This window comes from Furipterus horrens, unplaced genomic scaffold (genome assembly GCF_987537825.1).
Source record: "Furipterus horrens unplaced genomic scaffold, mFurHor1.1.pri manual_scaffold_2, whole genome shotgun sequence".
In the NCBI taxonomy this organism is placed as follows: domain Eukaryota; kingdom Metazoa; phylum Chordata; class Mammalia; order Chiroptera; family Furipteridae; genus Furipterus; species Furipterus horrens.
The window spans coordinates 43655210-43725674 of record NW_028327172.1 but is presented as its reverse complement, the minus strand read 5'-3'; the positions used below and the strand labels follow the sequence as shown (position 1 = coordinate 43725674).

The 70465-nt window shown below is 39.6% G+C and overlaps 2 protein-coding genes and 1 pseudogene across 2 annotated transcripts; 2 read left to right on the top strand and 1 right to left on the bottom strand.

Moving 5' to 3' along the window:
* The first annotated feature begins 15691 nt into the window (after positions 1-15691).
* Positions 15692-16636, top strand: LOC150018389 (olfactory receptor 52K1). Its single transcript, XM_090267754.1, has one exon. The coding sequence runs from the start codon at positions 15692-15694 to the stop codon at positions 16634-16636; it is 945 nt and encodes a 314-aa protein (XP_090123880.1).
* Positions 16637-27758: 11122 nt separating this feature from the next.
* On the bottom strand, positions 27759-28712 carry LOC150018388 (olfactory receptor 52M1-like). Its single transcript, XM_090267753.1, has one exon. It carries the CDS (start codon positions 28710-28712, stop codon positions 27759-27761), a length of 954 nt encoding a protein of 317 aa, XP_090123879.1.
* A 10063-nt stretch (positions 28713-38775) lies between these two features.
* Positions 38776-45361, top strand: LOC150018387 (olfactory receptor 52M1-like; annotated as a pseudogene).
* The last annotated feature ends 25104 nt before the right edge of the window (positions 45362-70465 follow it).

Genomic DNA, 70465 nt, shown 5'->3' with positions numbered 1-70465 from the left:
GAGGAGCTAATTGCATTAGGGCAGGGAAGCTAATCGCTCTCACTTTAGGGCAAGGAAGATAATCACTTTAGGGTGGCAATTTTAGGGTGGAAAAGATAATCACTTTAGGGTGGCAATTTCAGCGTGGGGAAGCTAAGACTATAAAACCAGTTTCCTTTGTCTACTTGGCGTGCACATTCTCCTGGCTGTGAGGGTGCGCCCGGCTCTGCAGACTCGTGAATAAAGGCCTCGCTTTACTGCTCAAGTCCTGTGTCCCGGTTTTTATTGTGAGCATTTCTCACAGCTCGAACTGAAGGTGATAGAGATGAGATGAAATGATGGAAACTGTTAGACTTCTGGGATTCTACAGAACTGGCCAACAGAGCTATTTGGCTGTGAACATGATCTCATTCTTCAAGAAAGGGGAGGAGCAACACCAAGATGACTCAGAAGTTTGTAGGGCTGCCATTGCTGCAATGGGCCCAAAGAGCACAGACGCAGGGGTGGGGCTGTTTCTTCCTCAGTTTCAAAGGGTGGGACACATCCTTTGTTTCAGGAGGTCAGGTTGCGTCCACCAAGGACTGAGAGTTGGAAATACCCACCTAGGACTGAGTTGTCAGGGCTGCAGTCAGGATTGGGAGTTTGGAGCCACCATACTAGAAGGTCTGAAGGACAGAGCACCAAGACAAAGAGGATTATTTTAGATTTCAAATTGAATGGTGGGAATGCAGACTGGTGTAGTCACTGTGGAAAACGGTATGGAGTTTCCTCAAAAAACTAAAAATGGAACAAACTGCCTTTTGATCCAGCAATCCCACTGCTGGGAATATGCCTTAAGAATCCTAAAACACTAATTCAAAAGAACCAATGCACCCCAATGTTCATAGCAGTGCTATTTACAATAGCCAAGTGCTGGAAACAGCCTCAGTGCCTATCAGTAAATGAGTAGATTGAAAAACAATGGTACATTTACACAATGGAATACGATGCAGCAGAAAGAAAGAAAGGAATGCCTATCCTTCATAACAGCATGCATGGAACTGGATAGTATTATGCTAATTGAAATAAACAAGGTGGTGAAAGACAAATACCATATGATCTCACCTATAAGAGGAACTTAATGAACAAAACAAACAAGCAAAATAGAACCAGTGATGTGGAAATAAGAAACAAACTGACAGTGACCAGAGGGGAATGGGGAGGGGGATAATGGGGAAAGAAGGGGAAGGGTCTAGTTAAGGAACAAGTTAAAGGACTCATGGACATGAACAACAGGGTGGGGACTGACTGTGGGAGCTGGTGAAGGGAGTGGACAGGGCAGGCGAGAGCAATGCGGAAAAAATTGGGACAACTGTAATTGAACTTCAGTAAAATAAAAAAATTAAAAAAAATTAAAAAATTGAATCTAACTTGTCCTGCTTTCATGTTTGTTTGTGACTCATAACACCGTTTTAAATGATCTTTCTGATTTATTCCTTTTGGAATGGGGGTGTCTATGCTATGCCTGTGCCCCATTGTATTTTGGAAGCAGATAACTCAATTGGTTTCACAGCTTCACAGCTGAAGAGGAATTTTAATTTTGCCTAAGGATGACTCATACTGTAACCGAAATGCAGGTCTGGCTGCCTGCTGCTACAAAAGTCAATACTTGAGAAGCAGGTGCTGATATAAAGGAAAGTGGTTTATTTTCAGGTGCCAGCCATCTGGAAGATGGGAGACCCATGTCTCAAAGCCCATCTCCTGGGAAGATGGAGGACTCATGTCTCAAAGCCCATCTCCACATTTCTGGAGGCAGAGTTTTTTATAAGAAGGGAAAAAGGAGCAGAACAAAGAGATCAAGGGAGGAGATTGAAAAGCTCTCTGTGAAGAGAAGCACAGTCCATTCTGATAGTGCAAATGATGGTCCGGTTCACAGACCATCCCCTTGGCCATCATCCTGGTTTAGTCATCCTGACTTACATCACCCTGGCTTGATATCATCCTGGCTTGGTGTTATCTGAGCTTCACATCATCCTGGTTTTACAGCTGAAACTCAGCAAATCCCCCAGAGCTGGGATGCCTGAAGGTTGGAGTCTATATTTTTTGAAGTTAGTTCCTAGGATTCTTATACAAACATGCTGTTTATCTATAAGCTACATATTAATCAGAGTCAGCACTTACAGAAACAATGTCAAAAGAATGGTGGGGTGGGTTACAATTTCCCACTGTTAAAATTTTCTACTCTTACAGTGCCTCCAATCTCACCCATAAATGATTCAGTGAGATTTAAATGGAATTTTGTATTCAGGGTTGAAGATGGAATGAGTTAAGACTTTGAGGGCTGTTAGGATGGTGTGAATATGTTTTTGTGTGAGAACGCTGTGCATTTTCGGAGGTCAGAAAGAAAATTTTTGCGGGCCCAATTGCATTCCTCCTCCTCCACAGTTTATATGTTGAAGTCATAACTCCCAGTACCGCACATAGGATCTTTAAGGACGTAATTAAGTTAAAATGAGATCATTAGGGTGGTTACTAATCCAATATAAGTCCTTACAAGAAGAGAAAATTTAGACACAGACACACACAGATGTGAAGACACAGAGAGAAGAATGCCATGTACAAGCTAAGGAGAGAGGCCTCGGAAGAAACCAACCCTGTTGTCACCTTAACTTGGACTTGCAACCTTCAAAATTGTGAAAAAATAAATGTCTCTAATTTGAGATAACTAATTTATGTTACTTTGTTATGACAGCTTAGTAAACTAGTGCCCCTTCCTACATAATCTTCCACAAATGCATTCCTATACTTTTATCTTGTGACCCCTTTGTTTCTTCAGAGACTACGTTTAAGAATTATGCACGTCTATTTCATTTTTGTAAAATTGAGTTTATTGGGGTGACATTGGTTGATGAAACCATACAGGTTTATATGTCTATTTCTTTATTTATTGCAATCTCCCTCTCTCTCTCTCTCTCTCTCTCTCTCTCTCTCTCTCTCTCTCTCTCTCTTTTAAATTCTCACCTGAGGACATGCTTATTGATTTTAGAGAGAAGGGAAGGGAGCAAGAAAGAGAGGGAGAGAAACATCATTCAGTTGCCTCTCATATGTGCCCTGACCAGGGACCAAACATATAACCTAGGCATGTGTCCTGATGGGGAATTGAATCTGCCACCTTTTGGTTTACAGGACAATGTTCTGCCCAGCTGAGCCACACTGGCCAGGGCTATCTGTCTATGTGTTTTTTTTAAACTTTGAAAGAGAATCTCCAAGCCCATGTCAGATGGGGTATGGACGGTAGGAAGGTGTTGAAGAGGGAAAGGTGAAGTAAGAACCTATTTATGCCTGTTTGCATCTCTGCTCTTATAATTCTCTTTCACACACACACACACACACACACACCCTCAATAATATCCTACCTTTATATCCCATGTTGTCAAAACCTCCTGTTTGTTTTTTCTGAGCATAGTTGGGACAGGGAAAAGCTTAAAAATAATAGCAAATACTAACGATGCATTAATAAAGAGAGAGTGAAATGCCTTAAAAGAAGCTCCTTCTTGGAACAAAGATCTGCTTATCCTCCTGAGGCCTTACACAAGGAATGTCACCAGCCTTCAGGTCATATCCATCCCCAGTGAAGAAGGAATGGCTTTGTTTCTAGTATAAGTTTAATATAAGGATCCCACAGCCAGGTAATCCATCTAATATCAGAATAACCTGGAGTAGTCACAAACAGTAAAAGGAAGGTTACCTTCTATATTTGCTCATTTGAGCATGAATAAGAAATAGGAGCAGCTTATAAGCGCATAAAAATTTATTCTCATGCAGGGAAAATGAGATTATGAAAAATAAATTTAGTGCAGTAATCTGGGTGTAATTGCAATATTTCCAATTATCTATTAACCAGGAGTTTTCAAAATTATAAATGAGGGGGTAGAGCTGCACACCATTCATGAATTAGTAGAAAGAGTACTCTGGTGTAGGACCCTGTTCTGCTCAGTGACTCCACAGTGCCTTCCTTCCTTCTTGCTGCTCAAGCCTGAAGTCTTAGAGTTATCTCTGAATCTCTTCTCTCACCCCCTACCTATAATCGTTTAAGAAATCTCATCGGTACTTTTTTAGGAATATATATACAATCTGATTACTTCTCACCACATACACAGCTACCACCCTGGTTATGAAACAACATCTTCCCTTCTCTGGATTACTGCAATACTTGTAAAATTATGTCCCTGCTCCTACCTGCACCTCCTATTGCTGTCCTCAACACAGATATCAAAAGGAATCTTTTAAAATGATCAAGTCATGCCAATTCTTGGTTCAAGACTCTGGCTTTTATTCTGAGAAAAATTAAAAATTTTTGCAAAGTCTTTCCATGACCTGTAGCTTCCATGTGATCACAAACCTCAGCTAACAACAAATAGCCCCTGTGGGTGTGGAGAGCATGTTAAATTTATTAAGTTACTGGGACAAAAATAACTCCTATAATTTATTCCACAAAAACAAGGGAAGGCAGAATACAATCGAATAATAGCTCTAAGTGGATGAAAGAAGAGAATGGGCTCTAGAGTTCTATTCCCAGGGAAAAACACCTTTCATGATGGAAGATGAGTGGATGAATTTGTTTTATAAACAATTTTTATTATTATTTTAAATTTTATTTATTTTTTATTGTTGACACTATGATAGGTGTCCTCCATTTCCTCCCTTTAACCCTCCTGTAGCCACGACCCCCTCCTTGGCCTTACCACATCGCTGTCTGTGTCCATGGGCTCTGTGTTTATACATATATGTTCTTCAGCTAATCTCTTCTAGTCCCCCTATGCTCCTACCCCTGAGGTCTGTCTGTTTATTCCATGTACCTATGCCTCTGGTCTAATTTTGTTCATCAGTTTATTTTGTTCATTAGATCTCACATATGACTGACATCATATGGTATTTGTCTTTTCTGACTGATGGAGTATGTCACTATTAGGCCTGCACTAAAAGAAAAATTAAAAGTAGTTCCTTCAGGCAGAAGGAAAATGATCCAAATAGCTATATAAAAATGTAGGAAGGAAAGAAGGACAGCAAAAAGTTAAATATGTGGAAAAACTTATATGAATATTGATGGATAAATGCAGAAAGACACAAAAGGAATTGTACTGAGATTCTAGGCAGATATTCTAATAAATCTAAATGTTCTAATAGTCTAACATTCATCTCTAGCACAGTAATGTAAGCCAGGGTCACTGCTCACTCCATGTGTTTCTCATCCTTGTCCTTGTGACATCAGGCTTTATCCCCTTAGAATGGAGTTGGGGTAAAGCAAGGCACTCAGACCCTGCCTCCTTTGTGTGGCATTTTTCTGGATGCTCTGATATCAAGCTGTACTCACTCTATAAAGCTTATACCATCCAGTCACTCTGGCCATGGCCCAGATTCTTGGTTCTTAGGAGCGTGATGCTATTTCTAACCTAATGGTGTGTCATCTGTTCCATCATGAGCTTTCTATCAATCTAAGGCTGATTTTCCTTTGTCTGTCTAGCTTTTGCCCTGACACCAACTTTTCCCTTTAAGGCTTCGATGGGGTGCTCTTCACATAGCCTGCAACCTCTTGGCCTAACTGCTTGGTTAATTTAGGGCCCAACATTAAAGCTACTGCATAGGTTCCACTTTTTCTTAACATCTCAGGAAATTAGATATATCATGGGGGCAATGGGATAGGGTGTCCCTGAATCAGCTACCCCTGAAGGCTAATAAGGAAAGATAAACTTAGGGTCAGGATATCTCTGTGGGAAGGGAGTGGGTGTGACTGAGGTACATGGATTTCAAATTACTTAATAAAAAACTATGATGAATTAGAGCATGTAAAGTCCAGGGGGATTTTGGCAAAAATTATGGCTTCATAAAAAGCAGACATTAAAGAGATATGTAGGTAGAATGATAGACTTTTATTATATATCGATGGTTGGTCATTGTTGATAAGTAATTACATTAATAGTGGCTTTCTCAATGATATAATTAGAATCTACTTTGCCCTTTAAATTAGGAAAACTTGAGACTATCTTTACTTTAGATACAAGAAACAGAGCATGACTAGAGAATTGCAATTTTAAAGTCACAAATTGGAAATCAATGCTTAGCTCAGGTCAATATATAACATGTATACAAAATAAATACCTAATAGATGGCCTTGGTCTGGTGAGGCTGGAGCTCCTGCCATTCCAGGTCAAATCAGATAAGACTTGGTTACAGAATACATGTTCTAATGAGAGACTCTATTTCTTAGGACCCATTGCAAGGGGGCGTGGGGGTATGGAGAGGCACATCAAAGACCAAACAAGTACAAGCAGGTTCTACCTGAAGTGCTCACAGCTCTGAGGGACAAGTAATGACAGTTGGGAGGCATAACTAAGTGCCACTAAACATGGAGAGGACATAGACTTCAGAGAACCCTTGGGGTGAAACCCTGGCTCCAGGGAGTCACCTTGTGTCAACCCCCAGAGAAGAGGCCGGAGTGTTCCATGAGCCCCTGAAGACCTCATCTGGTACAGCACTGTCTTGCTTCCACATCCTTTTGGAAGAACAGAGGTTTGTGAAGATAAAGACAGCTGCTTTGTTCCCAGCTTCCTTCTCCTTAAACTCCTCCCACTGAAGTTTCTTGAAGCAAAAGGACAGAGCCAAGAATTCTACTTCAGACTAAAGACTGTGGTCAGAGCTGAACTAGCAGAAACAGGAAAGAAGTGATGCAGGTGTGGTAAGACGGGAGAGGATTCAGCTCTCTTAATTACTTTCCACACCCGTCCTGGTCTTAGGCATCAACTCCCTGCCTGCCCCCTATTTTATCACTGCCTCTATTTTGGCTCCTCGATTGAGAGAGCATAAGTCTTGACAGTCCAACCCAAACGCTCTGTCAACAGACTCTAGACACTCCCTCCACGACAGAGGATTTTTGCTTTCTTTCTATGCCAAACACTGTGGTTCACCTCCAACAAGCCTTAGCTGATTATTCCAGCTTGAAGCCTGTCACTTCTCACCTATCATTTCTCCTCCCACCCCACCAGTTTTCCTGTCTCATATAGAAAGCTACTGCACTAGTCAGGAGAGAGAAAATGAGGCCTGAACTAGGAAGGTGCAGGGAAAGGTAAGGAATACATTTCTTTCTTTCTTTTTTTTTTAAATGTATTTTATTGATTATATTGTTACAATAGTTCCAGTTTTCTCCCCTTTACTTCCCTCCACCCAGCATCTCCCTCCCCCAGCAATCCCCCTCCAAATCCATACCCATAGTTCGTACATACAAGCTTTCCCGCTTCACCCTTTCATATATTCTTCTTCTCTCTCTTTTATTTTTTAGTAAATATGTGATTAATTATTTTAACAATAAAAAATAACAATCCCTCCCTCTCAGATATTAAGACCCTTTGTAATCTTATAGAGGACAATGGGAATACATTTCTTATAGGTTCTTCTTCCACAAGCCACATCCTTGAAGGACCTTAGGTGAGTGACTATTTTCCTGTCTCTGGGTCATAATCATTCAAATTATAATTTCTGATACCCTTATAATATAGGTGTAGACTAGAAAGTAGTGCCAGTATTCACTGAGTACTTTCTGTGCCTGGAGACCCATGTAACAACTTTTGGAAACCACAAAGAAATAGACAAGTCCTATGATCTTGTGTGGACATTTTGGCTTCTGAAACAGAGTACAGGCAGGATGAAACATTCATTACAAAGCAGGTTCTGGTGTTCTGGGTATTTGGTAAGAAAGGCTGGCTCTACTTACTTCCGTATCCTGAGATCCTTATTCTGGGAGGGATATATTTTTGACGAGCTTCAGCAAAAATAAAGGTCATGCAGTGTTGGACAGCCTGTGTTTGGGGTAGTAATTGGACAGAACAGATAATGTTTTGTTTGTGTGAGGAAGGGTGGATAGGTCACAGGGAGGTCACTTATCTTCAGAAGGTGGGCAGAATAAGTCAGGGAGATGTAGAGGCTCAGAAGCCACATAAAATACGTTCATTTTTGTTGAAAAATGCATATTTACTAAGAGTGAGGCTGCAGCAGGTATGTGGGATCAATCACAGTCATTTATAGAATGTTATGTAACAGGCACTGTTCTTGGCATTGACAATATACTGGGGAAAACAAAGAAGTTCTGCAGTAACTGGAATTGTTTCCTACAAAGCCAAAGTGTTTGTTCCTGGCAAAAATGGATATATATTGGTAAGACATAGAAAAATTCTTTCCAAAGAGAAGAGTTTATTCTGATGCAGGTAACCAAAGCTGGTTGGGCTTTCTTAGATGGTTTCTATTTTGGGAATGTTAAATTGGAATATAACCAGCTATTGGACCAGATAGGGAGATCTTCTGAACATAGTGAGACAACAGTGTCCATTTGGGTTGTTCGTTCTTTGTTTGGTGAAATATACAACATAATGTGTATGCTAGACACTGCATTTATAGAAGTGAATAAGGCAGTCTCTCCACTCCAAGTCCCCTCACTTCACAATATGAGGGGTGTTTGTGATAAGATAGAAATTGGAGCACAGAGGCAGACTTGCACATATTTTAGGAATCTTGTTCTAATAATACATGAGAGATGATGAATAAGTGGTGTAGTGATTGAAATGCAGTAGGCAATTTTGAAACTTTCTGTGGAGCTCGAGCCAACGGACCTGCTGGTGGATTGAACATGGTTCAGGAAGTAAGGGGTAGAACCAAGGAAAATGTTTCTGGGTTGAACAGCTGGTTGGAGAGGATATTAGGTACTGAGATATGGAATGCATATAGAGGGAAGAAGTTAAGGTTTTGGCCTCAAGCATGACAGGCTGAGATATCAGTGAGACTGTTATGTGGGGATAATAAGTAGACAGTTGGATACACTAGTCTGTAGCTTAGAAAGAAGGTAAGATATGAAACCATATTTTCATAATTTTCAGAGCTGATAAAGAAATTCATGATAAACAAGTAGAATGCCTAGAAACAGGGTTATATTTGAGGACTTTTTTTGTTTCAATATTCTTTCTTTTGTATATTTGTTTCCCATTGCTACTGGTAAAATTCTCCTCAGTTTAAAAGATTCTTTTTGCTTTGGCTAATACCTTCACCTTCTTTTATCTAGTCCTCTCCCTCCCCACCCTCTTCTCCTCTGAGATCTGTCCCTCTGTTTCATGTATCCATACCTTGGTTTTATTTTGTTCATCAGTTTATTTTGTTCAGTAGATTCCATGTATAAATGAGATTATATGGTATTTGTGTTTCTCTGCTGGCTTATTTTGCTTATCATAACAATTTCCAGGCCCATTCATGCTGTCCCAAAGGGTAGTGTCAACAATTAAAAAAACAATAAAGAAAGATACCAACACACTAATTTTTGACATGTTATAAATATTAAAAATGTGTATCTTAAAATTAATAAATTATGGTATATATGCAGGCAACTTGGTTCTTTTGAAAACCCAGCAGAATAAACAACCAGAATTACATTTTGAAAAAAAATTAAAACCAGTTTTTAATAATTCAAAGTATCTTTGAAATATTCTTTAAAAAATTTCCAGAGTCCAAGTAACATCAGCAGTCTTGTTAACTTTTTATCTTTAAAGTTAATAAACTGTGCATAGTATAAAACTCATAAAAACATGCCTTTTTTTCTCTTCCTCTTAAAACAATTGGTCATCACCCTGATCTGCATGGCTCAAGGAGTTGGGCCTCATTCTTAAAACAAAAAGGTTGCTGGTTCCTTTTCCAGTCAGGGCACATGCCTGTGTCGCAGGCCAGGATCCTGCTCAGAGGCCTGAGGGAGGCAACCTATTGATGTTTCTACCGCACACTGAAGTTTCCCTCCCTCGCTTTCTCCCTTCCTTCCCCTCTCTTTAAAAATAAATAATTAAGAATATATGCAAGAAAATGAAACTAGACCACCAACTTACACCACACACGAGAATAAACTCAAGATGGATCAAAGACTTAAATGTAAGCCGTGACACCATAGAAGTCCTAGAGGAAAACATAGGCAAGAAAATATCAGATATCTCACGTAACAATTTCTTCACGGATACATCTCCTAAAGCAAGGGAAATAAAGGAAAAAATAAATAAATGGGACTACATCAAACTAAAGAGTTTCTGCTCAGCAAAAGAAAACATTAGCAAGATGAAAAGGAAACCAACCATATGGGAAAACATATTTGCCAATGACATCACAGACAGGGGACTGATCTCCAAAATATATAAAGAGCTTATACGACTCAACATCAAGAAAACAAACAACCCAATTAAAAAATGGGCAAGGGACCTGAACAAACACTTCTCCGAAGAGGACATACAGAAGGTCCATAGACACATGAAAAAAATGCTCAACATCGTTAGCCATCAGGGAGATGCAAATAAAAACCACAATGAGATACCATTTTACACCAGTCAGAATGGCCATCATCAACAAATCAACAAACAACAAGTGTTGGCGAGGATGTGGAGAAAAGGGAACCCTCCTGCACTGTTGGTGGGAATGCAGACTGGTGCAGCCACTATGGAGAACAGTATGGAATTACCTCAAAAGATTAAAAATGGAACTGCCTTTTGAACCAGCGATTCCACTACTAGGATTATACCCGAAGAATCTTGAAACACCAATTCAAAAGAACTTATGCACCCCTATGTTCATTGCAGCACTGTTTACAATAGCTAAGTGCTGGAAAAAACCTAAGTGCCCATCTGTAGATGAGTGGATCAAAAAACTGTGTACATTTACACAATGGAATACTATGTAGCAGAAAGAAAGAAGGAACTCCTGCCATTTGCAACAACATGGATGGAACTAGAAAGAATTTTGTTTAGTGAAATAAGCCAGGCAAAGAAAGAAAAATACCATATGATATCACCTAATACAGGAAACTAAAGAACAACACAAACAAAAGAACTAAATAGAACAAAGAGCAGAATAGCAGTCAATAGGGGGGAGGGGGGAGGGAGAGAAGGGGATAAGTAAGGGAAGAGTTTAGTCAAAGAAACATATATAAATGACTCGTGGACATGGATAACGGGGAGGGATATGATTGCGGGAGAGGAGGTGGGTTGGGTGGGGGAGAGAAATGGGGAGTAAAGGGGACAACTGTAATTGAAAAACAAACAAACAAACAAAAAAAACAACAATTGATCGCCACACACACAAACACACACACCCACATTCTCTGAGGGCTCCCTTTGCTGTTTGCCTTTTCAGAAACCTCAAAAACCTGAACCATGCTAACCAATTTCAGTTCCTCTTGTTTTCTCACCTAAATCTATTAAATCTGGCTTTGCCTTTCTCTATTCTAGCGCACTTTTCCTTACCAAGGTACCCAAATCACTGTGTTTGTATACACAAGGCAAATTCTTTGTTTTGGAATTATTTAACTTATCAGTAACATTTAGCATGTTAATAATTTCTTTCTTCTCAATTCACAACATGCAGTAGCCTGTCAGGACAGCGCATCATCTTGGAAACTTTTCTGGTAGGTTGCCCACTCTCAGTCTCTTTTGCTGACTCTTCCTCCATTCAGCCCAATGCCTTGTCCACCCCCATTTTAAATTCAGCTCCTGGTTCTCTCTCTCTCTCTCTCTCTCTCTCTCTCTCTCTTTTTTTTTAATGAACACTCACTATTTTGGTGTTCTCAATCAGATCCAAGGCTACTGATATTACCTATTTCCAATGGTCACATATTTATAATCTGCCACTAAAATCTTCACTCCCGCTCTAGACTTGTATACCCAAATGTATCAACATGTTCACTTGGATATCTGATCGACATCTGAAATACATTTCCAAAATTAAAATCACAATCTCTCTCTCCATACTTTCCCCCGTCTCAGTTGAGAGCAACTTTTGTTTTTTAGCTGCTTAAGCTAAAAACTTTGGTGTTACCTTTGACTGCCTTTTCTCTCATGATCTACATTTAATCAGTCAAAAAAAAAAATCCCATGACACTTTGCTCAAGTACATCTCAAATCTGATTGCTTCTCACCACCTGCATTGCCACCATGTTGGTTCTTAACCAACATTTTCCCTTTCCTGGTTACTGTAATAGCCTCCAGAGTCTATTTTTCTGTTTGTTGTTGTTGTTGTTGTTGTTTTTCATTACTCTTTAATGTTCTTCTCATGATAGGAAGCAGAGAAAACTTTAAAAATTCTCAAATATGTCACTTCTCAGCTCCTAAAATGTCTTTGTGAGAGAAAGAGAAGACTTTTCAAAGTTCCTACAAAGGCCCACAGGTCCTGAGTGATCTGACCCCACCTTATGAACTTCATAAATGTCTGATCATTCAAATCCTCTACATACACTGGTGTTGTAGCTGATTTTTGAACATTAGTCATATTACTGTCTTTGGTATTTAAAAAAATGTAATCTTTATTGTATTTTTTCCCATTACCACTTAGTCCCCTTATATCCCCCTCCTGTTGGTATTTGTTCTGACTGTTCCCTTTCCCTAGAGTTCTTCACCCAGAGGTAAATCCCATTATGCTCTATCTTTTATGCCTTTCACACTTTTTCTTATTCAGTTTGTTTGTTCTAGCCATTGCTCAGTAACCACTTGAGTAAAAGTATAGCTTGATTGCACTAAACCTACTGCACCCAGCCTTTGGGTTTCCCTGTTCCATTGCATGTTTTTCTGAAGCATGTGTGAATCTGGGAGTATGAGGAAATCAATACTTTGGGTTCACTCTTGATGGGTGGTAGACCGGAAACCAGTGGATAAATATACTTCTCTCTCATATCTTGAGTAGACAAAACTGAGTTGCCTTCTACATGGTTTTTTAAAGAATCCTTCAATTACAGTTTATATTCAAAATTATTTTGTATTAGATTCAGCTGTACAGCATAGTGGTTAGAAAATCATGTACTTTACAGAGGTTTTAAGTACCCACCTGGCACCGTACATAGTTATTACAAAACTATTGACTATATTCCTTATGCTGAGATTTACATCTCTGTATTTATTCTGTAACCAACAATATGTACTTCTTAATCATGTGGTGTTGATCACACATTGTCCAGCTTACTATTGCAGTTTCGGATGTGATTCTCTGCTTTATTGTTCTACTCTTTCAACCACCTTACTGCCTGTTATAATCTGCATAGAACAAAAACCATCTGCATGGAACCTGAGGTTCTGACTTTTAAAGAAACAAAGGTAACATATTTTCTCACCTCATCCAATCTTTGCTCTAATTTCCTACCCAATGAAACCTACTTTGATTTCTTTTTAAAAATTTATTCCTTCAAGCCCTGGCTGGTGTGGCTAAGTGGATTGAGCGTTGGCCTGCGAGCCAAGTTTCTCTGGTTTGATTCCCAGTCAGGACACATGACTGGGTTGTGCGCTGCGTCCCCAGTTGGGGGCACAAGTGAGAGGCAACCACACAGTGATGTTTCTCTCCCTCTCTTTCTCCTTTCCCCTCTCTCTAAAAATAAAATAAATAAATAAGCAAAGAAACAAATAAAAAAATTTATTCCTTCATCTTCTAATTCCAAGATGTCCTATTCTCATTACCCTGTTTTCTTTGATAACTTCTATGTAAATTATGGTCTTTTATTAACCTTCTCAACCTTTAGAAAATCTTCTACTAAGATCAGTCTGCTTTATTTGCACATTTATCTTTAACCCATGTTGTAAAAATATTTAATTTTTTTACAGTAAATGTACTGAATATGTTTACTGAAAATTTGGTGAATATACAATCAAACAGAGTTCAATATTGAGCCCTGAAGAAATTCCATATTTAGAAGTAAGGCAGATACAGGTGAATAACATGAGAAGGAAAAGGAGATAGGAAATGATAGTGTCATTGTACCCAAGAGAAAAGAGGGTTTAAGAAGAAGAGAGCTGTCAATTCAGATATAAGTTGCTGAGAGGTCGAGTTGCAAGGAAGCCAGTAAATTACAATGGCACCATCATAATGGTGGTCAGTGGTGGTTCCAATGTAAGAGTTTCAGGAAAGTAATGGGAATGAATCTAGATTGCAATGTTCCATTGCCAAGTGATATTTGAGCAAGTTGAGACTGGATATAGGGATTTCTAGATGTTTTCTGAGAAGAGAAGCAGAGATCAGAAGTAATAGAAGGAAGAGAATGTAAGACAGGAGGGATAATATTAATCAACATTACTTTGTTTAAAAAGTGTAGCTCTAAGGAAGAAGGATATAAATGACAAAGCTCCGCAAACACTAAAGAATTACACATAATTCTTAATACATAAAAGAATTATATATATAATCCCATTTAGCCTCCTTAGAACTTCACATAAATGTTGGTCATTTCTCCTCTTCATTTACAGAGAAGAAAATGATCTTGGAGATAAGTGATTTGTGTAAATTCATGCAGCTTGTACAAGTGGTAGTTGTGATTTAATCCAAGACCTTTACATTCTAAAATTTTTCTGTACCACATGGAAAAAGTCAGTTTTCAATTTGGGTATGCTAATGTTGTTGCTTTTATATACGCCATTTAGATGGAAGCAATAAAGATTATATATTTAGGAATGGAATTTTGGAAAGCTAGAACTCAAACAAAGTTACCTAAGACTATCAACTATGACATCTCAGGGATTACAAAAACCTTATTTTCTTATATTGAAGAGACCAAGTTTTTTCAGTACTTACTTTGTTCAGTGACATAGTAAATGTTTTAAGTACATTATCTTACATAATGCCTGTAAAAAACACAGTTACTGGATTTTATAAGAGAAAAGTAGCTGCATAAAAACTGGACAACTCCAATGTTTAAGGAATTTGAAAGAAGAGAAAAACAAACAAAAGGGAAAGAGGAAAGATAAAGAATAAAGGGCATTTGTTATGAAAGTCAGATATCAGTCTTGCTAACTATGAAGGAGTTTGCCTGAAATGAAAACAAGGGAGCTAGAAGATGCCTGGAGGGAGAGCCATGACAATAGGGAGCTAACAGTGAATTTAGGTAGAAGAGATCCAGAGGAAGAGGCTCCTCATTATCTCATTAAGCTGGAGGCAGGGCTGTATGTACAGAGATTTGTGGTTGGGAAAAGGATCTGGAAGGTATATCCTAGAGCAGTTCTCTCTAGCAAAACTTTCTACCATGATGAGAACATTATGTGTCTAATGGTCTAACAGGGTATCACTAGTTACATGTGGTTCTTGGGCATTTATAAAGTGTTAGGTGTACCTGAGGTGTTGCATTTTTATTTTATTTCAATAAATATAAATTGCCACAAGTGGCTAGTGGCAACCATGTCAGATAATGTATTCTAGAGAAAATATACAGATTGTGCAATGAATAAGAGCATTAGAAATTGCAGGTTTTATTCAACTTATACAGGCATCCCAGTCTGAGATTTCAGGGTAGAAAAGTGGCTTTTGTGGTTGTGAGCTTAGCTTGATTATCAGGTAGAATGATAACAATGTATGTTCTATAGAAATGCATTTGTTTAAACATATTTCTATTTCTTTTAACAGGGTATTTCTGGCAGCAGCTCAAACACAGACAACAGTACCTTATCTTTATTCATTTATGATAGCTGTCTTTTGATATCAATACTAGTAATGGTTAATATTCTATCTACTCAATGAAATTCAAAGTTCCTTGAGGGAAGACGATATGGATTATGCTTCTCCGTGTCTATGAGGCCTGAAAATGGATTATTTTTAAGGTCTAGCAATGGGAACCAGAGCTACTCTTCCTGAGAAGGTCCATACTGGAAGTGAAGGGACCCATAAAAACTGACAAGGAGAATTTCCAGAAGTCATGTCAGCCTCCAACATTAGCTCAACCCACCCAGCTGCCTTCTTGTTGGTAGGAATTCCAGGTTTGGAGCACCTGCATGTCTGGATCTCCATTCCCTTCTGCTTTGCTTATACTCTGGCCCTGCTAGGCAACTGCATCCTCCTCTTTATTATCCAGTCTGATGCAGCCCTCCATGAGCCCATGTACCTCTTTCTGGCCATGTTGGCAACTATTGACCTGATTCTTTCTTCTACAACACTTCCCAAAATGCTGGCTATTTTTTGGTTTAGAGATCGAGAGATCAACTTCTATGGCTGTCTGGTCCAGATGTTCTTTCTCCACTCCTTCTCCATCATGGAGTCAGCAGTGCTGCTGGCCATGGCCTTTGACCGCTATGTGGCCATCTGCAAGCCACTGCACTACACCACAATCCTTACTGGGCCACTTATCACCAAGATTGGAATGGCTGCTGTGATTCGGGCTGTGACACTAATGACTCCGCTCCCCTTTCTGCTCAGACGCTTCCACTACTGCCGAGGCCCTGAGATTGCCCACTGTTACTGTGAGCACATGGCTGTGGTAAGGCTGGCTTGTGGGGACACTCGCTTCAACAATATCTATGGCATTGCTGTTGCCATGTTTATAGTGGTGTTGGATCTACTTTTTGTTATCCTGTCTTATATCTTCATCCTTCGGGCAGTTCTACAGCTTGCCTCTCAGGAGGCTCGCTATAAGGCCTTTGGGACATGTGTGTCCCACATAGGTGCCATATTGTCCACCTACACACCTGTTGTCATATCCTCAGTTATGCACCGTGTGGCTCGCCGGGCTTCCCCTCATGTCCATATACTCCTTGCTATCTTCTATCTTCTTTTCCCACCCATGGTCAATCCCATCATCTATGGTGTGAAGACCAAGCAGATTCGTGATCATGTGCTCAGTCTACTCTGGAAAAAGTCTGTGTAGATGCATCTTTTTTTCTTACACACCAGTCTAGTACTAAGTCAATGCTGTGTTACAGCATAGAGGAATCCTCTCGAGTAGGAAAATTGCAGAGTCTTCATATTTGTTAATTCTCCAGTATGAGAAAAATATGAAGTTTCAATCTCACAGATTCACCGATAAGATCAAAGCAGGTATGTACCACAGTCTGTCTGATAGCAGAGGTCTGACTTTCCAATTTTCATAAGCTCATCACAAAAACCTTCCAAAGTGCTATTGTCATATTGGTGAAAGACAGCAGGTATATTGGCTGAGGTTGCTGAACCCTTCATCCAGACTATGAGTGAGGAATTGAACTCCAAATTTTGTTACCCAAAACACCTTCCATTTTAAAGATAAGACTTCTGAAGTTAAAGAAGAAAATAGTTATAATATGTAATTGTGATAGCTTATTATTGTTCACAGATATTTACTGTCTCATGCCTCTCCTGCTGCAAGAGTATTTCCTCACTGTGGGAATGCTGATTCTTCTTGTGACTTTCTTTAGCCTATTGAATTTGAGTGGCCTTGAAATGTGCCACAATAATCAGAAACTTTAAAATGCATTTGTGTAGCTTGGCTCAGTGTCTCTTGCTTTTCTTCTCTGCTACAAGGGTGAGCACGTTCCCAGTCACAGTTTTCCCTTCAGTACAGACTCATGATGAAGAAATGCAGAGAACAGATGTGAGTCTGACTCACAGACTGGAACATAGCCACAGCTGGCCCACAGTGGTCCTATAACACAGCAAAGATGATTTTGTTGTGTTTGCAGTGAATCACCGAGACTTGGGAGTTGTTTGCTGGAATTATGAATTCTTTCTTGCACTACATCTCATGACAGTTCATGAGTCTAAGTGCTTAAATAAAATAAATAAATAAATAAATAAAATCCATTATTTCTTCTTTTATCATATCTTTAAAATGATACTGAATATCACTTTTCTTTTATCATTTGTCTCCTTACACAAACTCTCATAACTGGACATTACTTGAGTCAGTTTTTAAAAAAGCTCTCATACTTTTTTTCATGAAGACCTACTTATACAACCATATTTTCTATTTTTTAAATTTTGTGACCCATTTACTTCCTTATTACTAATTAAAAGGAGCTTCTTTAATTCTAAGAAATGAAGAGGAGAGGCTCATAGGCTCTGAAAAATCATATCCAGACCCTCTAAGCCCATGTCATAGGTACATCATATCTTGCCTCATAGGCACACATGAGGGTGATGGTTTCAATGGATCTCTGGCCAGTTCTCAAGCACCTCAGTCCTCTAGATGTTGAGGTGGGTAATTAAGCAACAAGGAATGAAGTGGTATAAACCAAGGGCCTCTGACTCTGTTCTATGAGCCTTTCCAAATTTTTAGTAGAAATGGGGCATTCTGTGTTGTAGATTAGATTACCATTTAAAAATGCTCACTTTCTCAGAATATACTTATCCACATGTTGACTATAGGGTTGGCTATCTGCACCACTTTGGTCATTGGGGTATTATTAGCAGATGTGGTGCAAGCAGAGGCTAAAATTTGCTTGCGCTCAGGGGCTTGTGTTTGACTCCACTGCACCATGATAATGTGCCCTGGTTAACCCCTGGTCTAAGGAGGATATGGAAAAAGTGGAGATGAGCTGCCTCATCAACTTGCAGCTTCAAAGAGAGCCTCACAACGAAGCCCAGCATGCATCAGCAGATTCTCAGTTGACTTAAAGATGGACCAACAATTCAGCGGAAGTCAGCAAAGTCATCTCAGCCAATGTATGAGATGCAGAGTATAAGAGAGACATTGTTTTTTGTTGTGTACTTCTGAGATTTTTTCACAATACATTCTGGAAACTGTTTATCATTATTAATTAGTAAATTGAATATAATAAAATGGATTAAATAAGTATTTCCAGACTCCAAGATCTTATTTGTCCCTGTATTTGGTGTGGGAATAACCTTGACTTTCAAGTAACACTTATAACCACCACAGAGAGTAATTTCATCCCACATAGAAGTCTAATAGTATATGAACTTAATTACCATGTAATAAACACTATGAACTTTTAGCTTTATTCACACATAGGAAATAACACTCCTTTAACTCTTATATTAATACTGTGTGCTTAGATGAAACATAGCACTCGTGAGAATATTTGCATGCTATACCTAGATTTTTAGTTTAATCATTACATAAACAATACAGTTTTCAATTTCTTGCTCTTTCTCTTCTCCTTCTGGTACCCTTACGATTCTGATGTTGGTAAATTTAAGGTAGTCCCACAGGTTTCTAATCCTCTCCTCATAGTTTTCAATTCTTGTTTCTTCTTTCTGTTCTGGGTGAATGTTTATTTCTGCCTTTTGTTCCAAATTATTGATTTGAATCCCAGCTTCCTCCCCATCACTGTTGGTTCCCTGCATATTTTTCTTTATTTCACTTTGTATAAACTTCATTTCTTCCTTTATTTTGTGGTCATACTCAATTATTTCTTTGAGCATCCTGATCACCAGTGTTTTGATCTCCGCAGCTGATAGGTTGTCTATCTCCATTTCATTTAGTTCTTTTTCTGGGTTTTTGTTCCTTCTTTTGTTTGGGCCATTTTTCTTTTCCTCCTGAATTTAGCAGCCTCCCTGTGTTTGTTTCTGTGTATGGGGTAGATTCCGTGTCTTGGTGTCATGGCCTAAGGTAGTGGGTGTCCTGTATGGACCAGTGACACAGCATCCACTATCACCCAAGCTGGGTACTAGAGGTGCACCCTTCATGTGAGCTGAGTACACCCTCCTCTTGTAGCTGAGCCTTGGTTGCTGTTGGCAGATCAAAGGGAGATATTTACTCAGACCAGTCAGCTGCAAGGACTGCCTGAGACCACTGGCCACCAACCTCCGCCTTCTGTGGAGGATCAGCTGTGTAGAAGCAAGGTGGTGGTGCTCCGGTGTGGTATGTGCTGTCCACTGGGTACACTGGCCCTGGGGTTTCCTAGGTGGTATAGGTCTAGGTCAGCCCCCACCTGTTTTTCCTGGGGTACCCTACTTGAGCTGTGAAGCAATCTGAGATGGCTGCTACTTTTGCTAGGCTTGGAGATTCCCAGGTGAAGCCAAGCTATAAATCTAAGCTGTCTGCTGGTAGTCCTGGGCCTTGAGCTCACTGAGGCCAGCTGTTGCTTGTTTGATAGGATTTAGGAAGTAGTGAAGCATGAGCCAATACCAGCCATTCACATGGAAAAGCAGCTTGGGTGGGCCCATAAGTTGGGTGGGGTGGAGTCTTGGGGATCTCCAAGGAGGGTCAAACAGTGTTAGCCAGGTTGATGGAATCTCAGATATGGCACCAGCTGACTGGCTCTGTGTGTGTGTATGGGGTTGGGGGTTGGTTTATAAAGGAGACAGTGGACTCTGCTGGCCTTGACTCCAGACACTTCAGTTTCTCCCTGTATACTACTTGTGCCTTTTAAGCTGCAAACCCAGTGCTGGAGCTCACAGAGAGTGTGTCTGAGTAGGTGAGTCTGTGTGTGGGTTCTTTAAGAGGAACTGCTTGGGGCTCCAGCAGTTTCTTCTACTGACTCAATCTCCACTGATTTTTGCAGCCAGAAGTTGTGGGAACTTATCTTCCTGGCACTGGAGTCCTGGGCTTGGGGTTTTAATGTCCCTCCTTGCTCTTGAGATGTCCCTCCCAAATTTTTATTTGCCACATGTAGGTGAGAGATCAGCCAGTTCTGCGTGTGCACCCCTCCTACCAGTCTGGATGGATGTGGTTTCTTTAATTCCTTAGTTATCAGACTTCCATTCAACTCAATTTCTGATTGTTCTGGCTGATGGTTGTTCTATATTTTATTTGTAATTCTAACATGGTTGTGCTAAGAGTCAAGCCATGTCTGCCTACACTGCCATGTTGACGGGATCCCTATATATTCTTTTTTTAACTTTATTTTTATTGTTGATACTATCACATAGGTTTCTCATCCACCTCCCTACTTTGCCCATGCCCCCACACCCTCCTTCTGGCCATTACCACACTGTTGTCTTTGTCTATGGGTTATGTATATGTTATTTGGCTAATTTCTTCACCTTTTAAAAAAATCCAGTCCCCCATTCTTCCTTCCCTCTGATATGTGTCAATCTGTTCCATGTATCCATGCCTCTGGTTCTATTTTGTTCATCAGTTTATTTTGTTCATTAGATTTCACATATAAGTGAGATAATATGGTATTTGTCTTTTTCTGACTGGCTTATTTCACTAAGCATAATAATCTTCAGATCCATCCACGCTGTCACCAAAGGTTAGAGTTCCTTCTTTTTTACGGCTGCATGGTATTCCATTATATAAGTGTACTACAGCTTTTTTATGATATCTACTTTCATTTTTGGTAGGTGAGTTCTTGTAGTGTTGAGACCTTCTAGGAGAATGTGGTTTGTCCTACCTTTAGGTCCCCTTCTTTAGTTCTGAAGCTTTTCCCTTGTGGCTCGGGCTATAAACCACCTTCTCCCTCACCCCAAGAGAAATGCTACAATTTTAAAGAGAAAAAGAGATGATATAATATTCGACTGTTAAAGGAGAGCTTATTCTTATTTTAAACAGATAGTAGTGGGTATAAAATTATTTTTATAACATTAAATACATTTAAAACTTTAATGTAGCAGTTTTATTTTAAAATGATATAGTCTAGGAATTATATATATGGACTAATTTAATATGATAATTCTAGATGTATACTTGATTTTGAAAGACTGCAGATCTCTTCATGCATTTAAGGAGTCACTTGCAAAAAGTTGGAGAATCTCTTTTCTGGTGTTTGATCTAAAACTTCTAGAAGAGGCAGGATTTGGGTGGATCTATTTTTAATCTGGAAGTGCAAATCAAATACCTTTGCCTCTACTTTAGAGGGGTTTTACTTGTCTCATCCCTCATGAGGTTAAGCACTAACTGAAGAACTAATATATGTATGACATGGTGTCAGCTTACTAATAAGTACCAGAGGTACTATGGTCCAGTGATTCTTACAGAAATGTCAACATTTTTAAAAAATATGAGACAAAAAAAGGTGACTATACGAGGTGGTGAATATACTAATAAGGATGAGAAAAAAAGAATCTCGTTATTACCATGGAAAATTCCATGGAGTTTAGCCCTCCTGATATTTTTCTGTATATGCTTTTGGCTATGTCTATGTATAGCCATAACTAAAAAAATATATAAAAAATAAGTCATTTTAAAAAAGGTGAGAATTACCTTGATTTGGGGGTCCTTGACCTCTTGTCTTTCAGCCTCCCTGGGCTATGCAAGAACATTAACCATGAAACTCTTTAGCTCTTATTCCTAGAAATATATGTCTTGATTATGTTTCTTGATACAAATTCATTTCTCCTTCTCAGCTTTCTTCAAGGTTATGTGCACCAAACAAAGAACAGAACTGACTTCAATTTGGCTAACAACACACATACTTAAATTCATATGTGGGAAACATTCCAGTGATTATGTAGGGAGAATGCTTGGGTGACAAAGGAAAGAAGCAGCCTCAGTCCACAACATCTCTTACTCAATTACACTTCAGATTATGCAGGTTGCCATGCCTGAACACATCTAAAGAGCAGGGGTGAGGTGAGTCAAATTAAGAATGAGGATGCATAAGTGCAGTAGAGATTCCGGTGTATAATGCAGCTATATAGAACATGATTTATTATCAGGTAGGTCAATAATGAAGCAATTTTCTCTAGTTTTTCATTTCTACAAGAGAATCATTACAGAGAGTCCCTGACTAATCCCATTGCCATCAACTCTGAATCTGAGAGGTAAAAGAAGCCTGTATAAGTGAGATATCATAGCCCTATAGGCAAAAAGACAAAGTAAGTCATTGAAGTAAAAGGTCAAAGTGAGGTCCTGTGTCCACTAGAAAGGTATACAGAATAGTGCTGACTATGGATTTTCCTTTCTGCCTTTGAATGAATGGAGGTGAGTAGGGAAAGAAACCTGGAATACTGGTTATAGTTTGATCAGGAAGTCAAAACCAATCAGAGTTATATGGAATAAGGGATTTATTACAAGGATTAGACCTTAAGCAACTGAGGGAGCTGATGAGGAAGTATATGGAAGACACAGACTGTCTTTGTGTCTGGAAGTGGTCTAAAGTGTCTCCGTAATTCAGTAGAGCCAACATTCAGAAGAAAATCTGGATGTGAATTTTAAGAGTGGAAGGTTAAGGATAAACAGTAACTCTCAAGGATGAACTAGGAACTGCAAAGGAAGCCAATAATCCACCTCTATCAATCACTGCCTCCAGCCTCTACAATGCAGGTGAATGGCAGAAGGAGCTGCCTTTCACCATAGAGGTTATCACACAGCTGGCCCAGGATCTGGAGAAATGGAAGAAAGAGTTACTGTAGGAGATGAAGAAATTGTGGGCTTAGCTGTACCCCTTGCCAACAAGAGAAGTCTACAGATCAGTGTCCAAAAGTACAAGCTTCAGCAACACCTGGCGCTCTACAACAACTTTTAGGAAATAATGGAATAATGGTTACTATTCTACTGTTTCCTTCTAATCTCACAGAAATATATCTTCTGTCCAGGCTTAACCAGGAACTGCACAGGGAAAGGAATTCTGGGAAACAGTTCCAGCTTGGCCAAGATGACACAATACAATGACCTCACAAATTTAGATGCATCTGAGACATCTTGGATAATCCAAGTTGAGAATGACATTAGCTTCTCTGAGTGAAAATATACCTATCTGTTTGTTTACTTATCTACATCATGTATCTATTTGTCTATCTAATCTGCCTGCAGCATATGGTGAAATGCATGTATCCCTTGAATGATTATGTCTCATTCTCAATCACTTTTATACTCATCTAACCCTCTTTAACAAATCAAAATTGGACCAGAAAATATTCGTTGAAAAGGAGGAGTCTTTGCCAACATTCTCAACCAGCTCATAATTGTGAATAATGTCATAAATTTTATACTTGACTGGTGTTTGTTTCATTTGAATCAAGTGAATTGTTTTCTCTTATTGCTGAAGACAAAGTAAGCAGTCAGCCATATTATTCCCTTAAGTGGATATTTGCATTGATCAGGCAACATTTCCAGAAGCATAGGCCCCTCATATCTTAGGCTTTTCTAGAGCTTCTGCAGAGCAGAGTCAGTTATCAGGCTCCATTCTAGAATTCTCAATTCAAGAGTTCTCAGTTCTAGAATCCAGTCAGAGAAGCATATCAGAGCAGTCATGGCCCTTTACTGTTCTCCTCTAGCAAGACACATTCTTGGCTTTTAAGTTCAAAAGTCTTGATATAGAAAGAAGAAAAACTATTTATAAGGGTGTCTGGTCTGGAAGAACAGGTTTATGTTCCTGGCTTCAAATTACATTAGGCACAAAGACCTTCTGTGCCTGGCAAGAGCAAGGACATTAGTTGGGATCATGTCTTGCACTCCTTAATATGAGGCTCTCAAAGCTCCAAATGGTGTAGGAATGGATGCTAAGCAGTCCCAAGGCACAAGGAAGATAAAGTGGTTGGCTGAGACAGAGTAAGAGTGATCACTCTGGCCAGTTAGCATAGGATCCTATAGCCTACCTGAAGCAATGAGCATCAGAAAGACTCAGAGTGGACACTGTCTGCCAGGATCATATGGGGATGGGACTGCAATCTCATTGAATCAACAGTACCAGAGAATCTAGCAGAAGGTCATTTCCTACAGGTTACAATGTGAATAAGTACCAGCACAAGATATATCCAGGGTCAGAGGCCAGCAGAGGTACAAGGAAGCAGTAGACAGTTCTTTCTCATGTGCCTGTGATGGTGGCAGTCTTATGAGTCCATTCATCCCCTACTGCAGTTTTAAACCTAACACAAGGAAGAGGGTGACAGAAAAACTCCTAGTGGGGTTTTTAAAACTGTATCAAACTAAATTATAAATTTAAATAAACTAAGAGAAAAAAATTATTTAAGTGGATTGGATTTGGTTAAAAGTGATATCTTCTATAACACTTGGATTTTATTTTTACTCTAAGCCCCATTGTGAATGATACAGAAAACAAACCCCTAAATCAATAACATATTTGCGCAACTAAGTCTGTGCTATGAAGTTTCTACTTGTTACACAAGGAAATCTTTAGAGATGTGTAGCCTTATACTGCCACGAGACTAGTTAGGAGAGTGTCACTAATTGAAAAGTCTCAGAGGTACATGAGTGGGTGCTGGGCAGCCAAGAAGAGTAGAAGAAATTTGGCTTTGCTGATACGAGAAGCCACGAACAGAGTTTCCTAAAGCAGAGACACAATTGCAGACATTCTCTGGCTTTTCGAGGAAGTTGTTCCAATTACTCTTCTGCCTATTATTCTCCCCTGGGTGTTTCAGTACACAATAACATACTGTTATTTTTAAGAGGCAAACTGTTTTTTCTTTATGTGTCAGGCACTATGTAAGCATTTTAGATTCATTATCTTATTACATTCTTATAACAAACCCATAAAAATTTAATATCATACTTTTATTTTGAAGAAGAGTAAACTGAGGCTCAGATTTTTCAATATATCCAAAGGCTGATAGTTATAGGTTCAGATCCATCTCTACCGTTTATTGTAATTCCAGAGCTCAAGTTCTTTTTTTATGTTTAAAATTTTTTATTTAGCAATAGTTTTAGACTTACAGAAATTTTGAAAAAGTGGTATAGCTGCCCCTATTATTAGCATATTACATAAACATAGTATAATTATGAAAATCATTAAAACTAAAATTGATACAACCTGTGCCACGTGGCCCTTTACAAATAACCGTAAAATTCCTCTTTCCTTAACTGTTTCCCAGTGGTCACTTTTCCATGAAGACTTGCAGACTCAAAAGGGGCTGATGAGAGTGTCTTTTGTGCACACCTTGGGGTGGGTGATAGAAAGGGAACAGAGATATTTGTGTGAAGGAGAAACAATATGTTGGCTTTAAATAAAGAGGTTTAATTATTGGACTTCTGTCATGTCCCCATACTGCATTGACCACTGTATATTCCCTTCCATCCTGTTCTGAGATAACCCCTTCACCATGAAAGAGCCCAGCCATGAGTAGTTGACAATGGCAATTAAATGCTCTACTATAACCAAGTTTACACTGTAAGTCTGATAGGCATGGGTGTTGTCATGGGTGGTTGTCCCTGGATAGAGTAGGAGGATACATACAGATTGTATTTTCTCTTCTTTATCCCCAATCATTCGGTGCTGTCTGAAGGAGCTAGAGATGATTGGTATTTAGTCTTGATCTATGGTAGACCCAGGAAATTTCTAGAGAGAAACACCTTACTGTGGGGTTTTTGAGGTTATTTGGCTCAAAAGTTAATTATATTCTAAGGTTATTTGGCTAGAAAGTTAATTACATTCAGAAGGATTAGTACTAAATCCAGATTAAAAGCCCTGGATCTCCATACACACTCTCTGCTTACAAGTGTAAATGGGCTTTAAGCTTTATGCAAAGAACTATCCCATGACAAAGGTTACTTGTCATTTCCCTCAGCATTGGTGCCACTGATGGATTTTTCTTTATTTTCTCCAAAGCCCAGGGTCATGCTCAGGAGATAATGCTGTGAAATAAGCTTCTAGCTCTGGGGTTTCTATAGTATCTATAGTATCAACTCCTAATAAAAATCATCAGGTAGATTACATTTGGCACAATAATTGTGTTCATGAACATAATCTTTCCCCAATAAGGGGACTTGGGTTTGGCACTGGACTCCAGGGCCCTTGATAAGGAGATGGGGAATGAGCAACCTTCACCCCAAAACAACAGAGAAAAATATATATGATCCATCCAACCTTAGGTTTTGGCATAGGATTATAAAAAAATAGAAATTTGAAACTAGCTGAACTTTAGAAGAAAGTTTGTGATATCCTAAGTTTTCCTTTAAAAAAAAATGAGGCTCGAATTTTACCTCTGACTTAATCATTGGCTTCTTTAGATTATGCTTTCAGAATACTATGGTAATTTATTTTTAACCTAAGGTAAATCATAGCTTTCTTAGATTTTGTAATGGTCTGTAAACTGAGGAGGTGAGATGTGCATTTTAAAGTCTAAAACATTTTAGACCTAAAATGGACATAACAAAATTATGAATAACTACAATTGGGGGTGATTGCTTCATTCCACGTTTCATGTATTACCACAATTTCTGTAAGTTTCTAGCCTGGAATAATAATTTTATTATGAAATTTCTATAATTAATAAATATAAAAAGGGTAAAATCATATCAAAATAAAAAGTATGAAGTGAGAATTACCAAAGATCTGAAGTTATTTCAAGTTTGTATCTACCACTGGGTCTCAATTTATTTTCATCACCTTTACATCAATGTCTACCTAACCTCTTTATGTCAGTAATCCCACTGTTATCTTCCCACTGGCATTTCATTATTTCAGTGTGGTTTCTGTCCTTCATGTATGCCATTTCAGGGTCTCCAAAGTGAAATCTCCTGAATGTCCTTCTGTTTCATCTTCCCTTCTTCCAGTTAACTTGATTACTAGGAGGAGATGTGGGATACTACATTTTTATTTAAACAAGAAAATGATCTGGCTTGAGGACTTTTAACTCCTATGGGCAGTAAGGTCCCATTAGATTAAGATTTCTAATATTCATATTGCCTTCATCCTCCACAAGACCTTTTCTGGGGAATGCCAAATTGATTAGGCAAGCTTTCCAACACAGTTAAGTATTTCCAGACCTTTACTAACAGAATTTATAAATGGTCTTCAAGAAGGTGTTAGAGTATAAATTTACCTTCTAGAAATTGTTGAAAACACTCTCCAAAGAGAAACTAGAAATTCTTTATCAAAGAAGGTAAAAAATAGAGTGGTCCTATTTCTGTGGTCTGCACGCTTGTATCTATTGTGCTTAATTTGATGAAGTCAAATAGGAAAAGGGATATTGTAGTATCATACAAAAACTTATGCTCTGATTTCTCTCCATGATAATATTTCAGATATTCCCCTCTCCACTTTCAGAAAATTCATGGTCAAACAGAAAATATTCTGCATTTCTCATAGACCCTTATCTCCAAAGCTCAGGTAAGACCCAGTTGCATGAGTCTTATTGCATTGGCTTCTCCAGTCAGAACCTTTTCCTGCCATAATTAAATATCTATATGCCCTGTAGGTACAGAATAGTCACTTGCGTTGAGCCTCTGTTTTAAGAATGTGGAGAAGTCTCTCTCTAATCTGTCTGGTACGGACAGCATAGACAACAGGGTTGAGGATGGGTGGGATGAGGAGGTAAAAGTTGGCCAAAAGAATATGGATATGGGATGGCACATTACGGCCAAAGCGATGAGTGAGAGAGGAAACAGCAATAGGGATGTAGAAGACAAGGATGGCACAAATGTGACAACTGCATGTCCCTAAGGTTTTAAGCCTAGCTTCAGGGGTGGCTAGTCCCATTACAGCCCTGAAAATCATCACATAGGAGGCAGCGATGGCTAATGAATCCAGGATCAATACTAGGAAACCAATTCCCATTCCATATAAATCATTGACTGTTGTGTCACCACATGCCAAGGTGACCACAGCCATGTGTTCACAGTAAGAGTGGGAAATGATTTGGGTCCGATAAAAGGACAGCCTCAGGCGAATCATCAGGGGCAGAGGTCCAATGTAGAGTATACCTCGAAGGAGGGCAGCCAGGCCCAAACGACCCACCACTGTGTGGGTGAGCACTGATGTATGGTGTAGTGGGTCACAGATGGCCACATAGCGATCAAAAGCCATGGCAAGGAAGATGCCTGACTCAATGGTGGCAAAGCAGTGGATGAAAAACATCTGGGTCAAGCAGGCATCTAGGTCAATGTTGTGGGCACCAAACCAGAAGATGGCTAGCAGTTTGGGCATGGTAGAAGTTGACAGAACCAAGTCAATGACAGCCAACATGCACAAGAAGAAGTACATAGGCTGATGCAGGCTGTGCTCCACCTTTACCACAGCCAGGATAGTGACATTCCCCACCACAGCCACCAGGTACATGGAGCTGAAGGGAATGGAGAACCAGATGTGCAGAGATTCCATTCCTGGGATGCCAGTAAGCCAGAAAGAAGTAGGCACCAAGCAGGCATTATTAGACAGAAACATATTTGGAGGTGTGAAGTATCCAAAGGACAGGAGCTCTTCTTTTTAGATTTTTACTTCTATGACAGAGATTGTCTCTGGAAACTGTAGACTACTAGTTCTTATTTCCATCCTGGGAAACTGGTGGAAACTGTAATAAAGAATAATTATAAATATCTTCTTGAAGATTGCCATATTACATAGCTTATAAAAGAGATTATGCATGAAAACAGCCACTGGTAAATGTAGAAACAGGCTTGCTAATTATTTCTATTGCTACATTGTCTTACTCCACTGTAGAAGTTCCCAAAATTTTTCATTCCCTTTGATCCAGTAATTTTGCTTTGGGAAACATTTTCTAAAGGAAATGAAAAATACAGAAAAGTTTTATGAGCAAGGATTAAATGTAAATCCATGTAATGTGTTTAGCCCAGTGCCTGCATCTACTTCTCTTATCACTGTATATATAGTAACATTATAACCAATAACAAACAATGGTTAGCTATTTGTAATTATTGATTTTATAATAATGAAAGTTGGAAGAAATATATGTTCAAAAATAAAGCATTGTTTAAATTCTAGTACACCCACTTAATAAATCAGAATTATGTTTACACTATTTCTAGAGCTATATATTTACATGATAAAGTGTTTATATATTTCATTCAGTAAGTGAGGGGATAAAGGGGGCAAATGATAAATTCATTAAAATATGTGCCATATAGAAACACAATTTAATGTAAAAAACACACTTTTCTTTCATTTTTCCCTTTTGTATTTATATTCTGTTTTTTAAAAAATAGCCAAGAGCTTCAAAAATAATTTATGTTATTAAAACACAATCAAAGACATTTTTCTTATTAAATTGTCCCCTTATATTAGTCAAGTACAATTAAAGGGTTAACACTGGTTTGGTCATATTGTCAAATCTAATTGACTTCCTCAAAGATATTTGGCATCAGACCTAATTTCTCAAAGAAAAAGCTTTCTCATGTAAAATTGCTCAGATTTCATGGTTAAAATGATGATGAATGGGTAAAGTTCCTTAAGAAAGCTTTATTGTAAGGACAGACCCAAATAAACTTTCTGAGAATCTGGGCATTATACATAATTTGAAGAGGTAAAGAAGAGATGCATCTTTTTATGAGCAAATTTTACTGGATATTTTGTCTCTTTATCTGATGCTAGTGATTAAAAAGAATGGATTGACAGAGACCAAGAAGGCTGTGATCAATGAAAGGGTCCTGTTGACTGTTTTCTATTCCTTGAAAAGATACAGGGTCAGCACCAAAGCACTGGCCAACACTTTTCCAACTTCTCGCTCTTCTGTTCTTCAGGTGCCTCTCACTAAGGATCTAGCAATGGCTCCAATTGCTTCACATCCTCAGGGTTCAGAATCTGAGGGTCTAATTTGCTTTTTACCTTGTCTTGGGCTTGACTCCTCATGTTTTTCATCAGATTTTCAGCAGAGTCAAATCTCAGACTCCCCATGATTACACTCACGATGGTGTCTTTCTTCAAACAGCCATGCTTAGCTGAGTGGTTTCACCATCTTGACTTTTATCCAAGCAAATTTCCCCCATTCTCCAAGGTTTATCCCAGTCATCTCTCCCTCTACAAAGCCCTTTTTGGCATCTCTAGCCTACACCAGAGTAAGTGGTTAGTAGTCACTGAGTTCTTCCCAGTTGTCTCAAATAAGCCCATGCACATTTCAAACATTCTTGTCTAAAATATAAATAGCAATTACATTTTCCTAGGAAATAAGCATAAGAAGTGCCCCTATGTAACCTCATGGATTTCTAATTCATGGTCCAACACAATTTCAAGTTTTTGTGAGTTTTCTTACTTCTGGATCAGGCTTTGATTGGGTGTTGAAAAGAAAAATGAAAGTTTTGTGAACTTAAAAATGGTTCACAAGTTCTCTTTTACATTAACTCTGACCTTACAATTCTGTGAATTGGGTATTTTAATATGCCATTAAGTGATAACATGTATGACATCACTTCCTCAGGGATCAAATGGAGGCTTCTGTGGATCTACAGGATAAGACAGGAAAGGGAAAGAGGTCTAGGGAGGCAGCATCACAGTACCAGCTCAGGGAACCAGCTTTGCCATCTACCAAATAATTTTTCCCCCTCCAGATTTTACTCAGTGTTTGGGCAAATTGCCTAGCCTTTTCAAGTCTAAGTCCTTTTATTATGCAAAGGATAAGTATAAAGTACAAAAAATAAGTGTAAGCCTCTTAGCACATAGCAATAGCTTTCTGTCCTTGAATTCTACTTTCCACTATGGGGAATAAACCAGAAATTTATATTTTGTAAATTGGAATAATTTCCTATGTTTCTCTGTTTCACAGAGCATCTTTAAGGATGCTTTAAAAGTCCAGGAATTATAGAGATAGGATAGAGATTTAAGGGGAACGCTAGTTAGTATACAATTTTATCTCATAACAGGAAGAATGTCTGAAGTGTTCTCTGAAACTATTGTGATTAACCACAATTCTAAAGCAGAAAATAAACTAATTACTCAGTGTCAGGGTAGGTCAAAGTAGTGGCTACTCATCATAAAAGAATCAATGTTCATAGGATTGAGTTAAACCTAGACTTATAACTTTTATGTGTGCCAGACTCAGTTTAACCAATAAAATTGTTTTAAGCTGGGACAAAAAGAATATCAATGTATGTATAAAAATAAAATCTATCAAGTTGATAATTGGCTTCCTGAATGGTGATTTGAACTAGGTTGTGGCACCTGAGTTGTGTCACTTTACCTAGAATATTTCAGAGAAATCTTTTCTGTGTCAGCCCACATAAGGGCATTCTTACCTGGACACCAGTGACATGCCTTCAGGTCCTGGAAGAACTGGTGATGGTCTGAGGTCTGAGGCTCCTGAGAAATGCTTTGTTATGGTAAAATAAACATGAATTAGAAGCAATACCCACTTAGGTTTAAATACTAACTTCACTGTTTCTGGCTGTGTGATTTAGAGAGTGTAATCTCTCTGCCTCAGTTTTCTATTCTACTTCCCAGTCTGTGAAATGAAGGGAATGATAGCTACATTAGAGATGCTTCATGTATTAAATAAACTGTTTATAGGTGGTATGTGTGTGTGTGTGCACGTGCGCGTGCACAGAAGGTCAAGTGCAAGGATGCCTGGCCTCTGAAGTAGGCATTGTATTCCCTTTCTTACTGACCCCTCCCCTCAGTTCTTCACCCTCTTCCACAGAACACAGACACAGTGCTATTTCCGTATGACTTTAGTGACTCCACATTCTTCTTCCTAGCTGTATGAATAGACAGGCCTTTAAATATGGATATAATCAATTGAGGAGACCTACTGATTGTGTAAGGATCTGCTCAGGAGAGCTTGCCTGGAGACAAGAGCCCAATCAGGTTGGGTAGTCCAGTCTTTCCTCATGTATGAAGAGCACTACTAGGCAACACAGTGCTGGGGAAATCTCGGGGTTTCTCCTATTCCTTGATTCATAATCCAGGCCAAATTATCATCAACTTGTTTCTTCAACCTTTGACTAGAACTGTGAAGAAGGCAAGCCCTGGATGAACCAAAGACAAATGTAGTTTCTGAAAATTGGAGATTTTTCAATGACTTTGCTTCCATCTCTGGAAAGTACGTACCCATTCACGTGCTGTCCACAGAGTTTTAGGCTTTGTTTCTTACAGTAGTCACCTTTTGTCAGGATGCTTGGATGAATTTAGTTCACAGTCAAGGGGGAAGCCATGGCCCTGATCTCTTCACTATTTTCTCCCTTGTCCCTCACCTCTTTATCCAAATGCTGAAAATAGTTATTTCCCAAGGGCTGTACAAAGAAACCTGGGCCCTTCCCTATGGATTTTCAGTTACTGCCCTTAGGAGCAGTCTTCATTTTTTATCCCACTTCACCTCCCAGGACTAGATTATAAACTTTTTTTTCTATTCTCCTGCTAGGGCTCTTGGCTGGCCCCAGGTCTATGTTCTCTCCCTAGGCCTTAGGATTTTGAAGACTTCAAGAGGGACATTGGGAAAGTTTACAAGAGATGAGGTGGGGGTGGGGACATTCCATACTGGTATAACCAATATGAAAACTTTAATTTTTTAAATTTTTTGTTAATCATGTGTATACTGTTTAAAAAATTGTTAATATAAAATATAGGCTATACAAATGAAAAAGAAAATTACTTAAATACAAACTTTATCAATATTGTAAGTTTTCATTCTGCCTCTAGTTTTTTTCAACTTTTGTTTACTTAAAAATAATTATACTGTCCAAAGACACATGAAAAAATGCTCAACATCACTAGCCATCAGAAAGATGCAAATAAAAACCACAATGAGATACCGCTTTACACCTGTCAGAATGGCCATCGTCAACAAATCAACAAACAACAAGTGTTGGTGAGGATGTGGAGAAACGGGAACCCTACTGCACTGTTGGTGGGAATGCAGACTGGTGCAGCCACTATTGGAAAACAGTATGGAATTACCTCAAAAAACTAAAAATGGAACTGCCTTTTGAACCAGCGATTTCACTGCTAGGATTATACCCTCAAAATGCTAAAACCCTAATTCAGAAGAACTTAGGCACCCCTATATTCATAGCAGCACTGTTTACAATAGCTAAGAGCTGAAAACAGCCTAAGTGCCCATCTGCAAATGAGTGGATCAAAAAACGGTGGTACATTTACACAATGGAATACTATGTAGCAGAAAGAAAGAAGGAACTCCTGCCATTTGCGACAACATGGATGGAACTAGAGAGAATTATGCTTAGTGAAATAAGCCAGGCAAAGAGAGAAAAATACCATATGATATCACCTAATACGGGAAACTAAAGAACAACATAAACAAATGAACTAAATAGAACAAGGAGCAGAATAACAGTCAACAGGGGGGAGGTGGGAGGGAGAGAAGGGGGATAAGTAAGAGAAAGGTTTAGTCAAGGAATGTGTATAAATGACTCATGGACATGGACAACGGGGAGGGATGTGATTGTGGGAGAAGGGGTGGGCTGGGTGGGGGGGAGCAATGGGGAAAAAATGGGACAACTGTAATTGAAAAACCAAAAAAAAAAAAACCAACAAAAAAAAAAACACACAAAAAAAATCAAAGCAGCTTCTCCTCCCCCCAATTATACTCACAGGTTACAGTTGTATGTGTGTCCATGTCTGTGGTTACTTTAACCTATACTTCCCAGAGCAGTGGTAAGTCTAGTTTCAGTCTCCTTATTGAAAGAAACAAGGACATAGTGACTCCCAAACCAGTACAAAATCAGCAATAACAAAGGGCAAATGAAATTAAAGGGTCTCTGAGAGGGGAGTTGACAGCACTGGCATATCTACAAATCATAATAGGGGCATTTAGATAACCATGTTAGATTGTGACTCCGGATTAACCAGTAATGGAGAAATGGGGAAGAAGGAGAGGACAGGGGGAACTAATTGCGTTAGGGCGGGGAAGCTAATCACTTTAGGGTGGCAATTTCAGGGTGGGGAAGCTAATCACTTTAGTGTGGCAATTTTAGGGTGGCAATTTCAGGGTGGGGAAGCTAATCACTTTAGTGTGGCAATTTTAGGGTGGAAAAGATAATCACTTTAGGGTGGCAATTTCAGGGTGGGGAAGTTAAGACTATAAAACCAGTTTCCTTTGTCTATTTGGCACGCAAATTCTCCTGGCTGTGAGGGTGTGCCCGGCTCTGCAGACTCGTGAATAAAGGCCTCGCTTTACTGCTCAAGTCCTGTGTCCCAGTTTTTATTGTGAGCATTTCTCACATTATTATAGAAAGTGGCACAGACATATTTGTCAATAGCCGTTTTTTCTGCTCAACCTTAGGATAGAATTCCAGGGAAAAGTATTGACCATTGTGCAGGCCTCATAATTCTACTATCAAATTGCTTTCTAAAAGTGTTTGTCTAGCTGTGTTTAACCCTTCATTAAGTGAGTTCATTTGCTAACTTGCCCTGTAGTAACTTTTAAAATATCCACTATGAATAAGCAAGACAAAATATTATTTTCATTTCTTTGATTTCTACAGAGCATGAACAGGTCAATATTTAAACAATTTGTGTCCAGTGTATTTATTTTGAACAATTTATTTTTCCACTTTTTTGTCATATATTTAATATTCTTAAAGTAGAGAGAATGACTTCAAAAACAATGACAAAAATTTAATGTTTTCTATAAAAACGTTCTGACATATATAAAAGGAGGTACTTTTATAAAATCACTGTTAGTAACTTGTAATACTACATCTTGATTTGTGAGAACCCTCAATGACATTTCCTAGTTATCCACACATTGTTTTCTCTCTTCTGTATGCTTATAGCCAGGCCTTAAAATCTTATTTTAACCTCCTCACTAGCTTTATTGGCCTTTGTCTGTCTTTCCTATCATTCTCCTTTCTACTACTCAGGTGACATCTTGAGAGGGCAAAATTGATTTTTCACCCTCTAAATGTTAACAAAATGCTTTTTGTGATTGCTCTTTCTATCCAGCTCTAGATTTCATTTTCTAACCATTTCTGGGAAATGTGTATTAACACACATTAAGATCCCCAAGTAATTGTAGGATATTATTGTTCTCTCCCTGGTACAGACTCAATTTAAAAGAATCTTTAAAGTCTTAGATAAAGTAAGAAAGATGTAGAAATTTAGATGTAGGATAGAGAAGTTAAGTCTGATTTTAAAGCTACTCCTTCCACCATGAGGTTTATTGAGATACAATTAGCATATAACATTGTATAAGTTTAAGGTATACAATGTGATGATTTGATACACATATATATTGTCAAATGATTACTACAATAAACTTAGTTAACACATCTCTCATCTCACATAATTATTATTACAGTAGTCCCTCTCTATATTGCGGTTCACTTATTGTGGCCTCACTGTATCACGGGATTTTTAAAAATATTATATTTAATTATTTATCATGGATTTTTTGCTATATTGCAGGATTTTGTGGTACTGTATACATATGTTGTTAAAGTTACTTAGGTTTAAGAGTGTAGAATATGTTTAAGAACATAAGTAGTGTTTATAAAAGTGTGGAAAGGTTAATAAGGGAGTGGGAAAGGGTGATAAGGGAATGGGAATGGTTTATAAGTGTGTAGGAAGGGTTTATAAAACCTTATAACATGTATAAATACTAAAATAAGTGTAAGGTTCCTACTTCGCAGATTTTCACTTATTGCGGGGAGGAGGGGTGGTCTAGAATGTAATACCCGCGAGAAGCGAGGGAATACTGCGATTTTTTTTGTGGTGAGAACTTTTAAGATCTACTCTCAGCATTTTTTGAGTATATAGTACAGTATTGTTAATTATAGTCTCCATGCTGTACATTATAGTCCCAGAATTTATTCATCTCATAACTGGAAATTTGTATCCTTTGACAAACATATTTCCTCTAACCTCCAACCCCTGGCATAGAAACCTCTGTTTTGATTCCATATTTAAGTGAGATCATGCAGTATTTGTCTTTCTCTGTCTGACTTCACTTAGCATAAAGCCCTCAAGGTCTATCTATGTTGTCACAATTGGCAGGAATTTTTTTATGACTGAACAATATTCAGTTACGTATATGTACTACATTTCCTTTACCCATTCAGCAGTTGAAGAGCATCAGTTTGCCCAATCTGCCTTTGGTATCTCATCTTTGGGCCAGGACGCCCTCTCTTGGGAAGTGTTAGGATGAACATGGACCATGTTTCTGATTCATCTCTTCTTTCAAGGCTCTACCTGACAATATAAATTTAAGATATTGTCCTATGGGGGAAGTTTATTTAGCGTTCTTCTGCCCATCTTACATGCATTCCTCTCCGTCAGTTTGAAAGATTGCCTTTTTTTTTTCTTTTTCTGGAGGTGTTGATTTGTTTGTTTTTGTATTTTTAATTTTTCAACCAGCGTCAGATGTACAACAAAGTGGCTAGAAAACCATGGATTCTACAGAGTGGCGTCTCACTGCCCCAAGCACCCACCTGGCCCCATACTTAGTTATCTTGCCATTATTGATTATATTCCCCACGCTGCAAACCACAGCTCTGTGGCTATTCAGTAACTACCCATTTGTACTGCTTCATCCCTTTACCTTCTAGTTCCTCTTCACAGTTTCATCTTCTGCCCCTCTCTCTACTGGCAACCATCAGTTTCTTCTCTGTATCTATGAGTCTGTTTCTATTTTGCTTGTTTATTTTGTTCATTATATTCCACATATAAGTTAAATCATATGGTATTTGTCTTTCTCTGTTAGGCTTATTTCATGGTTATCTTGAGTCAGCCTATAAAGTCAAATTATTAATGGGAGAGGCCACACTACATGAACCTTTAACAATATAATTCAATTAAAATGCATTGATTTATTGAATACTTATAATTTTTAATATCACACAAGACATGCAGCTACCAAAACACCTAACTCACCTGTTACATCCTAAATTTAAAGGCAGAGTTCAGTTGGAGGAGGTGATTACAGAACCAAGTTTCAAAAGCTAGATATGGATCTGTATGGAATGACGTTCCTACTTCACTTGGCTGAGAGTATAACATGTGCACAGGCATAAAAGCAAGAAATGACCATGTATATACCAGGGGGGACCCCCCAAACTGGAATTATCTTCTGGAGAGTGGGCCCCTTGTAGTACAGGCTTACCCTGCTAGGCAGTGTTCTAGGAACCCATCTGTATCAGTGTACTAGCTGGCGTTGTTGTGAGAGGCTGAGTTTGGCTTCAGTGAATTTTTTGAAGACTCTATCTTTGCATTTGTCCATTTCATGATGATTGATTTATGAGTGGACCTGTCTACACTGCACTGAGTGTTCAGCAGTTTTTGACCTAAAACGGCATGACCCTCATGCCCCACCTCTCTATTCAGCTGATCTCACCATGAGCAACTTTTTTTCTTTGTTTAGTGGATGAAAAATGTCCTTAAAGGGAAACGTTTTGCTGATGTGGAAGAGGTGAAACAAATAAAAGCAGAAACACTAAAAGGTATTAAAGTCAATGAGTTAAAAATGATTCTGAGCAGTGGGAAAAAAGTCTCGATGTGTGTATTGCATCAAATGGAGAGCGCTTTGAAGGTGACTGAAGTTTAAACATTTAAGAATAAATACACAATTAAAAAGTAAATTCTGGATTTTTTGGGGGGGCGTCTCATATTGCAGCAACCACAAGCAGTTTTACATAGACTGTAAAGTTTAAGGTTGGGAAGAAGATAGAAAGTTTCTGGAAGTTTCCAGCTTCTCCTGAAGTGTCAGAAAAATAGGATCCTCTGTAAGGGGCATAGGGGTGAAAATGGGATTCTTTCTGTACTGATCTACTACATTAGCCCCTGCCCTGACCATATCGGATCCTTGTCTGAAGTAGACACTTAGGATGGCTCTTCCAGGCTCATGAGAGCTAACATCTCCCAAAGACACTTAAACAGCAGTCATGGTAATAACAACAATGCTGTTTATTAAGCACCTAATATGTTTGTTTTCTTACTAGCCCCTTTATATACTGTATCTCAATGAATAAAAACTCAATTACAAGAACTAACCAGAGATAAGTATTATTCTCATTTATGCTTGATGAAATTGGGTTAAACTAACATCTCTGGGGCTATACACTGGGTATGTAACTCAACTGGCTTGCGAACTCAAGTCTTTGGTGTTTCAAAGGCCATGCTTTGACACATGTCCTAAAATGTGATGCCCCACCAACCCATGAGCATCTCATTAGGATACAAGAAGAGAAACTTCTTTCTCAGTTTGGCTTCTCTTCTTTCTGCAGAATGGAATGCTAGAATGGGAAGGTTTGGTAAGATGTAAGGGAGATGCTGCCCTGCTCCACCCAGTCCTCAAGGTCCTTCCCTCACAATGTAAACCAAAATCTGCAGTATCTAGTTTTTAGGAAATAGCCATTGATTTGTCTTAAAGTTAGTTCAAGACTGTACCATCACTTTCAAATGTTGTAAGGACATCAAACTTTATTAGAGATGTACTGCCAGGCAGAGCTCTAGTCCCAAGGATATTCTTCATCCCTCCTGTGGAAAAGCTTTTCTGATTTCCACATGGTGTCCTTAGAATAGCTTCAGACTCCAGGGAGGCCAAACAATGAGCAAGAGAAGGACTTGGAACCAAGGGATCCAGACTCAGTTGGAAGGTAGGTCTTTCTCCGTAGACCTCTCTGGGCCAACCCTGACATAGCAGGGAAAGCTGTGCCTAAAATTAGATTCTGTGTCCATCCTTCTGGGACAAAGCCTGGTATTTCCTTCTCCACTGAGGGAAGTGAGAAGGTTATTAGTCCATGCAGAATTCCCACAAGCTCTGGACAGAGTGCTTATAAGTCCAGGGCCTCAGAGGCATTTGCAGAGCCCCAGGTTCTTGCTCTCTGACACTGCCCAGCCCAGGCAAGACCATCTTATAAAAGGGAATTTAGGAAAGAAACAGGGATCATTAGGAAGAGTTCCCAGTCTACAAGGATGAACAAAATAGGCATCCCACTTTAGGTTGTACTCTTGCATAAGTCTCCAAGATAAAACTCAAAGGAAAGGAATTATCTCAAAATAGGACTTGAAAAGGGTGGAGTCCACAGAGCCACACACAAGGAGGCTGAAGAAGCCTCTAGTCCACTAATACCAATACAAGTCCTCCAAAAACACCTCCAGATGCTTTATTTTATTTTAGTTTCTATATTAATTTAATAGTAGGTATTTTAATTTTAGTTTTTAAAAAGATTTTTAAATTGTTATTCTATTACAGTTGCCCTCCTCCAGATGCTTTAAATAGGCACAAAATTTTATTCTCATTCAAAATAGGTAGGCACTGTCCTAGCACAGGCATTACTCTAGAGCAGTGGTTCTCAACCTTCCTAATGCCATGACCCTTTAATACAGTTCCTCATGTTGTGGTGACCCCCAACCATAAAATTCTTTTTGTTGCTACTTCATAACTGTAATTTTGCTACTGTTATGAATCATAATGTAAATATCTGATATGTAGGATGTATTTTCATTGTTACAAATTGAACATAATTAAAGCATAGTGATTAATGAAAAAAACAATATGTAGTTATATATGTGTTTTCCGATGGTCCTAGGCGACCCCTGTGAAAGGGTCATTCGACCTCCAAAGGGGTCGCGAACCACAGGTTGAGAACCGCTGCTCTAGAGAATAAGCTAGGCATGTTTTTTTGTTTTTATGGAACTTACAGGCCTGGGGAAACAGGCCCGTAAGCAGGCAATTCAGAGCAGTATGTGTGCAGTACAAAGACAGGCATGAAGAACAAACTAAGGGCTGGAGCAGGCTATTTTAAGGTAACATCTAAGTTGGGGCAAGGTGCCTATGTAAGGATTAGGCAGGTGAAGGAAATGGATGAGAGTATTCCTACATCAGAACATAGTTAATTGTCAGAGGCAAAAGAATGTAATGCATTGAGAAATGGACAAAATTGAGCCTTGTTGGGAAGCCGTGGGCAGGATGGGGAATGGTAAAAGCTGTGGTTGATGCTGGCAAATGTTTCTGAGTGGAGCTTAGGTGGGAGACTGGTCTTCCGTGACTCCTTACACCCTCACAGGGGGTGCACTAAACTCCTTCAGTTGTATATAAAGTGTGAGGGCTGCTTCTGACTAAGGAGGCATAAGTTAAGGAAGCTTAGGTTCTTAGGGAAGGAATGGGGGCCACCAATGCTCATCTACCCCCACCCAGCAGCTGAAGTGCATCTCTCCAGTTGTGGGTGCTCTTTTCAGTTTCATGATTTGTTCCAGAAGATAGATAGGATGAGGAAGAAATGAAATGAAAAGGAAGATAGCTCTAGGTATTGTCAAGTATGGGAAAGAAAGTGAGAGAGAAGGATAAAAATAAAATTTGTGTTCTCTAGGGCTTAACGGCAGTTCAGAGGATTGAAGATATTTGATTTGGATCTAATAAGGTCTGTGATATAGTAGAGGCCTAAGATCTGCTTGCTCTCAAGAGAAGTCATATGCCCATAATTCACCAAGTATACATTTATTCCCATATTTAATTGGGGCTCAGAGTTCCTTCTACAATGACTTTTATGCTCAAAGGTAGAAGGGAACCACTGCCCCCGGATGACAGGACTTAGATGGCATCAGCAGGGAAGACAGACTGCTAAAACAGTTTCCTCACTAACAGGAGGACAGTAACTTCTTATGAGGGAGACAAGCATGGGAACAAAAGACAAATTCACTTCACAAGTCCTGCTGATTTCTCTATCTAAAGGACTCTTGTTTTCCTGGAATTAAACAACATTCTCCACGTGATTATCAAGTTATAAAAGCCAGTTAATTGCAGGCAGGGGTGAATTAGACAATTCCCTTTTATTGTAAATATAGAAAACATGGTAAGGATCACTTAGCTCTGACCACCATGATATTATAGCTCTTTTGCTTTTAGAACTTGTTAAGTTGTCAACTTTCATATTATGCGTTCTGCTGAAGCAGCAGACAGCTTTTCAAGAGGCAATACTGGCTGAAGATTGTATGCTATTGGGATCTGCTCTGATATAGCCATCAGAAAACAAGTGGCATGATCAAGGGGGGCAACTGGAGGGATGTTCTGCAGAGGCCTGGGCAGGGTTAGGGAAACTGACAAGGGTTGGTGGAACACCAACAATGACAACAGTGAATACTATTACCTAATTCAGGCCTGTTCAGGTAATGGAAGATGTAGCTGCCAAAACTTTTCAGGAGCAGTGACCTTTGGTAGAAAAACAGCATTGTCAATTAAGTCTGGCAGGAAGAGAGCTGGGAAATAAATTCCCTATCTCTGGTCTCACCCTCTATTTCCTACTGGTGCCTCACACTGACTGAATTCATCTAGAGGCCAGAGGAGAAGAAATGTTGGTAATGGAGCCTATAAACATCAGCTTCTGGGGACACAAGACAGGGATCTGGAGGGACAAATAGAGAATAAACAGCACATAGGGTAAGAAAACTGAGAGGGAAGTCTCTCGCCTCACCTCACCTGGTCACTTCAATCACAGTCTGGCTCCTGTGCACTGCTTTCTTCTCATCTCGAATGACTCAGCCTTTTTACCTTCCCTTAATTTTTTTTGATATTCTTTTCCTTTTTTAAAAATTAAGTTTATTGGGGTACCATTGATTGATAAGATTATACAGGTTTAGGTGTACATTTCTTTTTTTTAAAGTATATTTTATTGATTACGTTGTTACAATAGCTCCAATTATTTCCCCCTTTGCTCTCCTCCGCTAAGCACCCCTCTTCCCCCAGTAATCCCACCTCCCCTTAGTTCATGTCCATGGTCATGCATATAAGTTCCTTGATTTCATCCTTTCCTATATTATTCTTAAAAAAAAAAACAAAACTCTTTAGTTTGATGTAGTCCCATTTGTTTATTGTTTCCTTTATTTCCCTTGCCTTAGGAGATATATCAGTGAAAATATTGTTATGTGGGATATCTGAAATTTTCCTGCCTATGTTTTCCTCTAGGAATTTTATGGTGTCACAGCTTACATTTAAGTCTTTGATCCATCTTGAGTTTATTCTGGTGTGTGGTGTAAGTTGGTGGTCTAGTTCTCTCAACATCATTTGTTGAAGAGGCTCTTTTCACTCCATTTTATGTTCTGTCCCCCTTTGTTAAATATTAGTTGACCATATAGACCTGGCCTTATTTCTGGGCTCTTTATTCTGTTCCATTGATCTATATGTCTGTTCTTATGCCAGTACCAGGCTGTTTTGGTTACAGTGGCCTTATAGTATAGTTTGATGTCTTATTGTGAGTCCTGCTACTATGTTCTTCTTCCTCAAGATTGCTGTGGCTATTCGGGGTCTTTTTTGGTTCCATATAAATTTTTGAAGTATTTATTTTAGGTCTATGAAATATGTCATTGGTATTTTAATAGGGATTGCATTGAATCTATAAATGGCTTTGATAGTATGGACGTTTTAATGATGTTGATTCTTCCCATCCATGAACATGGTATATGCTTTCATTTATTTGTATCTTCCTTAATTTCTTTCTTCAGTGTTATGTAGTTTTCCAAGTACAGGTCTTTTACCTCTTTGGTTAAGTTTATTCCTAGGTACTTTATTTTTCTTGTTGCAATAGTAAATGGGATTTTTTTTTCTAGTTTCTATCTCTGAAATTTTATTGTTGGTGTAGAGAAACGCCTTCGATTTCTGAATATTGACTTTGTACCCTGCTATTTTGCCAAATTCATTTATTAGGTCGAGTAGCTTTTTTGTGCAGTCTTTAGGGTTTTCTATGTACACTATCATGTCATCTGCAAATAATGACAGTTTTACTTCCTCTTTCCCAATTTGGATGCCTTTTATTTCTTTTTCTTGTCTGATTGCTGTGGCTAGAACTTCCAAGACTATGTTGAATAGGAGAGGGGAGAGGGGACATCCTTGTCTTGTTCCTGACCTAAGGGGGAATGCTTTCAGTTTTTAGATGTACATTTCTATGGTACATTATCTGTATATTGCATTGTGTGTCCACCCTCCAAAGTCAAATAATCTCTGTCATTGTATATTTGACTCTCTTTACCTTTTAGTACTTTTCATCTTGTAACCGCCATGCTGTTGCCTGTATCTGAGTTTTTAAATTGTTTTTGTTGTGTGTTCATTGCTTTCAGTTTTATATCCCACATATGAGTGAAATCATATGGTTGTTACTTTTTTTCTGCCTGACTTATTTCACTTAGCATGAGATTCTCAAGGTCCATCTATGTTGTTGCAAATGGCAGTATTTTACCTTTTCTTATGGCTGAGTAGTATTTCATTTTACTGCTACTGCCGACAGTCAATCTCTATTTCCACTTACGGTGATTTATAAGAACCTTAGGATGGAGGAATCACAGTTTATGGAGAGGAATTTTATGGGATATAATCACTACAAGGCTCACATAGTTGTCATCCTCCAGCATCATGGCTCCCTGCAGAGAGAGACATTCCAGAGTTCTTTGAAGTATATTGAATGTATTTTGGTTTTACACATTATTCTAAAAAGAGTCAATGTTTTGTGTTATTGTGTCAGATTACATAAGAATGCATTCTATTTATTCTTGACTTCTCTAGGTCACAGCAGTTTAAGTTTGTTTTGAAATGAAGTCAGTTATATTTAACTAATAAGATACAGTAACTTGCCTAAACTCCTATTGCCAGGATCTGAAACCATATCTAGAAAATTTTAAAACCCAAACTATTGACTACGCTACTATATTCAATCCAACTAGGCTCAAAACATGGAAGACAAATCTTCTTTCCTTCCTTGACATTCTTATAATATGCATAGGGAACACATTCTGGTATCTTTTAGACCCTGACATTAACTGCTATTTGTATTTCTTAGCATCAATGTGTCTCTTCTTTTAAGCAGCCCTCACTTTGAAACCTTCAAATATTATCCTGATAAATACCTCATAGCTCCCCTAAAGAATTAAATGACTAAATAAGTACCTGTCCACCTTATGTCATTTCATTCATTGATGCCAGAACTCCTTGAGAACCATATTGCAAAAAGATAGCCATTTCACACAAATATGTATTTTGTCTTATACTTGGTAAATTTGTAGGTATTATAACAATAATAATGTGACACACTGTGGCATTTTGTAATTTCTTCTGAAAAAGAAGTTTATAGTATCTTGTTGATGATCCTATTCTTTATTATAGGACCTAAGAATACTCTTGTCTTTTATTTCTAGAAAAAAAAGTTCTACTCTATTTTTGGGCACAAGTGGAAAGGTTCATTTACGAATAGCTATACTCACTTTTCATAATGTTTGCTCGGTACCCAGCTCCTTCCAGCTCACTGGCATCCCAGAGCTGCAGTCCCTGCACATCTGGCTCTCCATACCCTTTGGTCTATGTACCTGGGGGCCACGGTAGGAAATATCACCATCTTGGCTGTGGTAAGGGTGCAATATAACCTTCACCAGCTCATGTACTTCTTCCTGTGCATGTTGGCTATCATTGACCTGGTTGTGTTCACTTCCACCATGCCCAAACTACTGGCAATTTTCTGGTTTGGTGCCAGTGACATTGGCCTGGATGCCTGCTTGGCCCAAATGTTTCTCATCCACTGCTTTGCTATAGTTGAGTCAGGCATCTTCCTTGCCATGACTTTTGACTGCTATATAGCCATCTGCAACCCATTGTGCCATACCACAGTGCTCACTCATACAGTGGTGGATGTTTGGGGCTGGCTGCCCTCCTCTGGGGTATACTTTACATTGGGACCTCTGCCTCTGATTATCCTCTTGTGGTTGCCCCTTTACAAAGCCCATGTCATCTTGCACTCCTACTGTGAACACATGGCTGTGGTCACCTTGGCGTATGGCGACAGCAGGATCAATAATGTCTATGGTCTGAGCATTGGCCTTCTGGTGCTGATCCTGGACTCAGTGGCCATTGCTGACTCCTATGTGATGATTTTCAGGACTGTGGTAGGGCTGACTACCCCTGAGGCCAGACTTAAAACCCTGGGGACATGTGGTTCTCACATGTGTGCAATTCTGATCTTTTATGTTCCCATTGCTGTTTCCTCCCGCATTCATCGATTTGGGCACCAAGTGTCTCCTCCAATCCACAACTGTTGGCCAACTTCTACCTCTTCATTCCTCCAGTCCTCAATCCCATTGTCTATGCTGTCCACACCAAGCAGATCTGAGAGCGGCTTCTCCAAGTCCTGAAGGTAGAAACTAAGATCAGATGACTACTACTTCCTTCTCTCTCAAATAAGCACATGGAGAATGTGTTTAAATATGGTGGGCAGTCTCCCAAATGGGAACTTCAAGAGGTCTGAGATGTTAGGCCCAGTGATCTCCAGCTTTAGTAATTCCAAAGGAATGCTAGCAAAGAATGTCCAACTCTAAATTCTAAGAGTAAAAGATGTCTGTTTAATGGCTACAGGACATTTGATCTGCAGAAGATAAAAACGACAGTATCAGTAATAGAAGTAACAATTATTGTTTACTCAGCAATCACATGTCATGTAATTTTTACAAATATGCTGACATCTTATAAGGTAGGTAGTATTGTTCACATTTTACACACAAAGAAATAGGACAGGATACTCTTGCTTTATAAACTGCATCCAAAGTTTAAGTTGCCTAAATTGAGTGTTTTGATTGGAATTTATGAGATACTGTGGTGTTATATAATATTTTCTACTCTGTTTCCTGTGCATGTTCTAATGTAAGTCCTAAAAATCTGGGGTAATTTCATTAAAGTGGCCTTACCTACAAGAAAAGCACTTTCTGATTTAAGCTTTTAACAATCTAGTTGCTGCTAATACTGTTTGTACTAATAAAGTATGGAGTGTTCCAAAAAGAGGTGGACCTGTATGCCTAGCTGGTATGGGGACTACCACTCATGAAAGAGAATGTGGCCTGGAAAAAATATCAGCTAAATGAAGGAAATGAGACAAAGTGACTGCATCTCAACACTGCCCTGTTGCATTTCCTTTGCAGGCCTACTCCTGTCACATGGCCTGAGGCTCATGAGGGCTCCATGGAGAGAAGCACCTTCGCCTTCCCACAGAAACTCTCCTTAACCTCTAGATCTGTCTGTAGAATCCACGATAATAATGTACTTTTTTTTTTTAATGGATCACAGTAAGATAAAGTTATGGGTTCTAACATTTATAGGAACATTGGCTTTACCTTCCAGACAGAAAATGGATAATATACATAAAGCACTTAGTTACTTAGCTGCTGTGGGTTGAAAATTACTAATGTGATCTCAACCACACCGAAAGGGCAGGAATTACTCTCCCTAAATTTCAGATGAAATTAATGTTCCTATAAGTGATAAAAGTTTTGCTGAAGGTCACTCAGTTTATAAGAGGTAAAAATAAAAAAAGCCTTAAAAAAACCTCTATAAAGCTTCTAATCTTTCTTTGATATTCATTTTATTTAACTGTGAAAGAACTGAATGACCCTCTCCCCAAGGTCTGAATGTTGTGCATTTAACATTTCTAACTAGCAAACATTAGCTGTACTCCAATTCCCAAACCTAGAGTGCATGGATCAACAAAACAGTTTCCTTTCAGTGTTCCCTTCCCAGAGGGATGAAAAAGGGAAGAAAGAGCTGGATTTAATATATCTAGTTACACACTCCATAACACGTTAAATTAGATGGGCAGGAAAATGTTGAGGTTACTAGGTTTCAGGTATACAACAAACTGTCATTGGGCATGGTATAAAGGGACATAGTCAAGTCAAGTGCAAAAGAAAGACCACTGCATAACAACTACAAAAGTGACTTCTGGTTTTGCTTTGGCTGTTCCAATTACTTGCCCCACTACTGGGCTATCTAGAATGTGTGATCATTTAGGATTCCAATTATATTCTAATATCTCTAATTTCTATCTCATGACTCCATTATGATATTTAGCTTTCCTGAACATTATGTCTGAGTTTGAAGGAGTCAAATGTTCTCCTACCTATGAATGGAAAAGAAAATAATAAAAGTCCTGTTTTACTCATGCCCACCAGAGTTGGGGACATGGGGGAGATGTTTAGAGTTAATGACAGGTTTAGAGTTAGTGCCAAGTACATGCTCACTGGTTCTCATTTGTGACAATATGAATGAACCTAAAGGACATTATTCTAAGTGAAACAAGGCAGTCACAGAAGGACAAGTACTTCATGATTCCACTTATATCAAGTATGTAAAATAGTCAAACTCATAGGCACAGAGAATGAAATAGTGAATGCCAAGTACCAGGGTGAGGGAGAAATGGAAAATTGGTGCTGAAATGGATATAAAGTTTCAGTTATGCAAGATAAAAAAGTTCTAGAGATTTGCTATACAACATAGTACTCATAGATAATAACAAAATACTGTGTGCTTGAAAATGTGTTGAGGACAGTTCTCATGGTAAGTGTTTTTACTGTACCTATACACTCCCTCCCCCACACAAAATAATACAAGGAACTTTTTAGAGGTGATGAATATGTTTACTATCTTTGAATGTGGTGATGGTAATACACATGTATGCATATGTCCAAACTCACCAAAATGTATACATTAAATATGTGCTAATTTTTGTATATCAATTATACCTCAATAAACCTTAAAATATTTAGATTGAATGACTTAAAACAAGCATTTATTATGTCACCGTTTCTGTGGTCAAAAACCTGGGCATAGCTTAGCTGCATGGCTCTGACTCAAGGTCCTTCACAAAGCTGCCATCAATGTGTTATCCAGGGCTACAGTCATCTCAAGGCTCAACTGAGGAGTAATCAGCCTCCAAGCTCACTCACATGGCTAGCGGCAGCCTCAGGTCCTCCCTGGCTCTTCACAGAGACATCAATTTCTTGCCACATGGGCATCTTCTCACAATATGGAAGTCTGACTTGATTCACCAATAGTGAGAATTCTGAGGGGGAGAAAGTGAGAGAGGGGGAAAAGGATGGAAATCACAATCTTTCTGTGACTTTTTGAATGCTTTTGTCAGATTTTGTATGTTAGAAATAAGTCACTATGTTCTTCTTACCCTCAAGGAGAAATTATTACACAGGGCAGGCACACCAGGAGGTGGGATCACTGGGGGTCATTTCAGAGGCTGCCTAACACACTATCCTGCTTAAACCCTAAATTCTATGATCAGGTCTAGAACCAACCTGCATTGGTAAAGACATACAACCAATATTAGTTAACTTCTTAGTTAACTTATCCTACCCTTAAAAAAGTACCTCTTAATATAGAAAAAGAAGAAAAGGGAACTATATGTCACAGCATGATAAAGACTCCTTTACTTGAATTATGCCCAGGACAGCTTAGACAATCATCTTCGGGGTCCTTGTTTCCAGCCTGTGAGCTTGTGATCACAGTAGAGTCTACTTTCTATGGCTATTCCAGCTATCAATGGTGTTAAGTCCCAGAAACAAACTCTGATACCTTTACAGTCAGAAAGTTTAGCATGGAATATACTCAGAAACAACATCCAAACAGGTGTGAAATAAGAACAAGTATTAAGAATTGTACAGAGAAAGAAGGTGAATTATAAGGTAGTTTCATCAGAATTTTCAACTGATCAATCTTACGGGGAATTCTGGAGATGAGCTGAGCTGATCCTGGATATTTGTCCTGATTTGAACAAGGGCAACAAGTCTTTCTACCCAGGATCAGCCAGTCATTGGATGCAGTCATTGCATTAGGAGGATGCATAACTTAGGATAAAGCGGCATCCTTTGGCTGAAAGTAATTACTGGAGAGGAATGAAGCTGTGAGTCCTCACTGGCCAACGCTCTCAGTGGCTGACCGAATGGGTTCTGTGGGGTGGTGCTACACACTACTCGGGAATGTTCATAACTGATTGGTCTTCTGAGGGGACTTGGGGTTGGGTGAAAAAAATAAACCCTCAGACTTTTCTTGTTTGGAGAATGGCCTCTTATTATTGATCCACTTAAATTTAAGTTTTATTCTGAATTGAAATCAAGATTTTGAAGCACAATCTGTACCTCTACGTTCATTGTGGCATTATTCATAGTAATCAAGATGTGGAAACAACCCAAATGTCCCTCAGCAGGTGACTTATTATCCTGTGCTTATTATCATACTTCTTGGTTAAGAAATGAAACAGATGTACAGTACTCCCTCACTTATCGTGGGTATTATGTTCCAGACCCTCTCTGCAAAGTAGGAACTTTACATTTATTCTACACTCTTAAACCTACATAACTTTAACAACATACGTATACAGTACTGCAAAATCCCACAATATAGCAAAAAATCCACGATAAATAATTAAATATAATATTTTTAAAAATTCTGCGATACAGTGAGGCTGCAATAAGTGAACCGTGATATAGCGAGGGACTACTGTAATAGAAGTCATAATTTTAAAATGTAAATAACATTAAGAATAAAGGCATGAGTGCAGAAGTGGCTTCTGGCCAAGATGGAGGCTTAGACGGACACGCTCAGTCTCCCTCTACAACTAGAGAGGAATACAACTACTTCAAAACAAAAGATAACTAGAAATTCCAGAAAATAAAACTACACGGAAGCCCAACGTACAAAGTTATAAACCAGCGGCGCTCTTTGGGCAGGTAAGAGGAGCGAAAGTGGGCGGTGCTGTTTGCAGTAGCACCAGGGACAGCAGCAGGGAGAGCAATCCAGGCTGCAGTTGAACCCCAACGCTGGGAAAAGCAGCCACCACATCGCCTCGAACGGTGAGGTCCAGAGGGCGGGAGGACGGATCCCGGTCTCCTAGCGGAATAACTGCAGGAATCCATCTTGGACCCCCGCCCCCACACAAAGCGCCACAGCGCTGCGAAATAGGTTGCGGATCGTCACTGGTCTCTGGGCAGTGACGACAAAGAGCCACAGCGCGGTGAGAAAGGTTGCTGGACCACCACCGGTCGCTGGGTAGTGATGACAAAGGGCCACAGAATGGTTAAAAAGGTTGCGGATCGCCGCTGGTCGCTAGGTTGGGACGAGTACACAGGCACTGCCCCCTATAGCCGGCCCAAGGAAACAAAACGCATCTGTCAAAATGAGGCAGACAACTATAGAAATCCTGGTGGCACAGCTCACCAGGCAACAGATGAAGAACCTGACAGATGAACAAATAAGAAACCTATCAGAGGCTCAGTTCAGGGCCATTGTTATCAGGTGGCTTACAGAATTAACAAAAGATCTGGAAAAAGATGAGAAAGAATTGAAAAACACTCATACTGAAAGGAACAGAACCACATATGAAACAGATGGTGAGGAAGTAAAATCCAGAGTTCAAGTCAACAAACCAGAACATAGAGAAGGAACAAACAGTCAGCCAGTGCAGAGAGAGGAAACGGGAAGCAAGGAAAATGATGAGAGGATCAGAAACCTCTGGGACAGCTATAAGAGATCGAACATATGGATTATCAGATTGCCAGAGGGTGAAGAAGAAGAACTAGAAATTGAAAAATTAAGTGAAAATATAATAAAGCAGAACTTCCCAAACTTGGGGAAGGAAATAGACGTACAGGTCCAGGAAGCACAGAGAGTTCCAGAAAAACTGGACCCAGGGAGAACCACTCCAGGACACATTATAATCAAAATGTCAAAAGTTAAAGATAAAGAGAGAATCTTAAAAGCAGCAAGAGATAAGAAAAGAATCATGTACAAAGGGGTCCCAATTAGACTATCAGCTGACTTCTCAAGGGAGACCCTGCAGGCAAGAAGGGACTGGCAAGAAATATTCAAAGTAATGAAAATACAAAACCTACAATCACGAATACTCTATCCAGCGAAATTGTCATTCAGAATAGAAGGGCAGAGAAAGTGTTTCCAGGACAAATAAAACTGAAAGAGTTCATTAGATCCAAACCACTATTATATGAGATGTTAAAGGGACTGGTTTAGAAAAAGGAGGATCAAAACTATGAACTCTAAAATGAAAACTGCATCACAAGAAACAACAACAGAAGCTAGGGAATTGAAACAAAGGCAAACTAACTAGGCAACGAGAGTGGAAAAAGAACTATAGGTATGGGGAGCATATTGGGGGGAGGTTGTTACAGAACCCCTGGGCTGCTCCAGTTGAAAACAAACCCACGGGCTCTTTAGTTAGGGGCCCGATTGCCCGCCGCCAAAATTATAACTCTCAATACCAGAGTTTGGTGAAAAGAAAACGAATTGTTTATTTAACAGTTATATAGATTTAGTTATTTGCGGATTTCCGTTGTTAAGTCTTATGCTCTTTAAAACACCCACAAACACATATCCTTGCCTCCCCCCCTTCCAAACCAGGCTAGTTTTAGGGAAGTCAGAGAAACCGTTTCCCTACTTTCCCAACACAGTTCAGCTTTACCAGCAGCTGCCAATCATTCAATCTAATTGGGGAGGTCCTTTCTGTGCTGTGGTGCCCTCCAGCTCTCAATGCAGAACCACCTGGATTCTCAGCCTCCTTGCAAACTGCCTTCTTTTTGCAAACCGCGTGGATCTTCTCTCCTTCTCAAAACCGCATGGCGAGAGCCTCTTAAAGCAGCCTGGAGACCCCTTCTCCAAGCCACATGGAGAAGGCCCCTTCACCAAGCCACGTGGAGGGAGCACACGAGAGAGCGAGAGCGAGAGAGCCCGAGAGCTAGAGTGAGAGCCCGAGTCAGAGCGCCAGAGCGAGAGCGCGAGCCAGAGAGAGTCTCAGAGTGAGAGCCAGAGAGAGTCTGAGTCAGAGCGCCAGAGCGAGAGCCAGAGTGTCAGAGCACGAGCGAGAGCCAGAGAGAGTCCGAGCGCCAGAGCTTGAGAGAGAGAGTCCCCGCTAAAGTGTCTGCAGCTGCTTATATATCCCTGACTGCGTCATCTGACGCAGTGGGCGTTGCAAACAGTTCTGACCATTCACAGACCCTTACCTAGGCTCTGTGTGCTTTCTCCACACCGTCCCCTGGTTCAAGACTCCTCCCATCTGCCTGAGGCTTTGGATGCATTAAAGCCATTTGCATAAGAAAGACAGTAGCCACCAGCCTCAGGCATGTGGAAGCACTTGAAAAGCTGCTTACTTCTCCCCATCCCCCAGCAGCAAACTCTGGGGATTTTTGGACTCCCCTGTTTCTGTAACAGTTTCCCCCCTCTCAGACTTAGACACTTTATAATCTTATAAAGGACAATGGGCGAAGATCTCATGCTCCTCTAACTGCTTCCTGCTGAACGTGGTCGTCGTCTTACCTACCCTTGGGTCTAGAAATCCCTAATAAGAGTGGGGATGTAAGGGAGGGTGCCCTTCCCACATGGGGAAGAATCTTGCAGAGTCCAGGTCAGTTGGCTATTCCTGGGTAGCAGCATGCTTGGTTTCCAAGGGCTGGTACTGCTGGACAAGCTGGCATTCTTGTCGTATTCTGAGGGCAACAGATTTGGCAACAGGGTTAAAAAAAACACAATTCAACCTATAACCACTATATACAAAAGGCAGGGATTAATTTTTTCAATGTTCCACGTTAGGAAAAGAAATGGCTTCTTTGGAGGAAGGTGTGCAGGGCACGTCACACCTGTTCAAAGCCCTTTTGCCCACTATACTTAGCTTGGGTTGAGGGGTATAAATTTTGGATTTCCCCCCTCTCAGACCTCTGGGCCCTTTCTGTCCAAGCCATTAGGACAGAAAAGAAACCAGTTTTAAAGTGAAGCCTGCAGACCACCCCATACTTCACCAACTCAGCCACTTAGTTCAGCCAAACCGTTGAGTCTCAGGAGGTGGCAATGCAGATGGGCTTCTTAAGTGAGGCCTATATGTACAGATAATTACTCAGGTAGAGATCATAGGCTTATGCCCTATGAAAACAGAAAGAACATGCATGTTAAATCACACAACACGATTCACAAACCAGTCTCTTAATCTGAGAGACTGTCCTATTGGGAAGACATCCAGTTGCAAGGCATTTGACATTCTTCTTGCCTGTAAATAAAGCATCCTTGATAATGTCACAGACTTGGTTTAACTTTCAAATGAAAAACAAACTTTATAGACAGTTAGCTGCACTGAGCATTGCAATTTTCCTTAAGTCATGATTTTTCTCCTTAAGATCACCCTCCTTGTCGGTAAAGGGCTGCATTAAGTCCAGTTTTAATTTAGCCTGTTCATTTGCATAAACACAACAAGAGCAGTGATTGATCACATATGATCTTTAAGTCTACTATGCTGGAACTTACACAAGGAACCTTCATGTTGACTTTAGTCTGCCCATCAGGGCAACAGAAGCTGAGCCACACACCTGCCATTCAGCCTTGCCTGCAAACACCTGCTTTCCCAAGTCCTTTGGGTTTTCCATTGTGCCTTAAGGTTCTTTCTATCCATCCTTCAGGAAAGCAACCTTCGTTCCTTCCCTGGAAAGACTGCCATGAACCGCACAACCAACCAAGGTGTCAGGCCTTTTTCCTTCTGGGCTTTCCTTAGCTTCAAAAGTCAAGTCCAGTTCCTCAGGGCTTTCTGGTAACAACCAGAGCCTAAGCATGCCTCCTTCAGGCATGTCATTCCAGTCAAAGTCTTGGTTAACAATACCTTTATTAACAACTGGTCTTTTTAGTTTTATGCAAAGAAACCTAATGTAATTACTTACTCCTTTAAATTGCCAAATTCTGGAGGGATCAGGTAAGGAGAAAAATACACAGTGTGAAGGAAAATCCTTGTCCTTCTAATATTCCCAAGATTGCATTTCCATGCCTTATACTTTCTTTTGTTCACTTTCCTACATGTGAAGTTTTCTTAACTTTCTCTGGGAAACCTCAATTTTCCTTTCAGATTATATGGCCAGTACCAATACAGAGAATTCCAGACCTTCCATAGGTCCCCAAGAATTCTAGACCTTACATAGGTCTCCAATGGCTAATGCCAAACCAATACAGGGAATTCCAGATGACCTTTCCTAGGTCCCAAGGCTAAATGCCAATCCAGGGAATTCCAGATGACCTTTCCTAGGTCACCAATGGCTAATGCCAAACCAAAGAATTCCAGACCCTTCCAAGGCCTCAGAGAATTCTAGACCTTACATAGGTCTCCAGTGGCTAATGCCAAACCAATACAGGGAATTCCAAATGACCTTTCCTAGGTCCCCAATGGCTAAATGCCAATACAGAGGTACAGTAACCATACAATTAGACCACAAGTAGTTGAGGTTTCCCTTTTCCCAGGTTTAAAAACTTTCACAACCTTTCTATATGTTTACCCATTCAGATTTAACCATAACCCATTTCCAATTCTTTTCCACACTGTAAAGGACTCTACCCAAACTCAATATTTGGCAGCTAAAATTCCCTAGATTTGCAAGCACATGCCTAAAGCAAAAGAAACATTTTAAATCTGTGTTTCAGTTCACTGTCCTTTTTTTCGAAAGAGTAATTTCAAATCTTCTTCCGGAGTGCAGGTCCAACTTTCCCTTTCGGTGTCAGTCACAGCAGCAGGGTCTGTGTCCTCCTCAGGCGGTGCTCGTTTTACCCATGTGTGGTGTATCCAGGACTTGATTCCTACCAGCTTCAGCGAAGCATGTGTTGTTAGCAAAACATCATAGGGACCAGTCCATTGTTCAGCCAGCTGCTGTTCAGGACCTTGCGTCTTCCAGGTCTTCAGTAAGACTCTGTCCCCAGGTCCGAATGGGTGCAAGGGTTCTCATTTCTACTTCCCTTCTTACGCTTTGGACACTCATTTTTCCAATGGCCCTTCTTTCTGCAATAGGCACACTGGTCCTTGCCCAATGGCTCTTTCCTCCTCTCTTTAGGGTCCTGTTTCTTCCTTTGGCCTCTCCAGCCTGTTTTAAAGAACATCAGGTCCTGTCTTCTCTTTTCTACTCCCCTTGCATGGTAAACTTTAAATGCGATGTCCACTAACTGAGAGGGGCTCATTTCTAATACCCCATCTATACGCTGGAGTTTCCGTCTAATATCTGGGGCACTCTGCCCAATAAATGTCATGTTCACCATTCTTAAGTTCTCTTGTGCCTGTGGATCAACATCAGTGTACTTTCTATAGGCTTGATAGATCCTCTCTAAGAACTCAGAAGGATCCTCATCTGGTTTTTGCTGAATAGTCTGTACCATATTCAGGCTTTTTGGCTTGGGTACCCCTTTTCTAAGTCCTTCCAATATACACTTCCTGTAGTGTTTCAAAGGAACTAGGCCTCCACCATTTGGGTCCCAGTTAGGCTCTGTCCAAGGAATTGCCACAGTTGGGTCGGGGGTCCCATGGGGATCCTCTCCATGGAGACGCTGAGCCTCTTCATTAGCCTTACTTGTAACCAGTCGCTTCTCATCCCCAGTTAGCAGAATATTTAGGAGAGCCTGTACATCTGCCCAGTTCGGGTTATGAGTGGCAAAAATGGAGGCAACAAGCTCTGCCATTTTCTGAGGATCTTCCCTATATGAGGGGTTAGAATTCTTCCAATTTAGCAAATCTGAAGTGGAAAACGGAGTATGGGCCCAATAGTAGCCAGAGGGCTGACCTTGCTGATTTATTCCACCTATTGGGTACTGCCGTAGAGGGAATTGGCTTGCTCCGAATTGGGAGGTCCCCTGACTATACTGAGTTCCTTGGCGGGTTCTGGCGGGGGAGACCCTCTCCTCCTCCTGTAAGGGTGGAGTCATTGACTTTGCAGTCACTTCAGAGGCTGGCTCCAAAAAGGGTGGTGCAAGAGAAATCCCTTGAGTTTGAAAAAGGGCAGGCACCGCGGAAGCCACTTCCGTCTCTGGAGGTGGCATGGTGGAAGCAACCCCGACCTGCAGAGGGTGCTGTGCCGTCGCCACTGGCGTTGCAGGAGCTGCGGCCGCCTGCAGAGGGCGCTGCACCACAGGAACCGCCACCTCGGAAGCCTGGGCCTCCTGCAGAGGAGGTGGAGCCACTGCTGCGGAAGCTATGGTCTCCTGAACCGCCCCCACCTGTGCCTGGCTTGGTGCCAAATTAGGGCCTTTGTCTCCCGGATTTAGAGAATTAAAGAGGGCTACTTCCTCATTCTCCCTTTCTTCCGGCTTTTGACTCTCAGGAAAAGGATTTGCGACCTCTTTTTTTCTCTGCACCATTATTTGGGCCTCCATTTCTGCTAAGGTCTTATTATGCAACTCTGCAAATGCATTTAGATAATAAACATCTTCCCAATTTCCTGATTGCAGGCAGTACCTTTTCAATTGCTTAATGACATGATAATTCAGGGTACCATTCACAGGCCACCTTTTCTTACCACCCAGAAAATACTCAGGCCAAACAGTGTTACAGTAATAAATTAATATTTTCTTAGTCATAGGATAACGACAGTACATATCCCAATTTTCCAAAATTCTTCCCAGCGGGCTGCCAACAGGGACTTGCCCAGAACTGCTCTTATTAACCCAGACATACATGCTAATGGCTATAACCAAAACAATCCCAAGGACTAGAAAACATATATACCACTCCGGCATCCATAATTCTATTACTTCCAGGAATTCTCCTAATCGAACAAACAAATCTAGTATCCACAATGCCATTATTTTAGAAATACACAGAAATAAGTTTTAGCAAACAATCTTACTTCTCTAATCCCTTCTCAGTTCTATTTTCTTTTCACCACACTGGCGTGCTTAGGCGGTCGGCGCCCTCAGAGGGTGTCTCTCAAGGGGGTCGACCTGCCACGGGCAATTATTAATGTCCCATCTGGGTCGCCAAATTGTTACAGAACCCCTGGGCTGCTCCAGTTGAAAACAAACCCACGGGCTCTTTAGTTAGGGGCCCAATTGCCCGCCGCCAAAATTATAACTCTCAATACCAGAGTTTGGTGAAAAGAAAACGAATTGTTTATTTAACAGTTATATAGATTTAGTTATTTGCGGATTTCCGTTGTTAAGTCTTATGCTCTTTAAAACACCCACAAACACATATCCTTGCCTCCCCCCCTTCCAAACCAGGCTAGTTTTAGGGAAGTCAGAGAAACCGTTTCCCTACTTTCCCAACACAGTTCAGCTTTACCAGCAGCTGCCAATCATTCAATCTGATTGGGGAGGTCCTTTCTGTGCTGTGGTGCCCTCCAGCTCTCAATGCAGAACCACCTGGATTCTCAGCCTCCTTGCAAACTGCCTTCTTTTTGCAAACCGCGTGGATCTTCTCTCCTTCTCAAAACCGCATGGCGAGAGCCTCTTAAAGCAGCCTGGAGACCCCTTCTCCAAGCCACATGGAGAAGGCCCCTTCACCAAGCCACGTGGAGGGAGCACACGAGAGAGCGAGAGCGAGAGAGCCCGAGAGCTAGAGTGAGAGCCCGAGTCAGAGCGCCAGAGCGAGAGCGCGAGCCAGAGAGAGTCTCAGAGTGAGAGCCAGAGAGAGTCTGAGTCAGAGCGCCAGAGCGAGAGCCAGAGTGTCAGAGCACGAGCGAGAGCCAGAGAGAGTCCGAGCGCCAGAGCTTGAGAGAGAGAGTCCCCGCTAAAATGTCTGCAGCTGCTTATATATCCCTGACTGCGTCATCTGACGCAGTGGGCGTTGCAAACAGTTCTGACCATTCACAGACCCTTACCTAGGCTCTGTGTGCTTTCTCCACACCGTCCCCTGGTTCAAGACTCCTCCCATCTGCCTGAGGCTTTGGATGCATTAAAGCCATTTGCATAAGAAAGACAGTAGCCACCAGCCTCAGGCATGTGGAAGCACTTGAAAAGCTGCTTACTTCTCCCCATCCCCCAGCAGCAAACTCTGGGGATTTTTGGACTCCCCTGTTTCTGTAACAAGGTCAGCAGGGAGGGGGAAGGGGGAGAGGGAGGGAGATGGTATAGGAATTAAGAAGCATAGTAGGAGGGAATGGAATAGACAGAGAGAGGTTGAGAAGAACTATATGCACAACCAATGGACATGGACTGAAAGGGGGGGACAAGGGGAGGGAGGGGGGCCACTGGGTGGAGGGGAGCAGAGGGAAGGGAAATTGGGACAAATGTAACACTATAATCAATATAACACATTAAAAAAAAAGAATAAAGGCATAAGTAAAAAATGAATGAGATACAATGTAAACAGACATTATAACAAGAATACATTTTCTTCCCAATTGTTATTGTTGCTTTTCATTCCAACATGAAATAAATATGAGAAACAGATAAATTTGGAAAATAAAATTAAATGCTCACTTAATTTTGTTCGTATTTATTAGTTAGCTTTCTAGCAAAAGATAGCTTAGGAAAGGATGCATGGAAGGAGTTGGAAGTAAATATTCTCGTGGCAGAAAACCAAAGATTGTAAGTAATTGATGTGTCATTATCTAAATCCTGATCTCAAGAGACTTGTTAAACTGATCCAACTCTAAGGAGGATTATTATGCTGTCTGGAAAATTAGGCTGTTTTCTATAATAAAGAGACTTTTTGTGTGTGTGAAGAAGCAACTGAAATCTAGTAGAGTGTTTTCATTATGTTGTATTTTGATTGGTTCCTCATGGCACAAAATGAAATTCTTGCCTTGGAAGATATATCAGGGTCCTAATGAAAATAGTTTAGTCAAAAGGCGGTGTGATTGAAATGGGATTGTGTATCAATACTTACTTGGGTGTATGCTTGTATACAAATGCAACCACACCTACACACATAACCCTGACATTTGCCATTATGCCTCCATGACATGTACAAGTAAAGATTTAGTTTACTATGTTGTAGATTTAATCTTATTACATTCTAAAGGCAGGGAGAATCAAAGATGTTGAAAGCTCTTGCTTCTGTGTGGAATACCTTTTCTCTATATCATTATTTTTGTTATCTTGAGTCTTCCCCCTTTTGGGAATGCTTCCTCTTGAAACCCTTCTGCCATAGTTTTAGGTGTGGTGAGTTTAAGGCCACACCTTGTTCAGGAGGATCCATTAATACCTCAGTAGAAGCTAGGTTGAATGCCAGGGGAAAGTGCTCCATCTGTCCCCACAGGGACTGTAGCAGTTAAGGTGCCTCATCTCATGCTGGGGATACCTACGTATCATCCCTCTTACCCTCTGCATTTGATCACCCACTTTTCTTTCTTTTTAATTTATTGTTCTATTACAGTTGTCCAAATTTCCCCTCATTGCTCTCTCTTGCCCTGTCCACCCAACACCCGGACCCACAGCCAATCCCTGCCCTGTTGTCCATGTCCACGGGTTCTTTATCCTTGTTTCTTGACTAGACCCTTCTCCTTCTTTCCCCCCTTCTCTCCCTACCCCCATGTGGTCACTATCAGTCTGTTCCTTGTTTCCATGCCTCTGGTTCTATTTTGCTCCTTTGTTTGTTTTGTTCATTAGGTTCGTCTTACATGTGAGATCACATGGAATTTGTCTTTTGCCCCTGGCTTATTTCACTTAACACAATACTTTCCAGTTCCATCCATGCTGCCTCAAAGGGTAGGAATTCCTTCTTTCCTTTTGCTGTGTAGTATTCCATTGTGTAAATGTACCAGTTTTTTGATCTACTCATCTGCTGATGGGCACTTAGGCTGTTTCCAGCACTTGGCTATTGGAAATAATGCTGCTATGAACATAGGGGTGCATGGCTCTTTTGAATTGGTGTTTCAGGATTCTTTGGGTATAATCCCAGTGGTGGAATTGCTGAATCAAAAGGCAGTTCCATTTTTGCTTTTTGAGGAAATTCCACAATGGTTGCACTAGTCTGCATTCCCAGCAGTGCACTAGGGTTCCCTTTCCTCTACATCCTCACTAGTACTTGTTGATTTGTTAATGATAGCCATTCTGACCAGTGTGAGGTGATATTTCATTGCAGTTTTAATTTGCATCTTTCATATGCCTATGGGCCCTCTGTATAGGAAAAGTGTTTGTTTATGTCCTTGGCCCATTTTTTTTATTATATTGTTTGTCTTCCTGGTGTTGAGTCATAATGAGTTCTTAATATATTTTCAAGATCAAACCATTGTCTGAGGTATGACTTCCCATACAATTAGTTTCATTTTCATTTTGATGATGTTTTCTTTAGCCATGCAGAATATTTTTAATTTGATGTCCCATTTGTTTATATTTTCCTTATTTTCCATACCCTAGAGGATATACCGGCAAAAATATTGCTGTGTTGGATAACTGAAATTTTACTGCCTATGTTTTCCTCTATGACTTTTATGGTGTCACCGCTTATGTTTAAGTCTTTTATCCATCTTGAGTTTATCCTGGTATATGGTGTAAGTTGGTGGTCTAGTTTTATTTTTTATATGTACCATTCCAGTTCTCCCAACACCAATTATTAAAGAGGCTATTTTTACTCCATTTTTGCTCCTGCCCACTTTGTCAAATATTAATTGCCCATAGAGACCCGTGTTTATTTCTGGGCTCTCTATACTGTTCCATTGTCTATGTGTTTATTCTTATGCCAGTACCAGACTCTCTTGATTACAATGGCCTTGTAATATATCAGATATTGTGATTCCTCCTATTTTGTTCTTCTTTCTCAAGATTGCTGAGGCTATTCGTGGTCATTTTTGGTTCCAAATAAGTTTTTGAAATATTTGTTCTAAATCTATGAAATATGTCATTGCTATTTTAATAGGGATTGTGTTGAATTTATAGATTGCTTTGGGTAGTATGGACATTTTAATGATGTTAATTCTTCCAATCTGTGAACATGGTATATGCTTGCATTTATTTGTGTGTTCCTTAATTTCTTTCTTCAGTGTTCTGTAGTTCTGAGTACAGGTCTTTTAGATCCTTGGTTAAGTTTATTCCTAGGTACTTTATTATTCTCCTTGCTATAGTAAATGGGATTTTCCCCCTAATTCTGTTTCTGATACTTTATTGTTGGCATACAAAAATGCCTTTGATTTATGAATATTGACTTTATATCCTGCTTTTTTTGCCAAATTCACTTATTAGGTCAAGTAGTTTTTTGATGGAGCTTATAGAGTTTTCTATGTACACTCTCATGTATGCAAATAATGACAGTTTTACTTCCTTCTTTCCATTTTTGATACCTTTTATTTCTTTTTCTTGTCTGATTGCTGTAGCTAGAACTTTCAAAACTATGTCAAATAGAAGTGGAGTGAGTGGACATCCTTGTCTTGTTCCTGATCTTCGGGGTAAAGTTTTCAGTTTTTGCCCATTGAGTATGATGTTGGTTTCAGGTTTCTCATATATGGCCTTTATTATATTGAGGTATGCTCCCTCTATTCCCACTTTGCTGACCATTTTTATCATAACCGGGTATTGTACTTTATAAAATGCTTTTTCAGCATCTAATGATATGATCATGTGGTTTTTGTCTTTCATTTTGTTTATGTGGTGTGTTATGTTTATTGATTTGCAAATATTATACCATCTTTGCATCCCTGGGATGAATCCCATTTGATCATGGTGTATGATCTTTTTAATGTATTGCTGGATCTGGTTTGCCAATATTTTATTGAGGATTTTAGCATCTATGTTCATCATTGATATTGGCTTGTGGTTTTCTTTCTTTGTTGTATTTTGACCTGGTTTTGGAATTAGGATAATACTGGCCTCATAGCAAGAATTGGGGAGTCTTCTTCTTTAATTTTTGGAATAGTATGAGATGGATAGGAGTTAGTTCTTCCCTAAATGTTTTGTAAAATTCACCTGTGAAGCCATCCAGTCTGGGGCTTTTGTGTGCCAGGAGTTCTTTGATAACTGCTTCAGTTTCACTAGTTGTTATTGGTCTACTCAGGCTTTATGCTTCTTCTTGATTCAGTTTTAGAGGAGAATTTATTTCTAGAAATTTTTCCATTTTTCCCAAGTTGTCAAAATTCTTGGCATATAGTTGTTTGTAGTAATTTCTTACAATCCTTTGTATTTCTTTGGTATTGGTTATAATTTCTCCTCTTTTGTTTCTGGTTTTAGTTATTTAGGTTTCCTTTCTTTTTTTTCCTTGATGAGTCTGTTTAAAGTCTCGTAGATTTTGTTTATCTTTTCAAAGAACCAACTCCTGGATTTATTGATCCTCTCAATTGTTCTTTTAGTCTCCATGTAATTTATTTCTGCTCTGATCTTGATGATTTCCTTCTACTCACTCAGGGATTTGTTTGTTGTAGATGTCGGGTTAGCTTGTTTATCTGAGACTTTTCTAATTATTTTTAGGTAGGCCTGTATTGCTATGAACTTCTCTTTTAGAATTGCCTTCACTGTATTCCATTGGTTTTGGGCTGTTGTGTGTTCATTTTCATTTGTTTCCAGAAATTTTTGATTTCTTCTTTGATCTCATTGTTAATCCATTCATTATTTAACATCATGTTATTCAGTCTCCATGAATTTGAATGTTTTTGTGTTTTTTTCTTGAGGTTGGTTTCTAGTTTCAAGTCAAGTGATCCAAGAAGACGCTTGATATGATTTCAATTTTCTGGAATTTTTTGAGGCTTGTTTTACATTCTACCATGTGGTTTATCTTTGAAAATGTTCATGTGCAATTGAAAAGAATGAATATTTTGCTTCTTTAGGTGAAAGGTTCTGTATATATTATTTAAGTCCATTTGATCTATAGTGTTGTTCAGTGCCACAATATCGTTGTTGTTTCTTTGCTTGGAAGATCTATCCATTGTTGACAATAGGGTGTTAAAATCCCCTACCATGAGTGTGTTGCTCCTGAAATCTTTTCTGAAATCCTCAACATTTTCCTTATAATTTGGGTGTTCCTACCGAGTGCATATGTTTACAAGGTTTATACCTTCTTGAGGGACTATTCCCTTAAGTATTATGAAGTGTCTTTTGCCTCTTTTATGGCCTTTGTTGTTAAATCTATTTTGTCTGGTATAAGTATTGCTACCCCAACTTTTTTTTCATGTCTGTTTGCTTGGAATATTGTTTTTAATCTGTTCACTTTCAGTCTGTGTAGCTCTTTTGTTCTGAGGTGAGTTTCTTGTGGATAGTATGTATGGTATGTGGATCACGTTGTTTTATCCATTCAGCTGCCTATGTCTTTTCATTGGAGCATTTAATCCATTTACATTTAAGGTTATTATTTGATAGGTACTTATTCATTGTGATTTTTTCCCTTTGAATCTGTGTTCTTCTCTCTCTCTTTTTCTTCATCTTCTTAAAGCAGTCCCTTTAGCATCTCTTGCAATGCTGGTTTGGTGTAGATGTATTCTTTTAGCATCATCATTATTATTATTATTATTATTATTATTATTATTATTGGCTGGGAAACTCCTTATTTCATTTTTACTATAATGAGAGCCTTGCTGGATGAGTAGAATTGGCTGCAGACTTTTGCTTATCATTACTTGGAATATTTCTTGGCATTCCCTTCTGGCTTGTAGTGTTTCTGTTGAGTAATCAGTCTTAGTGGAACTTTCTTGTATGTTACTAGCTGTTTCTCTTTTGCTGCCTTTAAGATTCTCTCTTTGTCTTTGAATGTTACCATTTAAATTATGATGTATCTTTGAGTGGGCCTCTTTGGTTTCATCTTGATTGGCACCCTCTGTGTTTCCTAGACTTACAGGCTTTTTTTTTTTCTCATTATTTAGGGAAGTTTTCTGTCATTACTTTTCAAACAAGCTTTCTATCCCTTGTTCTTTTTCTGGTATCCCTGTGGTATGGATATTACTACCTTTCATGTTGTCCTGCAACTTCCTTAAACTACTTTCATTCTTTTTGAGTCTTTTAAAAATTATTTTGCTCTCTGGGAATTTTTTCTACCTTGTCAGTCAGCTCACTGACTTGATCCTCTGCTTCATCTGGTCTGCTTTTAAATCCTTCTAATGTATTATTCACTTCAAATATTGTATTCTTCATTTCCTCTTGGCTGTTATTGATAGTTCTTATGTCATTCTTCATGCTGGTGTAGTTTGCAGTAAGTACCTTGAATCTTCCCTGTAGTTCTTTTTAGCTCTTACTGAGCTCATTGAACATCCTTATAATCATTATTTTGAAGTCAATGTCTTATAGTTTGCTTGTCTCTATTTCATTTAGCACTCTTTGTGAGGATTCATCCATTTCTTTTGATTTGGGGTTCTTTGTTGCCCCATTTTAGGTGACTCTTCTTGTTTGCTTCTGAATATTAGATTGATCTGCTTTGATTCCCTGTCTTTGTGGTGTGACCTTATGTGGTGGGAGACCTCTGGGATTCAGTGGTGCAGTTTCCTTGAGCTCCTGAACTTGATGCCCTTGGGGTGCTCTTTATGCTGTTAATGTGGGCCCTCTTGTTGTAATTGGTTTTTGTTTGTTTTTGGGTCATTCTTTGGTGGGTTCTTCCCTCTGGCTAGCCAACTGAGAGTCACTCCACCCACCACACCTTGTATGCTGTTGTACAGGTGCTGCCAGTACAAAACCAAACATCCCAGGAAACAAATATACACCTCCAAAAATAACCCCTACCCACAACCACACTATCAACAACATGTGAGGCAATATTAATAAAGTTGTAAGGAGATTTAGACTACTATAAGAAAGAATAATCAAAGATGAAATGACTATCTGAAAGAAAAATGATTTTGAGAGGGTAGGGGGAGTAGCAATTTTAAGAGTAGGGAATAGAGAAAGGCAAAGAGAGAAAGAAAATAAAATTTACATCATAAAAAAAAGGAAGGGAAGAAAGTAGAATGAAGTAAAATAAGAGAAGTGTATAGTATTATATTTAAACAGAAATTTAAAAATATATATGTAGTGAGGTAGGGAAAAAAATAGGAACCAAATTGGAAAAAATATCCACCACAGCACTATCAACAACAAATGAGTAAAGATTAATATAGAATGGATGGGAATAAGAGGGAAATAAGAAAGAAAGAAAAGATTAAGAGATGTCTAGAGGAAAGAGAAGTGATTTTGAGAGGATAGAGAGAGAAGGAATGCTGAGTGAGGAATGACCAAGCTAAGATAGGAAAAAATTAAAATTTAAAATGAAAAAAGAAAGGGCAGGAGGAAGGAAAAATGGAGTAGGAGAGGGGAATGATAAAATTTGAGATTTGAAATACAAAAATATTGAAGATCTAGAAATAAAGTTGAAGAAATGCAACAATAACTACCATATCCACAACCAATGAGTAAAGATCAATAAAGGTGGAAAGAGATCAAGGGTATTTCAAGAATTGGAAAAAGAATGTGAGATGACTAATGACAAGAAAAATGGTTTTGAGAGGCTGGAGGGGGGAGAACTAGGAAGTATGCAGAATTGAAACAAGGCATAGCATGAGAGAAAATGCAATTTAAAATGAAAATAAGAAGAGAAAAGAAGAAGGTAAAATGGAGTAAGAGAAGGGAGGAGCAAAATATGAGATTTGAAATGAACTATAATATAAAAACTAATGACCTAATAGGCACAGACTTGAGGGGCGAGAAATGAATGTTAAAAAGTTATGCAGGAGAGAAAAAAACTCAAGTCATAGTGAAGACCACAGTGGAATTCATCTCAGTAGAATTTAGTGTTTAGCACTGTTTTCTCTTTCTTGATCCGCCCCTGGTGATATCATATGGTGTCCAAGTCTGGCCTTAGACATTCTACTTGAGACTACTGGTTGTCCACAGTCTGTGGCTGTCTCCTTCAGTTGTTAATTTAGTCAATCTATAATCAGCAGTCAGGTTTAAGATCCACAGGGTGGAGCAGAGTAGTTTCTGTGGGTGGGGCTACTGCTTCTCAGGCTGATGGCACTTGGAGGGTAGTGGTCTGTCTGAGCAAGGTGGCTCCTTCGCTATGGGGACTGACTTAGCACAGGGATCCTGGCAGCTGCTCCCTCAGTTCTCCCTCTAAAGCCACCATCCCCAGACTCTCCTCAAGTGTCTCTAATCCACTCTGCTCCCCCTTTGCTGGATCCCAGGGTAAGTGGCTACAAATGAAATTTTATGCATTGGCCCTTTAAGAGGTTCTCTGTGTTTATATTGTCTCTTCCTGGCAGGCAGAAACCCTGCTACATTTCACAGGATGATGTTACCTGGGTTCCTTTCTGGCTCTGGTACTGTAGGCTGGGGAGCCCAGCTTGGGGTTCAGACCTCACATTTCTCAGGGGGAACCCCCAAGCCACTGAAATTTCTTTCCAGCACTTCAGCTGCAGCCTGTGGGAGCCCAACCAGCCCTCTCACGTCTCCTTGGCACTCTGTACCAGTCACATTGTGGTGAAGTAGTTTCTTCTATCTGGCCTTGGTTACAAGACTTCTCTCCAGCTATTGTTCAGTTGTTTATTCTAGATGATTTCTCTACAATTTAGTTGTAATTCCAGATTGGTCCTGGGAGGAGGTTAGTGCAACTTCCACTTACTCCTCTGCAATCTTGGATCCTTGATTGACACTTTTCCTATCAATATTCCACATTGTTTTTTTTTAAGTATGTTTTATTGGTTTTATTGATTATGTTGTTATAGTTGTCCCAATTTCTTTCCCCTTTGATCTCCTCTTCCCAATATCCCCCTTCTGTCCAGCAATCCCACCCCACTTAGTTCATGTCCATTGGTCGTGCATATAAGTTCTTTGGCTTTACCTTTTCCTATATTATTCTTAACTTCCCCCTGTCTATTTTGTACCAACCAGTTATGCTTCTTAGTCCCTGCACCATTTCCCCATTTCTCCCCCTTCCCCTTCACAGCTGATAACTCTCCAAATAATCCCCATACTTATGATTCTGTTCCTATTCTGGTTTGTTTCATTGGATTTAGATTCAGTTGTTGATAGCTGTGAGTTTTTTGTCATTTTAATGTTCATAATTTTGATCTTCTTTTTTTTAAGTAAGTCCCTTTGACTTTTCATATAACAATGGCTTGGTGATGATGAACTCCTTTAGCTTTACCTTGTCTGGGAAGCACTTCATCTGCCCTTCCATTCTAAATGATAGCTTTTCTGGATAGAGTAATCTTGGTTGTAGGTCCTTGCTTTTCATTACCTTGAACACTTCTTGCCAGTCCCTTCTTGCCTTCAAAGTTTCTTTTGAGAAATCAGCTGACAGTCTTGTAGGCAATCCTTTGTAGGTAACTCTCTGCTTTTCTCTTGCTGCTTTTAAGATTCTCCCTTATCTTGAAACTTTGGCATTTTAATAATGATGTGTCTTGGTATGGTCCTCCTTGAGTCTAGCTTGTTTGGGACTCTTTGTGCTTCCTGGACTTGTATGTCTATTTCTTTTGCCAAATTTGGGGAGTTTTCCTTCATTATTTTTTCACTTAAGCTTTCAATTTCTTGCTCTTCCTGTCTCCTTCTGGCACAGCTATGATTCGGATATTGGTATGTTTAAAGTTGTCCAGGAGGTTCCTAAGCCTCTCATTTTTCTCAATTCTTGTTTCCTCATTCTGTACTGGTTGAATCTTTTTTCCTTCCTTATGTTCCAAATCATTGATTTGAACCTTGGTTTCCTTCTGTTCACCATTGGTTTTGTGTGGATTTTCCTTCGTTTCATTTGGCATAGCCTTCATGTCTTCCCTTATGCATCTGCGATACTTAAGCATATCTGTCAAGCCTGTAACCATCTTTATCACCAGTGTTTTGAACTCTACATCTGTTAGGTAGGCTATCTCCTCATCTGTTGTTGGTCATCTCTTCGTTGCCTAGTTTTCCCACTGTAACCCTGATCTGCTCTGTCTTTTGGGCCATACTTCTCTAACTCCTCATCTTGACAGGCTCCTGTGTGTGTTTGCCTCTGTGTCTTAAGTAAACTGTCACTCCTGTTATGTTGTAAGGAGTGAAGCCTTAAGTAGTCTAAGTACAGGGCAACACATTTCACCACGTTGTGGCGCTGTGTGGGAGGGAGGGGTCTGAGGGAACAATGTCACTTGCTCAGCACTCACCTATTTTCCAGGAACTTCTCCCACTTCCGTTTGGGACTGGCGCCCCTCTAGTTGTTGCTCTGGCCATCGCTCCCAGGATGCGTGGGTCTGTGGATGTTCTGGGACTGTGGGGCCCTTTAAACAGTGGACTCTGCTGAGAGACTGGCAGTTTCTTCCTCCTCTCCAACCCCCACTGCTTTGCACAGTGAAAAGCAATGAGGCTTGATTTTCCCCGGTGCTGGAACTGTGAGCTGTGCGGTCTGATCTGGTGCTGGGAGCACTCCCCAGGTGTCCCTTCCCACTTTTTAAAACGTGTGACTGCACTTTCTGCTGGCCTTCCACTGCCACCACTGCTGCTGCTGCCACACCGCATCCTCTCCAGCCCAGCTCCACCCCTCATACCTGTCTGGATGAGTATTTCTTCTTTATATCTTTGTTTGTTGGACTTTCATACAGCTTGATTTTCTGGAACTTCTGGTTGTCTCTAGTTTTGAGGTAGTTGTATTCCTTCTCAGTTGTGAAGAGAGATGCAGCGTGTCTGACTAAGCCTCCATCTTGGCCAGAAGTCCTCCACATTATTTTTTATTTAGGATTACATTCTGGCCTGTTATTTAAATGATCCTATATGCAACAAGAACCAAGAGGGTTTTGAGTTTAAACATTTAAGTATAGCAGTTTTTAAAACTAGTTCTCTCACAGGTTTGAAGACTGAACCTCCTAATAGATGACAAGCCTAATAAATTAAACTTCAGCCACCCCCACCCCTCCACATTTAGGAATGTGATGAGTCAGGATGAGGAAGACATGAAGCACTCCTCATCTGTGCCAAGCAAACTAAGATCTATCACCATTCACAGCACTAGTAACAGTGTCTCTGCTGAGGACTTGGGGCTCTAGGAACATGTACCATCATCTTCTGATAGTTTAATATTTTCATATATCTCTATATCTGTTGCCACTAAAAATAAATGTTATATCTTGGCTTTTTTCTCTTACCTTTATTTCTGCACCATGATGATACCCAGGCAGAAGTCACGACCTTTAAAATAGGGACCATGCACCTCATTTATTTTCAATCTCTTTCAAGTACCCTGCACTTTACCTTCTCTGGTTTGGAGAATATTTTATCTTTTCATATCTCTGTGCCAAGGTCTATGCCCTTCCCCCAGTTTGAAAAGCTTATCTTCCTTGATTCCCTTACACTCTGTTTTCCTTCTTTGTTCATACAGGTCTTTATAACAGATAATCATGAGAAATATTAAAATAGTGAAGCCCACCACAAGCCCTTAGGCAGAACTTCAGAAATGAACTGAAATAGACTTTGAGGGATTAAGTATAATATCAGTGTGAAGGGTTCTATTACAATAAAGAAATAAATTTTGATTGTTAGGATTTGAATCCCAATTCTGGCTTACTAGCTTTATGACTGTCTCTGCCTTTCAGTTATATCTATAAAATGAAGCTGTAATAATGGCAATTATTCTAGAGGGAGGAGAAACTTAAATAAGATCATCTTTGAAAAGCATTTAGGTAGGGGTTAGCACAAATCTAACTAATCTAAGGCCTTTTGTTTCCTCTTCAAGATGTATCCTCTGAGGACTTGAAGAAACAAAGACTCATCATCCACTAAGCATCTGCCTTTTCCTGCAACCTGGAAAACCCTGGGGGGCAAAGCACAGAGAAAAGCCAGTCTCTGGAGGTGTTAAGTGTTTGGCTGTTGGGAAGAGGCCAAGGGGAACTGGAGTATCCAGGGAAAAAACAGATGACAAAGAATCTAAAGGGGCAAGAGGGCTCCCAGTGGGAAGTCTTTGAAAGTGACAATACTCCTCATCATGACTGTGTTGTTCATCTTTGATCTTATGCTGTTCTTTCAGCTCCCCCTGAAAGGTCCTGTATAAATCTCCAATCTTTTGAGTGAAAGAAATGTGGACACATCAGAGGAAGTATGATAGAATAGAGAAAACTCCAGGAATGTGGGTAACTGACCTGGGGATTGGGTGTTGGACTGATGGAGTCTAAAAGCTAGGGTCACTTAAGAAAGAATATAAGCCCTCCACTCGACTATAAAGATCTGGCCAGGTCTGGTGGGTACTTCTCATGCCAAGATAACCTTCTGGTAGTAATGAGAGGATGGATGGGGGAAAGGGAGGGAGCAGGGAACACATGACTACTTTGGTTCAAAGCTGAGAGAGAAAGGGGTAAGTTCATCTTGGAGTGTTAGAGAGACAGAAGAAACAGAGCAATAAGGCTGAATTGGGTGTGCCTTTATTTGATTGTAGTGGGGAGACATAGGCTTATCATAAACACAAATGCTCCATCAAATGAGTTACACATTACTGCCTTTACCTTAAAAAATTTTAAATTTGGGTTGTGTATTTTCCATTCTTTAAATAGGAATGAAAAATGCTAACATATTCTGATTAATTTCTTGGAGTTAAGTGACTTTTCTAAGCTTTTCTTTAGTGATTGGCTCTTTAGGCCTTTATCTGAATGTCACAGCAAGGTTGAAGGCAGAGTTGGGTTCTGGGATGGAAATCTCTTAAGAGAGCTCTTGACCAGAGTTTTCTGAAGACCATCTTATCAACGAGGAAGCAGCTGTGTCTGTATCTTGATCTGCATAGTTGCCATGTGAGTGTGTTCATGTGTTCACTTTATAAGATACTATGATATTTGTGCATTTTACAGTATAGATGTATAGTTCAATCAAAAATTCAGAAAACTAAGGAGTAGGCAGTAATAGTAAA

Bases quoted from the DNA above. Each gene is read 5' to 3' on its own strand.
- LOC150018389 (XM_090267754.1), top strand. From the start codon at position 15,692: ATGTCAGCCTCCAACATTAGCTCAACCCACCCAGCTGCCTTCTTGTTG.
- LOC150018388 (XM_090267753.1), bottom strand. From the start codon at position 28,712: ATGTTTCTGTCTAATAATGCCTGCTTGGTGCCTACTTCTTTCTGGCTT.